General features: G+C 43.1%; 2 protein-coding genes and 1 pseudogene across 2 annotated transcripts; 2 read left to right on the forward strand and 1 right to left on the reverse strand.

Moving 5' to 3' along the window:
• The first annotated feature begins 12,581 nt into the window (after positions 1-12,581).
• On the forward strand, positions 12,582-14,353 carry LOC110345455 (large ribosomal subunit protein eL36 pseudogene; annotated as a pseudogene).
• A 6,176-nt stretch (positions 14,354-20,529) lies between these two features.
• Positions 20,530-26,637, forward strand: Dlx5 (distal-less homeobox 5). The gene is made up of 3 exons (XM_004862723.3): positions 20,530-21,239; positions 23,101-23,285; positions 24,281-26,637. The coding sequence occupies exons 1-3, from the start codon at positions 20,885-20,887 to the stop codon at positions 24,608-24,610; spliced, it is 870 nt and encodes a 289-aa protein (XP_004862780.1). The 5' UTR covers positions 20,530-20,884; the 3' UTR covers positions 24,611-26,637.
• An 8,209-nt stretch (positions 26,638-34,846) lies between these two features.
• Positions 34,847-39,455, reverse strand: Dlx6 (distal-less homeobox 6). Its single transcript, XM_087204694.1, has 4 exons — positions 38,889-39,455; positions 37,426-37,619; positions 35,240-35,593; positions 34,847-35,016 (listed from the first exon to the last, which is right to left on the reverse strand). Exons 1-3 carry the CDS (start codon positions 39,286-39,288, stop codon positions 35,342-35,344), a joined length of 846 nt encoding a protein of 281 aa, XP_087060820.1. The 5' UTR covers positions 39,289-39,455; the 3' UTR covers positions 34,847-35,016; positions 35,240-35,341.
• Between the last annotated feature and the right edge of the window lie 31,910 nt (positions 39,456-71,365).

Genomic DNA, 71,365 nt, shown 5'->3' on the forward strand with positions numbered 1-71,365 from the left:
CTAAGATAATGTTGTGGCAAAGCCACAGAAATGCTTATCATTTCATAAGTTTTAGGTTAATAGCTCAGAATGATGATTAGTGTCCTGAAGAATGAAAGATGATAAATGAAAAAGCTCTAGAACATAGGACCACTCCCCAGAGAGGAAATGCCTGTGGGAAGCCTTAAATATCCCTAAAAAGTCCTGGGAGCCCAAGAGAAAGAAAAGATGAAAGAGAAAGAAAGATGGGGAGCACTTAAAGACAGGGATCAATTTAGATAAGTTTTCCCTATTTTGTAATTTTTTCTCAAGGTTAGACAAGGAAAACAACCACAACAATATTAAGCTTAAACTAGGCATTCTTTTTGCCGTTTGGTATTATTTCCTTGGAAGAAAAGAAAATTGTAATAAGAAGAGAAATTCAGTTACTATGGTTATATTTTATACATTAAAATTAATAATAAATAATAAAAATACATCAAACTTTTAGTAGATGCATTTATAATTTTATCTTGAAGTATAATATTTTGTTATCAGATAAAACCTTATATTTTATCTCTGTTATCTTGGAAGTTTACTTGATTCATCTGGGCCTCAGTTTATTCATTTATTTATTTACTTAGTGGTAGAGATAGAACCCAGAGTTTTTGCACTGAGCTGCATCCCTGGTCCTTTCGTATTTTTTATTTTGAAACAGGGACTCACCAAGTTGCCCAGGTAGGCCTTGAAATTGTGATACTCCTACCTCAGCCTCCTTCAGGGTTAGGATTACAGGTGTGCACCACTATACTTGGGTAGTTTATTTGTTTTCAAACCTATGTATAATACCTTTGTTTCCTATAGGAAATGAGCTATATCAGGTTATTTCTTGAAGCTCTTTCCAGCACTAAAGACTATGATTCAGGAACTCCTTACTTTCTTCCTTAAATCCATAGATATCCTCAGTTGAGTGAGAATTGCAATCTAATATAATCAAAGGCTGTTTGGATGCCTGTGGCATGAACATCAGGGATGGCAAACTGGGTTTATCTGAAGCATCACTCCAATTAGTTCATGGAGGTTGACCTGAGTGCTGTGATAAGAAGGATTCTGAGAATGAGTAAACTTGCAATTCAAGTGGAAAGGCTGTCAGTGACATGAGAAGGTAGGTGTGGCTTTGTGAACCATATATTTACCATCTCTACAATGTGGCTTAAGAATGATTAGGAAGTAAAAAGATCTATCATTGACGATGCTTGCTATTTCCTGGAGGAGGAGACATCTGAAATGAACCTGGAAATAAGAAAATAAGATATGTGTAGACAGAGAAGAAACAGAGAAGACTTTGGGGAAATGAAGAAGGACTGGTGTTAAAACAATAGACTGGTGTTCTCAAACTTTATCCACCCAATTTCTTCACCAACATTTCTTTGCAACTAGGATTCTATAATACAGACTAAATAGTATGTCTTTTATTCCATATAGAAAAGAGAAGTGAAGAAAGACATTTTATATCCCTTTCAGCTTTTTACTACTAGTGACAGGGTATAGAAATATGAATTTTAGTACCCGTCAATACATTCTAGTTTTTTTCCCCTCAGCTTCTTTGGTTAATGGGCAATTGCAGGAGAAGTGATGGCAGCAGCTCCTGATCCCTGAGTTGTTGCTAAAGCATCATATTCAAAGTTTGGTCTTTCTGGCAGGAGCTTCCCCAGTGCTCCAGGAGTTGTACCTGGAGGCTCAGGGCAGATTCTTCCTCCAGCCCTTCTGATTCATTGTAAGCACCCAATCCCCCATATTAAATGCTTTCTGCCTAAAACATCTAGAACAACACCTGTTTCCTATACTGAACCCCAACATACATAAGGGTAAAATGATCAAAGTTGTAGAGATAAAAAATAAGATCAATGAACAAAGAGGAAATCAACCTGACTGAATAAGTGAGATTGTTTGGAGAGGTCAAAGGAGATGGAGATTTACAGGATTTACAGGGTTGAAGTAGAGTCTGAAAGCTGTCAGTATACCATGATGTGGAGTTCAGACTTTATCTCAAAGGGAGCAGTTATCACTGGTGAACTGCCAGGAGTAGAGCACAGAATGACTAAGGGAAAGAGTACCAGTGCAAAGCTACTGAAATTTCAGGGCATGAGATAATCTGAGACAAAGATACTCATCCTGGGAATGAAGAGGAAAAAGGAAATTCCAAGATATGAAGATAATATAAATGATGCAATATTCCTAACCTCAGAAGATTATTTGATTAAAAATAGCAGTTTAGGACCAGGGATTTACCTCATTGCCACTGTGCCTGCCTCGCAAGCACAAGGTCCTGAGTTCGATCCCTGGTACTGGAAAAAAATAGTAGTTTATCACAAAGCAGTTAGAGTTGCACGTAAGCCAATACATATACAGATATTTGTGAAATTCCAGATGTTAGGACTTTATTCAATTAATTAATGTATTTATTTTTTTATTTTTCTTGTTAAATTCTTTTATTGGTACATTGTAGGTATACAACACAATTACATTTCTCATTGGGAATTGTACCTTTACATAATCCATCTTGGTTCTTATTTTTTCCCCATTCCTAGCCCTCCCTTCACCCGCTCCACCCTTCCCTATTTACAAAGACTTTATTTCCATTTTTTCCATTTCTCATCATTTTTCCTTTCCCTCCTTTCCTTTCCCCAGCCCTTCCCACTACCCCTACCCCTTTGGACCTTTTCTTCCTATTTTGCATTATCAATTATTCATTCTAATCATTGGTACATTTTAGGTATACAATATAATGACATTCATCATTGGAAATTTGCACCTTTACATAGTCTCTCTTGGTTCTTATTTTTCACCCTTGCCCAGCCCTCCCTTCAACCCCTCCAGTCCTCCCTATTTACAAAGATTTTGTTCCTATTTTTCCATTTTCTCATATTAATCCCATTCCCTTCTATCCTTTCCCCTAGCCCTCCCACTTCCTTCCCCTTTGCCCCTTTTCTTCCTACTTCACATTACCTATTATACATTTTAGTCCTTACTTACACTTTCAATTTCTTACACGAGAGAAACTATTCAGTATTTACACATGTGTGTCCCATTTATTTCACTTAAGAGTATCGCCTCAATGAGCATCCACTTAGCTATAAATGTCTCTAATTTCTCATTTTTTATGGCTGAGTAGTACTCCATTTTATTTAAAAAACCACATTATCTTAATCCAGTCTCCAGTTGATGGGCATTTGGGCTGTTTCCAAGTTTTAGCTATCACAATCTGTGCTGCTATGAACATGGGTGCACATATATCACTGTGGTATGATACTTATAATTCTTTGGGGAAGACCCCCAGCAGTGGAATAGCAGGGTCAAATGGGACTTCCAGTCCTCATTCTTTGAGGTATCTCCATACTGATTTCCACAGTGCTTGCACCAGTCTACACTCCCACCAGCAGTGGAGCAGGGTTCCTCTTTCCCCACAGCCCCACCAGCATTTGTTATTGGTTGATTTCATGATAGCAACCATTCTTTCTGGAGTGAGGTGGAATCTCAGCACTGTTTTCATTTGCATCTCTCGAATGACCAGTGATGTTGAACATTTTTTCATGTATTTATTTGCTATTTCTACTTCTTTGTCTGAGAAATGTCTGTTCATTTCAGATGCCCATTTTTGTACTGGGTCTTTAAATTTGGGAGGTCTGATTTTTTTAAAGTTCTTTATAGATTCGAGATAGTAGACCTTTGTCTGAGGAAGAGCAGGTGAAGATTTTTTCCCACATTGTGGGTTGTCTCTTCACACTGCTGGTGGTTTCTCCTGCTGTGCAGAAGATTTTTAATAAGAACAGATCCCGCTTGTTGATTGATTGTGCTAGTTCATGAGCAACTGCTGTTTTGTTCATAAAATCTTTTCCTACACCAATGTCTTCAAGAGTTCTACCTAACCTCGGTTCCAACTAGTTCAGAGTTTCTATTCTAATATTTAGATCTTTAATCCATTTTGATTTTAGTTTACTGCATGGTGAGAGATATAGGTCTAGTTTTAATCTTTGGCAAGATGAAGCCCAATTTTTCCAGCACCATTTATTGAAGAGACTATCTTTCCTCCAGTGAGGTATGTTTGGCTTCTTTATCGAAGATGAGATGGCTGAGTGTGTCTGGCGTTGTTTCTGCATCTTCTAATCAGTTCCACTGGTTCTCAGGTCTGTATCTTTGCCAGTACCATGCTGTTTTTATCACAGTAGCTTTGTAGTAGAGTTGCAGGTTAGGGATGGTGATACCCCCTGACATGTCTCTGTTACCTAGAATTGCTTTTGCTATTCTGGGTCTCTTCTTGTTCCAAATGAATTTTTGGATTGTTTTCTCAAGTTCCATGAAGTATGCTGCTGGGATCTCAATTGGAATTGCATTAAATCTATATAGCAGTTTTGGAAGTATGGCCATTTTCACTATATTAATCCTTCCTAGACAAGAGCAGGGGATGTCTGTCAATTTTCTGATAACATCTTCAATCTCTCTTTTTAGAGTGCCATAGTTTTCAGAGAAGAGGTCTTTGATTTCTTTCATTAGGTTGATTCCTAGGTATTTCAGTTTTTTGGGTGCTATTGTGAAAGGAATTATTTGCCCTATTTCTGTCTCAGTGAGTCTGTCATTTGTGTAGAGGAAAGCTATTGATTTTTGTGTGTTGAACTTGTAACCAGCTATTTTACTGAATTTGGTTATTAAGTCTAGAAGACTTTTGGTGGAGTTCTTGGGGTCTTCTATATAGAGTATCATGTCATCTGCAAATAATGACAATTTGAATTCTTCATTTCCTATCTTTATTCCTTTTATTTCTTTCTCTTGTCTAATTGCTGTGGCTAATGTTTCCAGAACTATATTGATCAAGAGTGGTGATAGTGGACATCCTTGTCTTGTTCCTGATTTTAGTGTGAAGGCTTTCAGTTTTTGACCATTTAGTATGATATTGGCTATTGGTTTTTCATAGATGGCTTCTATCAGTTTGAGGTAGAGACCATCTATGCCAATTTTTGGTAGGGTTTTTATCATAAATGCATGTTGGATTTTGTCAAATGCTTTTTCTGCTTCTATGGAGATAATCCTATGGTTTTTGTCCTTGGCTCTATTGATATATTGTATTACATTGATTGATTTGCGTATATTGAACCATCCCTGCATCCCTGGGATGAATCCCACTTGATCAGGGTGTATGATCTTCTTGATGATCTTCTGCATTCTGTTTGCCATTATCTTATTAAGGATTTTTGCATCTATGTTCTTTAGTGAGATTGGCCTATAGTTCTCCTTTTTGGTTGGGTCCTTCTCTGCTTTGGGGATCAAGGTGATGCTTGCTTCCAGGAATGAATTTGGGAGTATTGCTTCCCTTTCAATTTCGTTGAAGAATTTAAACAGTAGTGGCAGCAGTTCCTCTCTAAATGTCTTGGAGAATTCAGCAGTGAAGCCATCAGGGCCTGGGCTTTTCTTAGTTGATAAGTTTTTAATTATATTTTCAATTTCATTGGTTGATATTGGGTTGTTTAGAATTTTTAGGTCTTCTTTGTTCAACTTTGGTAATTCATATGTATCTAGGAATCTGTCCATTTCTTCTGTGTTGTCCATGTTATTGGCGTATAGGTTCTAGAAGTGGGTATTGATGATCCTCTGGATTTCTGCTGGGTCTGTTGTTATTTCACCCTTTTCATTCCTAATTGCATGGATTTGGGCCTTTTCTTTCCTTTTTCTGATAAGGTTGGCTAAAGGTTTGTCAATTTTGTTGATTCTTTCGAAGAACCAACTCTTGGCTTCATTGATTTTTTTGTATCATTCTCTTAGTCTCCATTGCATTGACTTCTCCTCTGATCTTTATAATTTCCTCCCTTGTATGAGCTTTGGGGTTATCCTGCTCTTCTTTTTCTAGAAGCTTGAGGTTCACCCTTCAGGTTGTTTAATTGGGCTCATTCTGTTTTCCTAATATGCATATTCACTGCTATGAATTTCCCTCGTAAGACTGCTTTCAATGTGTTCCATAGATTCCAATATGTTGTAATGTCATTGTCATTTAATTGCAGGAACTGTCTGATTTCTTCTTTAATTTCCTCTGTGACCCACTGGTCATTCAGAAGTGTGTTGTTCAATTTCCATGTGTTTATGAAATTTTTTGAGTTTCTTTTGCTATGGATCTCCAATTTCATCGCACTATGGTCTGATAATATACAGGGGATAACTTCAATTCCTTTGCACTTACTTAAATATGTTCTATGTGTGAGTATGTGGTCTATTTTGGAGAATGACCCATGTGCAGCTGAGAAGAATGTGTATTCTGATTTTGTGGGGTGGAAGACTCTGTAAACATCTGTTAAGTTCATTTGTTCAAGAGTTCGATTGAGTTCTAGTATTTCATTACTTATTTTTTGTCTAGTTGATCTATCTATTTGTGACAGTGGAGTGTTGAGGTCCCCTACTACAATTGTATTAGTGCATATATGACTTTTCATGTCCGTTAATATTTGTTTTATATAGTTGGGTGCACTGGTGTTTGGTGCATAAATATTTATGATTGTCATCTCTTCCTCTTGGATTGTTCCCTTTACAAGGATGTAGTGTCCTTCTTTTTCTCTCTTAATCAATGTTGGTTTGAAATCTACATGATCTGCAAAGAGGATAGCTACTCCTGCTTTTTGGGGGGTTCCTGTCGCATGGAGTATTGTTTTCTACCCTTTAACTTTCAGTCTATGAGTTTCCTTTTGAATTAAGTACGTTTCTTGTAAGCAACATATTGTTGGATTTTGCTTCTTGACCCATTCTGCCAGTCTATTTCTTTTGATTGGTGAATTGAGACCATTAACCTTGATGGTTATAACTGAAACCTATTGACTTATCACTGCCATGACTTTTTCTTTTTGTTGGATTCTCCCCCTTTACATTTAATTTCTTGTCATGCCAGATGGGTTCATTCTGCTTTGCTTCCTGGGGTTGTGATCTTCAATGTCTGTTCCTAGGATATTGTGTAAAATTCTTTGGAGTGCTGGTTTGGTATTCACAAAGTTCCTAAGGTGCTCTTTTTCATGAAAGTATCTTATTTCTCCATCACTTTTGAAAGATAGTTTTGCAGGGTACATCAGTCTGGGTTGGAGGCTGTTTTCTTTTAGGGCTTGGAACGTGTGACTCCAAGCTCTTCTTGCCTTGATGTTTTCTGTTGAGAAGTCTGCTGTGATTCTCATGGGCTTTCCTTTGTATGTGATTTGTTTCTTTTCTCTAACTGCTTGTAGAACTTTGTTCTTCTGTTGAGTTTCTGGAATCTTAACAATTATATGCCTATGTGTAGATTTTTTTTTGATCAAGGCTATTTGGAGTCCTATATGCCTCACTTATCTGTATGTCAAGTTCTTTTCCCCTGCTTGGGAAGTTTTCTGCCATTACTTCTGTGAAGAGTATTTTTATGTCATCTCCACTCTCTCCTGTTTCTTCATTGACTCCAATCAGTCTTATGTTATTCTTCTTTGCATCATCTAGCAGCTGCTGGATTGATTTCTCATTTTCCCTTATAGTTTTGAAGCAATTTTTCTTTTCCTGGTCATTAATTGCAATCTTATCTTCTATATCTGAAATTCTGTCCTCACATTGGCTCATTCTGCTGTGTAGACTTTCAATGGAGTTTTTCATGGCCTGGAAATCTATTTGCATCTGTTTTATGGATTCTATTTTTTTCCTATGTTGGGATTTCATCATGTTCCTCAGGTCCTCTCTAGATTTATTAATCATGTCTTGCACTAGGAGCACAATTTCTCCTGTTATCTGAGAAATTATTTCTGATTTCATTTTTTCCAGATCCCCTTTTGTTGCCAGTTCAGTGGGTCCAGGTGGTTGAGTATCAGAGTATTCCGTCTCATTTCCCTTTGGGGTTGCTGTAGGTGATCTGGAAGTCTGGTTTTGAGACTTATTTACGTGTTTTCTCATTTCAACTGGGGGGAGGTGCTGTTGGCACCTACACAGATTACCTCCTCTGAGCTGGAAGAAGTGGGAAAGGGGCTGGGAGCAGCGGTATGGATGGTGACCCAAAAGCCCTTTCCTGTGGGCTGGGAGCAGCAAGAGGGATGGCCGCTGGGAAGCCCCTTCCTCTGGACCAGGAGCAGTGGGACGGTGGCTCATAAGTCCCTACCTCTGGGCCAAGAATGGCGGGACTCAGTACCGTGGTCTGATGGTCTGGTGTCCTCTGCAACTTTGTAGTGTGGAACCAGTTGGCTGTACAGAGGAGTGGGAGGGGGGTGTCCAGTGGATTGTTACCAGGGCTTGAGACCTTGGTAGGGCATGTGCAGACCTGCCTGTCTGCAGCAGGCTCAGTCTTTATTCAATTAAAAAGCAAATGTATGTTCTTCTCACTTAGTTTCTTCCTTTTGCAGGTAGGTAGATGGAGGAAAACTTGGTGAAATAGTACTAATATCAGTCATGTTATTACCCTATTTATATACAAAGCTAAATAAACTGATTCTGATCCATCTATAAGATCCGTCCACTGGCAGCACTTTTACTGCTGAATCAATGCAGAGAATATCTAAGGAAAATAATAACCCAACCACATGATTCTGTAATATTACCTTCTCCACCAGAGGAAGGGCTAAGTGTAAAGAAATATCTCCTGAAAAGTTTCACTTTCAAACCACCACAATTTCTCTCATAGTTCCCAGGCAGTGAAGGTCTCTAGAGTTATAGAAAATCTTCTTCCTTTCTAAGTTAAAAACTATGCTGAAACATTAAGCAAAGAGATCCACATCTGCCGTCTCATTTTACCTTCATGATAATCCTCCTGATATTTACTGTATAATTGCACAAAGAGAAACACTGAGGCTCAGGAGTATTTATAAAATACTAACAAATTCATACAACTGATTTATTTCATCACCTTAAAAATAGAAATCAGGATGAATTATAGGATTTCGAAAAAGACATTTGGTTCATCCTTTTAACCAGACAACACCAGGTCTCCCAAGGCTGCGATGTCATTGGTGGGGTATTATGTTTGGGAAATATTTTAGGAAAAATATGAAGGAAATTGAGGCTTGATAATTAAGACTATAGCCCAAATGTTGTTTCTGTACCATCCTTAGATTGCATCATTTCCTGATTAGTAATTAGTAGTTGAATGTTGTTTTCCTAGAGCAAATCAATTCTATTTTGTTTAGATAGAGCCTTTAAATAATTCTAGATTATTTATCAACAAAAACCTTCACAAAACTTAGAATTGATTTTCATTCATTGCCATGACAAGTATGTAAATAGAAAATATGAAAAATGGACCTTCCAAATTAAGTGAAATTTTCTCACACATCTTGCTTTGCAAGACAGTTAGTATTTGCTGTTAAGTCTTTATGATCAACTTTCTTAGGCTTAAATAAGCCAAAGAAGAAAAGTTCATCCACTTCCTGGACCTGTAATATTGTCTAAGTCACTCTGTTCAGTATCACACTTGGTGAAAAATAGAAAAGTAAGTTTTGCTGGATCCCAGGAGCATTGGGCAGGCTAATTAATAGCTATAAAATCCCTTCAAATGCAGAATGCTATGTCTGTATGTGCTAACTATTTTCAGTGATCATGTTTCACTGATAATTGTATAGCACCATCATAATGGAATGATCTGCACCATGCAAAAGTCAGGTGAGATGATCTAATGATGCCGAGATGAAATGCTGTCAGTGTAAGTCTATAAAGATAGTATAACACTGTCAGAAATGAAAGGAAATTATGGCATTGTAAGTTCTACTACCATTAAAAGATGTTAGAAGGAAAGGGTTCCACAATCTAGGGCAATGTCTGTTGTGACAGATCTGCTCAAGCAACTTACAAGACAAACTGGCATTCCTCATCTAATTTTCTTTACCCAAAGAGTTCTTATTAAAATCCTCTGTTAATTTCCCACATGAATGTCTTCAAGCCCAAAATAGTATGATGATTCTCAAAAGCAATTTGTGTTTGAAACATTCATTGTTCTTTGGGTCTATGGTCCAACATTAATTGCATCAGATAATAATTTCTCCTGCAAGGGCAGGGAATACATTTTTAAAGTTTGTGAAAGGTAATTGTCCTCTAAGTTTCACTCTTTGAAGAAATCTTAGCACTAAGGAATATCTTTTTATGCAGGGAACACCTCACAGAATAAAAGAAATAAAGCCCTTTAATGCATGGTCAGTTTAGACACAAGCATTTATTGTCTTTTATACATTGGATTTTGAAAATCCCTTAGGGAGGCCCAAACTGAAAAGAAAATAAAACCTTTCAGTATAATTTTAAGCATTTGGAAGATTCAGGTTTCAATTCTCTGAAGTTTTCTATTATGTAAGGAATACAGATTAAGTGATTTTAAAAATATAGAGTCATGATTTCTAACAAAACTACTAAAAAGAAAATAATTGAAATGAAGTAGGGAATAATTAGGAAACAACACTTAGGAAAAATTAGACAAAGGATTGAACTTAGTTGTACTCAGCAATTCCACCAGCCTAAGTGGTACCTTTGTGTGAATTAGAAACTAATGTACTTTTCACAGAGCAGATACAGTCTCTTACCTGGGCACATGACTGAGCAAGGATGGTGCATGCTGGGTTTCAATACCTATTTCCCTTTCATCGTGGCATGTTTGAGTAATATACAACCTGCACAACCACACATGGTGGTCTTGACTATCCCTAACCTGCTGGGTGTGGGTCATGTAGGTCAATCCCTTGGCATCTAGAAAATCTCCGCTGTTATCCAGGCACTTTCCCATTATGCCATGCTACTGGATAGGAGAGAGCCTCCTGAAAAACTTCAGAGAACATCAGAAATATATCTCAAAATCAAGATTTGGCCAGTATTATTCCCATTTACTTCTGTCATACTAGTGTTATTACTAACCTCTCCTTTTAACTTAACAAAAATGACTTGAATTGATAAGAAACAATGTGGAAAATTTCAGAATAGTCTGTAGGTAGATGTGTGAGATACCTATGTGAGTGTGAAGAACAAGGGATAAGAAAAAATGAAAACAAATAAGTAGTGAGGCAGGATCTCCTGATCAGCTCCCTGAAAATTGTTTACTGGTGCCATGAATAATTGCTCATTGATGTTTAACATCGGTTATGAAATTAAGCTTTATCTTTTTAAACATATTTTTAAATTTTAAATTGACATATTGCATTGTACATATTTGTGGTTACACTGTGACATTTCAATACATGCATATAACATAATGATCAGATCAAAGTGATTTGCACATCTATCAACTCAGACACTAATCATTTCTTTGTGTTAACGTTCAAAATTGTCTCTATTAGCTATTTTAAAATATATGGTTAATGGTGTTGTCTACCATAGTTATCCTGCTGTGCTATAAAACACGAAATTATTCCTTCTATTCCACTGCACCCTGTACCTGTTAGCCATTATCTCTCCATCTCCCTACCCTTATGCCTTCCCAAGATTTGTTAACCACTACTCTATTCACTACTTCTTTGAGATTACCTTTAGCATCCACATATAAGTGAGAACACGTGTTATTTGTCTTTAAGTGCCTTAGTGAAGTTAAGCTTTCTATTAGAGCAAATTGCCCTGAATTTCCCTTGCTCCGATGTTGACCTCCCACCCCAGATATCAACATATCTCAAAGAACAGTGAGACTCACTAAAGGAAAAGAAGTGTTGATATAAAGAAATCATTACAACTAAAAGAGATATCATTGTATGTATCTTTTGGTTTAAGAATACAAAGAAAGCAAGAGCAATGGAAATGATAATGTCTAAAGTCCCAATTATTTTCTTTTCTTTTCCATGGGGTATAGGAATTATAGTGTTAGAGATTTTTCCATGCAATAAAATTATTAGGCATAGGATCATAATTAAATTTCTTAACCTCTCTGTCTCATATTTGTCAATGTAAAATGGGATCATGATAGCACATCTTTAGAGGCTGTTGTAAAGAGTAGATGAAACAATACATGCAAAGCATTTAGCACATGGTAAATGCCTAGTGAGTGCAGTTGTTTGTTTTATAAAGAGTGGCAAGTTTGCTTCTGTCTGTGTCCAACTCTCTCTGTGTGTATGTATGTGTAGAGAGAGATGTGGGGGGAGAAAGAGATTTTATTTTGACTATGGAAAATTTTGACTACTCCAGTAATGACATAATTTTACATAGCGTGTGTCAAATAGGAACTTAGGAAGTCAGGTTTCCCCATGTCTTCTTTATCTTTTAAGGTTATTGTGAGAGTAAATTCCAAATTATAAAAGAATGATCTGGGATTTAAAAAATAATTTTAAAACTCTAAGCAAAAGCAAGCTATGATTATTAAAGTAGACTCTTTAGGCCTCAGTGTATTAATCTATCAAACAGTATCCAAGGAGTATCTTTTATTCAAAATGAATGTATTGAAAGTGGGCATCCATTCCCCAGGAGATAAACAATATAAAAGCTCTGTGGTTCCTGTCATTCTACCTCCCTCTGACTCAATCACATGGAGGGCAGGTGAGGGAGCTATTTGTCTTTCATGGATGTGAGAGAGCTTACCAGACATAGCCCTCTCTCAGGAGCACATTTGCCTACAGGGACTACAGCCAAAGGTTAAGTAACCCAATGTTTTGTCTCTACCCATGGAGAGAGTAAGGATTGCAAGGATGCAACAAGGAGAAAAAGGAATTGCCCAGGCTAGAGGAGATGACAACACAATGAGCCAGCGAATCTACAGCTGGATATTGCTAGTCCTTGGGAGAGGTGGGGGGGCTCATACCTGGTTTTGTTCATACCAGCTCTCAAAGGCCAGACCCTTTCCTCGTAACAGCAGTGGCTGGCAGCAGTGCCACCACCACATCACTGCTCAAAGTCACCAATAAAGGGTGGAGTAGGAATGCCAATATGGAATATGAGCAAGCTCAAGTTAAATACAAGGAAAATATATAAAAATCAAGGGCCACCCACAACTGCCTGACATAGTTACTTCTCAAGGCTACTGTGAAAGTAGAAGTGAATTACATGTGAAATCCCTTTGGAAAAAAAACATTTGAAGGTCTATAAAATTTGCAAAAGGCATGCCAAATGTTCAACATAAGACTTCGAAGAGAAATGAAACCCAATAATAGAACAGAAAACTCTAAAGAATATTTCTCCTACGTTGTGTCATTTGGGTCTAGGTTGGACTTAAATAACTCTAGTAAAAGAAAATCACAAAGAAATGAAACATCACTAGAACCCACTGCTACATTCATTTCACCTTCTTATCTGGTGTACAAAAGAAAATCTTTAGGTAGACAAGTGCTTTTTATTAAATGCCACCCAGTGATTATTCTACTTAGGAGAAAAGAGGGTGGTTCTGTTTTTATCTTTTTGCTTTTCATTTTTATGCCTATCTCTTTTTCTAATCTCTTCATTTATTCAGTCTTTTCCATTTTTAAGTTAGGAAAAATTACTAGGCAATTTTCATTATTAGATAGTTAACCCTCTGTGTTTGTGCCTAATTGACAAGTTTCAAGGGTAATTTTATTAAAAGTATTTTCACGGTAGCAAAGATAATAACTTTGATTTATCTGTTTTTCTCAGTGCTGAAAATTTCCCTCATGCTCTCTAAGTTTACTGTGAAAGTTAACTGCCAGCAATCTATAACATGACCCTGAAAGTATCTGAAACTCTTCAATATCAGGTGTGAAACAGTTGTAAAACAGTGCACCCTGAAGCAGTCAGAGACTCAAATAACGAGATAACGAGAAAGTATAGGGAAAGAGTGCATCCAATAGTGTATTCTGAGTTAATTTTTTCTATAGAAATATAGCTATTTAGCTGGTCCTTCTGCTGCAGCAGCCATTGATGAGAAGCAGCCACAGTGGCTCTTCGCTACCCCAGGGGACCTCAACAAGGACCACAAGGTGACCAAGAACGTGAGCAAACTGAGCCACGGCAAATTCATGTGGGACGTGATCTGGGAGGTGAGCGGCTTTACTGTCTACAAGGGGCAGGCTATGGAGCTGCTCAAAGTCTCCAAGGACAAATGGGCCCCCAAGTTCGTCAAGAAAAGGGTAGTGATGCACATCCATGCCAAGAGGAAACTTGAGGAGCTGAGCAACGTGCTGGCTGCCATAAGGAAAGCAGCTGCCAAGAAGGACTGAGCCCCTCTCCTCTGTGCAGAATAAGTCTTTGCAGAAATGAAGGAAGGAAGGAGACAGAGAAAGAAGAGAGCAAGAGAGCGTGAGAGAGTGAGAGCAAGAGAAAAGGAGAGAGAATGCAAGCTATTCTTGCCTGAATCTGCTATTTGATTTGTTAATTTCTACCTTTACTCTCTCTTGAACCCCCAGAATGAAATACATGTTCATATTCTGTTCAGAGTTTCATAGGAAGTATCTATCCCATTTATCAATCCAAGGATTCCTGGAATTGATAATAATAACTTCAGACATCCTTAAATTCTGTTTTAATCTAGCAGTAGTACACATAGACACATAGTAGGTTGCCTGTAGTGAGATTGTAGCAGCAATCAAAGTGTTCCTTGATATCCTATGTAGCCAGTGAAAATGCATACATTAATGGGGGTAAGGGGTACTAAAATACACACAAGTCACTGGGTATATGCAATTCCATACCCCAATTATGAGCCAGGATGCATCAATAAATTGTATTAGTGTATACATTTACAAATGCTTTGCTACATGTACTATCCAAAACCTGCTATATACTGAGACACTGACATAAAATAAAAGATTTAATGCAGAAAAAGTAAAGTTTTTGTTTAATTGCTTATTGGTTATACAGTCATTCCTCTGCACCTGTCAGGAACCCCCTCCCCTACTAAAGTTCATGCATGCTCAGGCCCCTTATATAAAATGGCACAGCACTGTATTTGCATACCTACCCACACTCTCTTTATATTTTAAATCATTTCTAGACTATTTATAATACTTAATACAATGTAAACACTATGTAAAAAGTTGTCATATTGTGTAAGGAATAATGACAAGGACAGAAGTCTCACACATTCAGTATCGATGTAATTTTTTCTCCAACACAGTCAATCCAAGGTTGGTTGTATGCGAGGATGTGGAACATGCTGACACAGAAAGCTAACACTGTAAGTTGAGTTACTAAGATTCTGACTGCAAATAATGTATCTTTTCTGCCCACCATTTTAAAAAGTGACTCTATTGCAGTGACAGCTGCACTTTGCTTGGAAAGCTATTGACTTTTCCTTTCTGTTGCCTTAATTTTCTTCTGCAAGAGCACAGAGGGATACAAGTCCAGGTGGGCACTGTGCCTTCAACTGATTATGCTGTGTAACTCAGCAGGGGAAGCTCTTATCTCAGGCTGGGGTTGCCTGTTTAAGAATTTTTTTCCCTTATAAAAGGCATAAGGTAGTAAACACATCTGTAGAAAAAGGTTTTATGTTTTCTTGCTGTTTGTTTTAATCTATTAAAATGATATAATTAAGGTAGGGCACAAAGATGCCTACAAAAGTATACTATCTTCCCTTGTACATGTATGTTGTGGGCCAAGTTTAACCCAGTTGACAGTGTTTGATAATCTGAATGGATTTGACTTTAGAAGTAGTTTTCTACATCCTTGCATAAAGTGGTGTCAGTTTATAAAATACAGAGGCCTAGGATCCATGAGCTTCAAAATTCTAAATGGACCTTGGAATTAGGATGTTATTAAAGACTATTTAAGCTTCACACTATTTCAGCTTGATGTTATTTCCTTCACAGAGTTGGATCATTTCTATGAATTCCTGCCTGCTAATAAACTTTCTTTTAACTCTATGAGGGAGATTTTTAAATTGGAATATTTACATATCATTAAGAAGCATAAAGGTATTATAAATAGCATAACAGCCAAACTTTCTTTTCAAGAAGATGAAATCTGAGTTAAGGATGAAGAATATGCCTCAATTTCAGTTTGCAAAGACATATAATAATATAATCCCATTTATTTCTTTCTTATATGATCTTGAAGTGTTGTCAGCTGTGTATATTAAATTCATCTTGTAGAAAATAGATGTGCGCAGATACTTAAGGCCATTTTCTTAGCTAGCTATGTTTAAGTTAAATGAATAAACACACTTTAATGTCTTAATTATAAGAACAAAATGTGTTGAAATCTATGATCTGCACTATCATTTGGAATAAACTGAAAAATCCTATTAGGTTGGAATGAAGTGGAAAATACTTTTCTCCTCTGGGGATTTTTAATTTATTCAGAATATTTATATAATTGCCTACTAGTGAATCCTTTGAGATGGTACTTTGTTGACGGTGCTCTTTAACTCCAAACACATATTTTTAGGGCAAGGGGGTATTGTAATTAATTTCAGCATGGGAGGAAATCTTCTGTATATTTATCCTTCTCATTGTCTCTTTGCACTCATTTTTCCCTTTTACTGCATGGGTGAGCTCACTATCAATTCCTATGGCTTCTAAGAATTTTGGCTTGGGCCTGGTTGGTTAAGCCTAATAAGAGCATGAACCTAGATGGGGAAATTAAACAGTTTTGCTAACTCAGAAGATGAACTATGTCTGCATTCCAGTTCCAAACCCGAGTGCCTGGCCCTCTGCTAGGAGACAAAGGCTATGCATCTGCATTACCAAAAGCAATGACCAGCAATTTGTGATTATTTTTGAAAGGCTTCATTACTTCTGCAATCATTTCTCCTCTTTCCATATCACTCCAATTCATGGGAATGTGTATTTTTATATAACCATTATACTGAATATTTCAGGGATATTACCTTATATTATTAAATGATCTTAGTGCCCTAGTTCAATGATAAGTGCAGCTCCATTGTTTACACAGATCTACCTCCACAGAATGTACGACTTAACCAGCTTTGTTTATATCATATGTACATATATAATGCATTAGCATGGTATTATAAATTCCTTTATCTGAATTGTGTACATCTGGTAGTGTGTATAAAATATGTTGAATAAATAAAATTTCTTTATTTGTTTATTTCATGGGACTGGGAACCAAATCCAAGCATATTCTGTCGCTGAGCAACAACCCTATTTATTTATTTTTATTTTGAGAACTTGTGATCTTCCTGCTTCAGCCCCCCAACGTGATAGGATTACAGGTGTGTGTCGCTACACCCTACTAAAATTCCCATATTTAAGAGATCTTAACTTTATAAATTAAACAGTTTCAAGTGCATTGAACTATCTGAGCCTCAAGGCCACAGGAAGGAAGTGATGTTCTACTTTGGTGCCACAGCTGTGAATAAATAGGTTTCCAGATGGACAGGAGTGAACTGACTTCCCACAAGCACAAGGTCCTGAGTTTGATCCCTGGTACCAAAAAAAAAAATCTCTCTTCCACCCACCCCTTCCATAGCCCTTTCCCTGCAAACTCAGAGTAACATTATCTTTCTGGTTCAGAGGGGTAGGAATGACCAGAAGCCTCTCCAGTGTGTCATCAAGATAGGAAAAGCCTATTTTTTTTAATCGCTGTCTAGGAAAAAGGTTCACCATCAACATTCTCCACTCACTCCAATTGGGAAGATTCAACAGAGGACAAAAGAATTGAAAAGGCATACAGGGGAACAGAGACCCCCCAAAAAGGTGATTCTGGGGGAGGGGAGGAAAAGTATATAAAAAGAAAAGGAAAAGGTGTGTGGGAGTAGGAAGAAAGAAGGCCACCTGGTGTAGACTCCAAGCTGGAGCTGAGGGAGTGACAGCCAGAGTTGCCCACCAGTGCCCGGAAAGTTTACCATTCGCGTGCTCTTTCTCAGGACACTGGGTGGCGCTCGTGGTAAAGACTTGTACTTCTCTTAGGGTCTCCCCACCACCACACACACACACACACACACACACACACACACACACACACACCCTTTGCAAATTTCAGCTACTAAAAGATGAAATTACACACATTCTCCCTATATTTTTCCTGGGGGAGTAGAGCATACTTCTAGAGGCATTTGATGCTGTAAGAAGTTTCTCCACAGGGTCTGCTGGATTTGGTCTGTTGGTGGGATTTGAGACACAAATCCAGTCCCATGTCCTTAGAACAAAGCCTGAGGCCTCAATGCCAGAGCCAGCCTCCCAGTACTAGCAAAAGTTGTAGGCCACAGAATCCAGGCACCTAGCGCTTCTAACCCTGAGTGTGAGTCCAAAGCTACAGGCCCGAAATGGTGCTAGCAGTGCTCAGACCACAAGGACTCTTGTGAAATGAAATTGGACTGCATACTGTGGACAGATTGCAGCTGCTAGCTTAGCACTCCCTTTTCCTCCCTTTTAGGGAAGGATGTGGGGCATCAACCTAGTAAAGGAGTAGTCAAGAAAGTTGGGGCTCTGGGCCCTTCCAAGACACACCCAGATTTGGTCTCATCCAGAAGCAGACTTGGCATAAGTGACACAAATCTACATGAAGCCTGATGTTGTAACACTTCAGGAATTGAAACAAAGTTAAATTCTTCCTTTCAACCCACTACATTTTGTCTTTTATATAATCTGAGCAAAAATGCAGTTTTGAACACAGAGGTGAGAAAGTAGAAAGTGAAATTTAACAAGGTCTAGAACTAATTTAACATTGTATCATTGTATTCAAATGGATCCAGAAGTTGTAAATTTTGCCCAGATTCAGCAACTTCTAATTTCATTCTGATTGAAACCTGCCTTCTTGTCAAGCTGTGAGGACATAACTAGGAAAATCTCAGCTAATATAACTGTATTGACTATATTCCTTTCCTTGTTGTTAAGGTTAAATTTCTATTAAACAGCATGCTGGGGCTAGGGGAACAATAGTAGGGCTGCCCAGCTCCTTCATCCCCTTGCCTTTGCCAGGAGGAGCTTTGGCCTATCTCTAGTGTTGGTTGGGGAGCAATTCCTGTAATTAGGCAGAATATGTGTAAAGTGATTCGATGGGCACAAAGAACTTCTTCAAAGCTGAACCCAGGACCAAGGCCTAGTAGTGTCACCAGTTTCCTTCACACCTTGAAACTCTTCACAGTCTAAATCTAGAAAGTGAATACTTGCAGGGAAATTGATGGTGGAAGGTCAGGGCAGCTTAGCGGAGCTGCATCTGCCTTCACAGCTATCTCAGAGGAGAAATCCACTGGTGCGTGACTCTGGGGACAGGGTAACACTGCAAAACTCCAACTTCTTTATGTGCCCTGGCACTAAAGTTTCCCCCCAAAGGAAGTGTGCTAATGGCTGTGCTTTTCTGGTGATCGGATGGCAGAGGCAGGGCCAGGGACAGTATTGATGGCACAAGCGGCTGCTCTGCTTTGAAGTTCAGAGTTTGGGTGGGGCTGGCATCTTGCTTCAAGTTCCAGAGTCTCTCCTTGGGCCTGCTATGGACCAGGGTAGCTCCATAGTCAATATAAGGCTAAACTTAACACTAGATGAAACTAACAAACACTTGGTTGGAGGAGAAGGGGAGGAGAGGCCAGACAGTCCCATACTATACTGAGATCTCGTGGCTCTCTCAGGGTTTTGGCCTTGGATTCCCCAAGGGGAAGGTGCAGAGGTCCAAATCAGAATCCAGCTTCCACAGTTGCCTATTCAAGGAAGGTGGAAATGAGAAGCAAGTAGATGTATTAAATTTCTACCACCACACACACACTGGATCATGAATAGAGCAAAAGAAGAACATAATAAAAAGTAAACCTTGGGCCATCTGTACCAAATGTATGATTCTTGAACTCTTTCTCCCTTTGTATGTGAACTAAGATGTCTTCTTGGCAAGAAGTAAAAGTTGAGAGGGTCGACGAGCCCAGACTTGAGGAAGGGAGAGGAGGTGTCTCCGGTGCCAGGTCCACAGAGTCAGTAGGAGGACACATGCGAGCATCACCTGACTTCCCCCAAAGGGCTTGAAACTCATTTGTTTTCCACCTTCTTCACCTTCCCATTTGAAGCATAAGAGATCATTCTTAGATTCATTCCCCTTTTCAGGAATCTTGACTACTGAACAGTTACAGACCCTCTGCTCCAGTGGCTTCCAATAGATGGGAATATTGAACAGAAGTGGGGTTGCCAGCTCTTCCAGGAAGCCAGCAAGTAGGATTTAGGGGTGATTCACTTGTTTGTGATTAAAACAGTAATTTTTAAAAAGCCATTGTAAAGACGTGAAGAACTCTGCCATTAATGAGCAGCGTTCATTTTTTAGCATCTCTGGGGAGCCTATCTGAGAGACACTCATCTCCTGCAACAGAAGTGCTCGCTACACATTTTTGTCTTTTTCAAATTGGAAATGTTCAACACAAATTGTTACAACTTGTTTTCCCTGCACTCCATTTTTTAAAAAAATGCTGTTCCTCATTACTTCTCACCTTCATCTTACATTCTTTCCCTCTTGACTTCCAATTTCAACGTCACTGTACATTCTCCCTTGGAGCCCAAGGGGAATAAGGAAAGACCATAGCGACCTCATCCTCCAAACATGCACTTATGAGGGCGCTGATTGGAAAACACTGCCTGCAGACATCACAGAGCTGGGTGTTGGGATTGCTGTGTTGTCTCTGGTATTTCACTAAAAAACAGATTATGAGACCCTCCTCCCCCAGCATCATCATAGATACACTCACATGCGCGCGCCTCTCTCTCTCTCTCTCTCTCTCTCTCTCTCTCTCTCTCTCTCTCTCTCTCTCTCTCTCTCTTTGCTTTGTTGTGCTAAAACTAGTTGGACGAGTTAGGGTGTTGCTGCTGCTCCCGAAGCCCTGGCCAATGGAACCCGATCCACCCCGCTGTGCGTAAGCGCACAATTAAGGATTTAACCAAGGCTGTGCTGCGCCTCAGCCCGCAGTCCGCCTGCTGGAGACAGAGCTTCCACGACTCCCCGCCTCCTCCTCGCAGCCGCCGCCAACGCCTCCTCCTTTTCTCCTCCTCTTCCTCCTCCTCCCTCGCTCCCACCGTCATGTCTGCTTAGACCGGAGCAGCCCCACAGCCAGGTCAGGCAGCAGTCTCCGCCACCGCAGCAGGGACAGCCGCCTCCGTCTTGAGCGATGACAGGAGTATTTGACAGAAGGGTCTCCAGCATCCGATCCGGCGACTTCCAAGCTCCGTTCCAGACGTCTGCAGCCATGCACCATCCGTCTCAGGAATCGCCAACTTTGCCCGAGTCGTCGGCCACCGATTCCGACTACTACAGTCCCACGGGGGGAGCCCCACACGGCTACTGCTCTCCTACCTCGGCTTCCTACGGCAAAGCGCTTAATCCCTACCAGTACCAGTACCACAGCGTGAACGGCTCGGCCGGGAGCTACCCTGCCAAAACTTACGCCGAGTACAGCTACGCCAGCCCCTACCACCAGTACGGCGGAGCCTACAACCGCGTCCCGAGTGCCACCAGCCAGCCAGGTACGGGGCGGGGGCAGATTCCGGGGGGGGGGGGGACCAGGACTCCCAGGTGCGAGGTGGGGTGGCAGATTAGGGACCGCACTGTCCGCTGACATGGAAGGCACACCCGGCAGAAGGGAGTAGGGGCCGGAACTCTGCAAACACCGTCACTTGGACCAGCACTGTATCGATTCTTTGTGGAAGAACCCTGCGGAGGTCAGACTATGGTCTCCCCTCCGGCATCCTGATTCCCAGGTCACCTAGCCAGAAAGCCAGCTAAACTGGAAAGAGAATAGGGGTGGAGAGAAGAAAGAATCAAACAGCCCCAGTGGAGTTTGCGTAATAATAAAAGACAGGTTAGTTGTCGGAGTTTTCGGTAAGCGTGCTTGTCGGTGCGAGTAGGAGTTGTAGAGACTGGGTCGGGTAGAGTCTGGGAACACCCGGGAGCCAGCGCGGTGCGGATGCCCGAAGCGCGAGATGGGGATTGGGGGAGTTGGAAGCTGCAGCCCGCCAGAGAAGAGCTAGCCGAAAGCATTGCTGTTAATCCGAGGGATTTCCAAAAACAAAAAGCCATTTAAAGGTGGAGGAGGGTTGCTAAGAGGTCACGGTGTTGGAGGGATTTCTCTCCCCACCCCCCATAGGTGCCTAAAATTTGCCTGTCTCCTCCCAACCTTCTTCTTTTTCGTCCACCTTGAAACTTAGAAAGTTTAAAGAGGGTTAGTGCACTTGGGCGGTAAGAGAGGCACGGTCTCGGTGGAGAGGTTTTACTGGTTCAGTTTGATCTCTCTCCACCAACACATTAATACTCCTGCTAATATTAGCATCCCCTACTCTGGCAGAATGGAGACCACAGCCCTCACGCCCCCCCCTTCCTTCCCCAGGACACACACACACACACACACACACACACACACACACCATGGAGAGGCTCTCCACCCTTTCCAGAGATGTAATACTCTTTGGAAAGGGGACTTGTGGCCTCGGGGCATGTTTATAAAACTCGAATTTGGAAAGTCTCCCCCAACCCCACCACCATCTAGGTTCATGACTGTGAGAAATTCATCCGGATCTGCCTCCCTTTTGCTGCGAAAATATCTCGCTGGGTTTTTTTTTTTTTTTATCGCTGGGTTTTTTGGTATCATTATTATTTCCTTGCTAAACTTTAAAAGAAAGCCTCATTCCTTTCACTGTCTCTGTAGTCCGTGCATAAGTGGAAGATTTTTTTTTTTTTTGGCTGAGAACATACTAAGTCTATTTGTAAAAGAAACCAGACACATCTGTGCCCTCGCAGATCTGCAGTGAGATTATGGGGGCTACATAATCGGCCCTCTGTCTGCCGCAGCCCCGACCGCTTGCTGCTGAAGTGAAGAAGCATAGTTTGCTTGTGGGTCTTTGAACTTTGGAGACCTCAGTTAGCTTCTTCCCTGCCCATGCGTCTGGCCTCTGCAGGCGCCGGAGCAGACGCCAACAGAAGCGGGGTCACGGCCCAGGAGGAACTGGCCGTTCTCGCTCCAGAAACACAGGGGAACACAGGGTGGGCTTTTTAAAAAGTCTGCTACAAGTAGTAATGGCCCAAAGGCTGAATCTCACAAGCTAAGAAGCTGTGCTGCAAGGAGCGCTTGCTTGGCAAAAACCTACCTGAATAAGCAGAGTAAGAATTAATTAGACACTACCTGTCTCTTCCATGATTTGGGGAGGGGCATATTTCTCTGGATTTTGAAAAGCAATAGTGGCAATATGGGGTACAAGAGTAAAAACGGTGTGGTTAAAAAAAAAAAAAAAGAAGCCAGAAACGGAAGCGACAGGGCTGTATCTGAGGCCCTTCTGCAAAAGGGCCATCGCCTGCCCGCAAGCTCTAACCTAGTCTGTTTCGATTGTTTAGAAAAAGAAGTGGCCGAGCCCGAGGTGAGGATGGTGAATGGCAAACCAAAGAAAGTTCGTAAACCCAGGACTATTTATTCCAGCTTTCAGCTGGCTGCATTACAGAGAAGGTTTCAGAAGACTCAGTACCTCGCCCTGCCAGAACGCGCGGAGCTGGCGGCCTCGCTGGGACTGACGCAGACACAGGTAATTCCTGTCCCGGCCGGGTACCAGGCCTGCCTCGCCTGTGAGCACGGCTGGGCTCCGCGGTGGGGTCCCGACAGGCTGGAGTCGATTCGATAGTACTCTCGAGAGACGCAAACAGACAGCCACCAGCCCCTGCGCCCTTCCCTCCACGAGTCGGGCCAAGTGGTACCGACGCGTGAAGGTGAGGACGCATTTGTTCTGCGTCCCGGCGTGGGCCCCTGCCTCGTGCCTCCAGGGGCGGGAGGCCAATTTCCTAGGTTGAAAACAGAGGGTGGGTTCTTTCTAGACAGTCTTGCAATCTTAAGGAAGTGTCTGGTTCTCTTTACAAAGCTAAGTCTTCCCGGGTTGAGCAGGGACCGACGACCGGCGGTGGGCTTAGGCCAGAGACCTAAGGAAGGGTCGAGCCCTGCTCCTTCGCAGCTTTGGGCGGCCGCAGCCTGAGGGTCGCGAGGTGGGGGCGCTGTTGTATGGGGAAATCTTTCAGGGCTGTCCTCTTCCCTTCTCTCCCAGTCCAACCGACTGGGGCCTAGATATGCGCAAAGAATGTTCAAGTCGACGCCCAGAGCTGCGGGCAGATTCTGGCCCCGAGGAGCAGAGGAGAGAGAAGGGAGTAGGGCAGGAGATAAGGAAATCGCTCCTTTCCCTCTGCAGGGCGCTTTTGGCCAAGCCCACCCACCTTGCCCACCGGGCTCGGCCCGCTGTTCGCTACTCCTCGGCCGCTACTCCTCGGCCGCACCGCGTTCCGTGCGCCCATAAAGGCCTGCAAGTGCGCGCCCGCCCGCAGCCACCGGCTGAGTCTCCCCCCACCTCCCCCCAAGACAAACAAAAGACTAAAGCCTGGGGTTGTACCCTCGCAGCCGCGGAAGGCAGAGCTGCTAAGGAGATAACAGGGCTGGGCCATCTAGGAGCCCGAAGATGCCTCCAGGTGCGGCCCGAGGAAGGCGCGGGCGACCTCTGAGTGTCCGGGTAACGTGTGCCTTTGTTCCCCCACCCAGGTAAAAATTTGGTTTCAGAACAAAAGATCCAAGATCAAGAAGATCATGAAAAACGGGGAGATGCCCCCAGAGCACAGTCCCAGCTCCAGCGATCCTATGGCGTGTAACTCCCCGCAGTCTCCCGCGGTGTGGGAGCCCCAGGGGTCAGCCCGCTCCCTCAGCCACCACCCTCACGCCCACCCTCCGACCTCCAACCAGTCCCCCGCGTCCAGCTACCTGGAGAACTCCGCTTCCTGGTACCCAGGCGCAGCCACCTCAATCAATTCCCACCTGCCGCCGCCGGGCTCCTTACAGCACCCGCTGGCACTGGCCTCGGGGACGCTCTATTAGGCGGGCTGCTCTTGAGCACGCTCCTTTTTGGGACTACTATGTTTTGCCATTTTAGAGAATCATAAAAGAAAGGAATTCATATGGGGAAGTTTTAAAAATGGAAACAAAAAGATTCATGTGTAAAGCTTTTTTTTTTTGCATGTAAGTTATTGCATTTCAAAGGACCACCCTCCCCTTTTTTTACAAACGAACTTTTTGCGCAACTGTGGACACTATCAAAGGTGCCTTGAAATCTATGACCTCAACTTTTCAAAAGACTTTTTTCAATGTTATTTTAGTCATGTAAATAAGTGTAGATAGAGGAATTAAACTGTATATTCTGGATAAATAAAATTATTTCGACCATGAAAACAACGTTTCTGAACACTGCTTTTTGTCCCAAGACAACTGGGTAGTGAAGTGTTAAGACAAGCTCTGCAGAGATCCAACAAGGCAAAAAAGAAAAAAGAAAAGGGAAACTAGGGGCTGTATGGATTCAGAGCTGTGCATGTTGGATGCTCGAGGTTATGTCTATGTGCTTACGTGGCCCGTCGCATACAGTACTGTCGCATAGTATGTATTTAGGTGTTTTTCTGGCCTAACCACAGAACTCGGATAGATAATGTTAAATTTAACCTGAAATTGTTTCAGGTAGAAAGTAATATTGGAATCTAAATACATCTCTCCCAACCTACAAGTGAGTAAGAAGGTAACAGAAATCCCTCAATAAACCATCTGAATTCTAAGTGCAAAGCAATTATCCTGGTGGACTGCCCCCCTACTCTGTGTATTACCAGAGCAATTAGACAAATTACATTCCCTTCAAAGGGAGCTTCCAGAGATTTGAAATGGAAAAGAAAGAAAAGAAAGAAATCTCTTATTCCTATTCTACCTCATTTTTTTTAAATCTGAAATGTTTGGGGTGTGGCAAATGGTAAAGCCTTAAACCCCTTTTGTGTATGATTATAAATGTGTCCGAGCTCTTTCAGAAAGAGGAAGACACCACTGGGATTGAGAACAAACATAGACCTAAATCAGTGTGTGTGTGTGGGGGGGATACTTCATCTTCCAAGAAAGGGTAATTGCCAAGAGAGGGAACTTCTGGATGAGGGAGACGAATGAATGTATTGTAGCCTTGTATTGATTTCATTTTGTGCACAATAATGCTCTTAATATAATATCTTTGGCCTTCATTCTCTTTACCATGCTATTGTCCCCCTTCCACCAAAAGGAGCTCCCTCTGCTTTGATTTTACGTAAAACTGTGGTAAGGCAGGTTATAAGCCATGGGGGAATGGCATCTGTTTGTTGGGATTTCTTCTTTGGGGCAGACATGAAGAATTTGATATAACTGTGGCCTATATCTGATCTTTCCCCTCATGTCCTGCTTGTAGATATCCACAATGTGAAAAGAGCTAGAGCCCCGTCCAGAGCTGTGCCCTGAGGCCTGAAATGTAGGCGTCCTTTTGGCTGTCCTTTAGTTGTGTGACTATTTTCTTAGGATACCAGGGGAACTGTGTGTTGGAAATTAAAAGATGCATGTGAAATATTTCACAGCTAGGAAGTCAGCAGCAATAAATGTGACAGGAATCTTCTTAAGGGTGTGGGGGGGATTAGAACATAAAAAATTACATCCTGTCATCCGAGAATTTCTGAGAAGGCTCTTGCAGGGTTAAGAAACTAGACCTGAAAAGGCAAACTGTGTGCCCAGAGGAGGGTTGACCTGTGTTCTCTCTTCTTCTCTCTTCTGTTCTTCTCTCCCCACAGCACTTCCATCTTCTCTATTTCTCCCTTCCTTTCCTTTTTCCTTTCTCTACAGAAAGGACAAGTCCACCGTTTGGAATGACTTGGGCCTTGAGGAGCATATTCCAACAGGCCCAAGGGCAGCACACGACTGCGGCCTGGTGTGGACTACTCCTTTTCCACCACCCCCAGTGCCTCCAATGGCTACATTTCCCAGTTTCCCACTCTCCAAATACAGCCGCAGTGGTCATTTCTTGGAAGACGTGGCCAAGTGTCCAATGGCTAGGCACCTGAGGTGGGGGTTACAAGGTGAGACTGGTGCCTCATTGTGTTTTCTGCGCTGGCTGAGAATAGGAAGGGGGGGGGCATGAGAGTATCAACTTCCTGCTTTTCTTTCTTTGCTTGCAAGGATTTTGAGGTCTCCATTACACCAAAAGCTGTGGCTTTCTTTCTAGTGACTGGGGCTGAAGGAAATCTTGAGTTTGAGGTTTGCAAGTGCCTGGCTTTCTGCTTAAAGGGGCACCTCTCCCATCCCCAACCCAGGGTGGGTGCTTGGGAAGATTGTTGGGGGGCATCCTCACTGCACACCTCCATTTCCCACCCACTGGCTGCCTCGGAGTGTCAGGAATGTGCTTGGAACACACTCTTTCCCTTTCTGCACGTGGACAGGGCAATTATTTTTCCAGCTGTCCCCAGTATTTCTCTACCCCCACTACTGGTGGAAAAATGGAATCCCTTCACCCCCTCCAACTAGATCATGCTGAAGGAAGGGAGGAGTCACACTCTTCTCAGGAAATAAGAGGGAAGGTTTTTCATGACCATCCTCCACCCCTAGCTCTGACACTGCTGGTTCTTCAGCACACTGAAGCCTGGCTACAGGACAGGCAGGCCCAGTACATTTCGGACCCAGATTTTGTTTCAGGGTTCCTTCCTTTGTGATAACCACACTCATTCTTTTTGGAGTGGTCTGTCTAGCAGGATTTTTTTTTTTTAAACTCGGTCCTGGTGCTCTGAACAAAAATATGCTGGCAAGCCAATCTTCAGCGGGCTGTCCCTGGCACCATGGGGATTCTCTCCAGGGAATTTAACTCCCTGCAGTCTCGACCCAGAGTTGTAAAAATAACAGAACCTCAGCAAATGCTAAAAATATCAGTTCTCTCTCTCTCTCCTCATCCCTGCACCTTCCCTCTTGCCCTCCATGCTTCCATTGTTTCTACCTATGTCTAATATGTATGTGGTACTGCCACTCAGAATATCCCCAAACTGGCAGACCCACCACTTCTGGGCTTTGCCCTGGGAATCCCCTCTGCCTACCTCTTCCTATCCCCACTTGCCTACTCTCTCATTCTCCTGCTTCCAAGATGAATGGAGCCCACACCAAGATTAATTTTCTTGTCAGTGGCTGCTTCTCACACACCCCAAATTCTTCAGACCCCACCTCCCATCTTCCTACCTCCAGGCAAAGCCCAAGGGGTGCTCAGGGCATGCAGGGAGGGCTTTTCGATTCCTCAGTGCCCTGCCAGCCTCCTGGGCCCTCCTGTGTGAGATCGGATAAACTGGCCTTTGTTTGAGGCTCGGTTTGAGCTAGGCAGACTTCTGTCCTTTTCTCCCTCTTTTTCCTGGCGGCCACCTCCTTGTGGGACAAGAGCGGCCTGGGGATCCGAGAGAAGCTGCATTCCTGTGGGTGCCAGGCGGCTCCAGTGCTGAGCCACAGGGCCTGAGACACACACACAGAGGAACCCGCAGACCTCGCTGCCCTTGATCTAGCTCTCTTACCCGCTCTCCCTCCCTCCCGTCGGGGCACCCACCCGGGAGCCTGTCCACCCACACTCGGATCCACCCGGGGCTTGGCCTCGGGCAGGAGCATGTTGACCCACACAAAGATGCACACGTACACCCTCCCAAGTTAAATAGGCCGGGCCAGCATCTCCCCGCCCCTGCCATTCCTCTCTCCCGCCTCTTATCCCACAATCCCAGACGCGCCGGCTGGCCTGCTCTGGCTCCTTTGATCCCCCGGACGCCTCACTGCTAGCGGCGTCCAGGCCGAGCCGTCCTGGGAATCACCCCAGCGCGCCTCGGCCGAGCAGCTCCTGCCTCCTGCAGAGCGCCCCCCGACAGCGATAGTCTCCGCAGGCCCCCAGCCCGAAGCACACTGGTTGCTGCTGCAGCCCTGCCCTGACACTCCCACTGTCCTCAGCTCTTTTTTGTATTCGGAATTAGAGGACCTTTAGGGATTCCCAGCCACCCCTCCCCGCCCATCCCCGCAGCCCCTGGGATGGCGCGCCTCCCACTGGCCACAGAGATCTCGCCAGCCTAGAGCTCTCCAGCCCTCCGGGGAGGCGCACCCTGAGGCCGAACCCCTCGGCACCTCTGGGAAGGGCGCCAAAAGCCAGTGGATACACCCTCACGCACCCCTCCCACAGAGGCTGGGGGAAGCTCCCACCTCTCCGAGGCTTGGGGAGGGGGCGCTATTACCTGCTTTCGCCCTCGGCTCGCTTTCCCAAGTTGCCCGCGGACCTTGCACGGTACTTGGTTCTATCAACCCAGGCCGGGTCACAGCAAACTTTGAACCTCGAAAATAGCGCAAATAGCAGTGACACATGTGGGACTGGTTAATTTTTTCTACGCAGCCTGTCTCTTTCCTCCAACCCTGACGTTTTCTTTTCCTTTTGACAGGCTTTAGATTTCTCAGTGGTGCAGGGCAGAAAGCATACACGATACTATCTACTGCGGGGACAGGACGGGGTGAGGAGTTGAGGGAAACGTCCCTTTCCATCCTCGGGGCTGCTGGTTGTAATGTTATAAGCTGTTTTATAGGTCGGGCTCTAACCGTGAAGATAGGAAGCGAGGGAATTTACATAAGTCTCTCTTGAAAGGAGATGAGAGTCGCTTTTTGCAGCAATTAAATGTTTCTGCTCCTCTGTTCACTTGAACTTCTTATTTATTTCTGATTTATGGGGACCTGAAGGAGTCTTTTTGCCAAAACACATGTATTATTGAGTCTGTTCCACATCCTAAACCAAGATTTATAAAAAACCGTGAAATACCACACATTACGACCTTTCACCACAGGAAGAAAAAAATGGCTTCATAACATCATTCTACCCACAGGCGGGCGCGCGCGCGCGCGCGCGCGCGCACACACACACACACACACACACACACACACTTCTGGTTTCAGTAACAATTTTCTATGGAATCTCCACAATACAAAATCTATTTTTTTTAAAGTGGGTGGGGGTGAAGGACAGTAAACATTTCCTAGGCTATGATTTACTTTAAAGTTTGTTTTTTTTTCTTGAAAGGTGTGAAGACAGAAACCACCACTGGAAGCTTATTGTCAAACAAGGACTATTTCTGCCACTTGCCATTTGCAAGGTGGGGAAAAGAGGGGTGGAGGGAGAGACTAGATATGGACTCAACTTTCATCTATAAACAGGGGTCAGTAAACAGGGGACATTTCTTTATTGGCCTTAAATTCACAGGAGCTAGGAAGCCTGCTTGCCACCCTCCAGTGTGGCCCTGGCTGGGCAGCTCCGGGAGAGAGGAGGGAGAATCAACACACAGGAGCCTAGAGGCTGGAAAAGATGACCAGACATTCTCCATTTATAGTGGGAAAATCTGAACTCCTGGGGATAGAAGAGCTTTAGGTATCCTTGACCAGGAGGTCCCCACCAGGAAACAGATTAGCCTGAGGAGTTCTTCACCAGACCAGGGCTTATTCTCGCAGAAGTAATAGCTGGGATTCTCAGAGGGCCTGTTCCCCAGCCCCTCTCTAGCCTCTCTCCTCTCTCATCCTGTACCTCTTTGGCCCTCTTATATTGTAAGTAAACTGGCCTTGCTCTTTTAGATATATGGTGACACATAACAAAAGAAGCAGCTGGGCTGATTTATATGGGGGTTTGTAAGATACATAATTTGTGACGTTTAATTAATAAAAGTTAATAATGGAATTAAAACCAATAGCCAGCTAAGTCAACTGGAGGAGATGTCTTCCCATTCAGCTATATTTAATTAGGAGCAATCGATATGTTGTCTGCTAATAACCTCTAGGACTCTCCCTGACTTTTTCTCTGTGAAAGAAGGTGGAGAAGGTAAAGATGGAGCATGGGAACACTTAAAAGCACCCAGGGTGTTCTGCTCTGATGACAAGAGATTGCACATTCATTTAAGGAAATGTTCATAAACCAGTGACAAGCACACTGTGGGGCAGCTCTTATGGAAACAATAATAAAACTGACAAATATTCTTTGCTTTGGGGAGGGGCACTTTTTTAAAGTAGGAAAATGCTTTGGGAGAAAAGAGAAAGACAAGAAATTTTTAAAAAGAAAGAAAGAAAAAGAAAAAGAAAAATTACTTCAGACTCCAGGCAGCAGCAGCAGATGCAGCAGCCCTTGCAAACACATCAGCCCTGCACTATTGAGGATTTGGACACGTAATGCTTCAGACCACTGATTTGCTATTTTCTTAATTCCTGCTCTTCTTTTTCCATATGAATCAAACAGTCTTTTGTCCTTCAGGGTTTGATTTGATCGCTACTGTTCACATTTCACTTTTGTATTTTCCTCTTCCTATACCATTACTCATTGAGTGCCCTGTGAAATTACAATCGTACATTTTCAACTCAGCAACCCATTTGCAGTGCAAAAATAGGGTCTAAATAATGGCTGAATTAGCCCTACTGGACAGTTTCAGATGTAACACTCTGTAATAATTATATTGCAGGCTGGATTAGGATGCTATTATCATAATCTGGACGTTTACAATTATCTGTAATTTGCAAAGATGCGCCAGGTCTTGATTACAGCAGTTTTTTTTTTTTGTATCACGCTAACCATCACTAAACAGTGACAGTAATAACAGCTAATTTTGCTGGCAATATAAGAGGTGCTGGGGTGTGCAAACAATTTCACACCTGGATGTGCTCACTCAACCAAGAATATAGAGAAAGAGCTTCTGTCCTGAGACTCAGAAAAATATTCTCCTCTGCTTCGGTTCAGTGTAGATTTCTAGACCCTGATCATTGCTTAAGAAGTATTCACTGGGGGTAAGTTTTTATTTCTTGCATACTTCAAGGCACAGTTCATATTTCTCTTCTCACGCTTTCCAACCTATATGTGTTATTGTTGTAATTTATTGTGGACTACAACTTTGCTTTATAGATTTTTCAGTTCTGCCTTTTTATCCCCCTTTAACAGTAAGAGTTGTTGTTCTGGTGAGTAATAGGGTTCCGATCAGACTGGGATCCTTAAGAACCTGATTTCTCTTTCTAGTTTTCTGTGTTGCTGATGTGTTTGGTGCAATTGGTGATGGGAGAGTGTGAAAAGGGCTGGGTTTCTTTAGGGTGTGGAAGGAGCCTGAAAGTCCAAGCTCAAATGTATTTGAGAATTGTTATTCACAGTTAATCCTAGGTGAATCCATTGAGATCTTTACATGTGGCCATGATTTTAGGTTTTGAGGAATCAAGAGATGAAACGGGGAGCTCCTTCGGAAACAGGGGCTCATTCAGAATCACAGGCATGCAGACTTTCGCAGAGACAGGTGCGCCTGAATCTCTTGATTTTGTAGTCTCTTGGTCATCCTTCATCCCTTTAGAAGAAAGTTTTAGGAGTGAATGTCCTCTGAAATCCTTCCAGGTTGTTTTCAGGCCCTTCAAGGTGTGAATGTGTGTGTGTGCTTGTGCGTGTGTGTGTGTATGTACACGCGCGCGCGTGTGCAGGGGGTGAGGCTGGGGGTGGGTACTCGGATCCTGGAGTTTATTGCCCACAGAGCGCAAACGCCTAGGCCTTGAGGTTGAAGGGGCACGATTGGCTGAGAAGCGAAACCTAGCTGCAGAGCCAAGGAAGCTGTCTGGTTTAGGAAAGCACCAAGGAAGATCCCAGCTGAAAGCGGTGTTGTTCTATCTGCAGATGACGCTGTTTCCTGGCTCCGTAGACATTATAAGCAGCTAGAAATGGTGAGTGTAGGAGCCTGAGAAATCTTTGGTTTTCCCACCCCAGAACAGAAAAAGCCTTTATCCTAGAGCAGGCAGGAATCTTCTGACTAAATTGTATCAAAAGATAAAGAGATGCTTATTGACACCAAGGAGAAATTGTCTCCTTCACCCTTACCCAGCCACAAACTCTATACCTGCAGCTATTGTTCTCTCTCCCTCTCTCTCTTTTCAAAATGGGAAATATGGTCAGGACTCCGCTTGGGAAGTCGAACTCTACAACCTTGGGGAAGTTGGAACGTAGGGAGGCGTAGTAGGCAGCGCAACTGGGCGACGCCTTTCACCCACGCCCCTCCTACCAAACCCTCCCTCCGGGGAATCGGTTTACTAGGGGGTCAATACATTCTAAAGAGCGAAAATATTAACCCTTGAGGCTCAGAAGCTCCGGAGGAAGCCGAGTTTCAAGGGCAGTTTTAGGGGGACTCCTCGGCAGAATTTAATTAAACTCATGTTAAGAGATAAAGAGCTCGATACAGATACATCATATTAACACCTCCAATACGTTAACATACGTTTTCTGGTTTTCAGAGTTCCATGCACACACAGTGGTTTGGCATGTATCTGGTGATTTTTTTTTTTTTTTTAGAGAAAAATTAGTGTTGGTTTCGATGTATGGTAGCTTTCCCTCTAACGTAATTTGAATAATTCAGCAAAGCCTCACTACCAGCTGTACTTCTGCAGCCTCTTCCATTCTTTTCAGCATTATAATTTTGGTTAATTTTCAATTTTAGGTCCTACGTCTCTGCAATTTGTGTATGAATAACAGAATAATTTCCCTCTTTTGTTTCGCCTTTCCTGTTCCTGAATCTAAATAAAGATGGCTTTTTAGTATTAAAAGTGGAAGAAAATTACAGGTAATTATCTTTGACGGTAAAAACGCTGTAATCAGCGGGCTACATGAAAAATTACTCTAATTATGGCTGCATTTAAGAGAATGGAAAAAAACCTTCTTGTGGATAAAAACCTTAAATTGTCCCCAATGTCTGCTTCAAATTGGATGGCACTGCAGCTGGAGGCTTTGTTCAGAATTGATCCTGGGGAGCTACGAACCCAAAGTTTCACAGTAGGAAGGGGGAAAAAGAAAAGAAAACATTTTTCCTAATGTAACAATGCGAATGCTAGAAAATGACAAGACTGATCGGTTTTAAACCATTCTGAAGACTGACTGAGCGTGGAAGTTGCTCAACAAAAAAAGGAACGGGTATATTGGTAAGTAGTCTTTGCTTTGTGTCTAATTATAGTGACTGTCCTTTTGCACGACTGTATGTCGCTGTCATTATATGGAGCACTCTGAGTATCTCTATTGACTTCTGATAAATGGCTCAGTGGTTTCAAGGTTCATAATTTGAAGGATGCCCAGGTCTGTAGCCATTAATTCTCACAGTATGGGGCTTCCTGCTTGTATGACGAAAGGACTTTTCATTTTCATTATTTCTTTGCTTTCTATAAGATCGGAAGGATGTATTTCATCAAGGATAGTACATTTTTCCTACCTAGCTTGCAGTGGGTTTTAAACATTAAATAGGCATAATTGTGTCCTTTACTTTCTGATTTTTTCTTTATTCTTTCTTCTTTTTTCATTAAAAATTGCCTCCAAACAAAGATAAACACAGCTGTATTATTTTGTCTGGGAAAAGGTAAAGGGGAGCACTCAGTTTCAGTACTAGCAACTACTGGCTATTTAGGGGTAAACCTGGGGATAGCTCATTCTAGCATTTAAAAAGATAGATATATGTGTAGAAATTACAATAAAAATTAACATGTAAAAGAAAGCTGAGAAAACATCCATGGTTAATGGTGAGGTACTTAAGACAAAGGCTAGAAGTGCAAAGTGACATCTTTTCAGGCACTTGATGTTTATATATAGGGCTTCCCACATTAGAAAATAGAAATTCTTTTCAGAGTGATAGAAAATATGATGGGAGGGAGGAAAAAAGGGGAGGAGAGAGACAGGAGCACACAGAGAAATATACAGACACTCCCAGAATTTTGTGGCTTTTACTCCATATATGAAAGAAGACAAAAACATACAAAGTATATATACAACTAAAATTCAACAATATATACAGAAATGCTTCTTGATATAAACGTTTCTATAAGCTTTGTGAATGCCACCAATTCACCTAGTAAAGGTGTCAAAGCAACAGAATGGTGATTTTGGTTGTTTTCTCTGTCTTTCCTGATTGCAGTTCAAGGTTTGGGGGTGGGGTAGGGAAAGAGCCTCTTTCTTGTTGTTGTTTGTTTGTATTTTAAATGAATCATCATTTCTGGTCATTGCATTTTGATAAAACATGCAGCATTCCTCTCGTGGCAATGTTCTAATCTTACAGCCGAGTTTTCCATTTTCTTTAGAGAAGGGTTGTTATGTGAGGGTTTTTTATTTTTCTTTTTCTTTTTTGTCAGTCTGGGATTAGTAAATAAAAATGCAGGAGTCCAAAATGCTTCTCTTTCACCATGAAATGTCTTAAGCTCATTAAACAAGTAAAAATGCTGCCATGTTTGTGCAGATTCTTCTGGTGGGGAGAAATGTCTGTAAAAAAAAGTCATTTTGATGGATACTCCCAAAGAGAAGAGGAGGCTCAGAGCCTGAATCCCAAGGGGTAAGGGAAAATATCCTTACAATGAGGGGTTTTCAGAGCGCTGGCACAGAGACTAGTCTCTCTTCTCTCTCCTTTTCTCCTCTCTCTCTCTCTCTGAAATATAAGAAATTACTAAGGTTGTTCAAGGAAGAAGGCAGTTGAGGAAAGGACAGGAAAGTAAAGGGGAAAACAGAATGAATGAATAAAACATAAGAAAAAGTGAGAAATGGAGGGGGAAAGGGGAGAAAGGGGGACAGGGGGTAGGGAAAAGGAGAGAGGGAGAGAGAGGGGGAGAGAGAGAGAGAGAGCACCCCAGCCAGCTCCTGGCCACACATACAAGTTCTCCTGAGCCTGCTCCTCTGGCTCGGCTTGGCAGACACAAGCAGGTCCAGGGTCCTCCCTGCCTTGTTTAGGCATCCCCTCTGTTCCCTCTGACAGCTCACATCATCTGGGGTCTCTGCATCGTGTCCTGGTGTGGAGAGGAGTACCAGTGCGAATAGCCAGGCATGTAGCTGTTAGGGGGCATACTGACGCCCTTGGCAGAGGCAGAAACGTCCCACACTGGAGGCAGCGCTGGCGAACGCGGTGACAGGGCTGCGGAGCCTGGGAGGGGGTCGCTCTCATGCGGGTTACTGCCCTGCTTCAGCAGCTTCTTAAACTTAGACCGCTTGTTCTGAAACCATATCTTCACCTGTAAGAAATGCAGCAATCATTAGGCCTGATAAATACTGAACCAGGGCCTCTAGTGTCACTACAGGCTTAAGAAGCAAATATGGGGCCCTCCACCCACCACGGCACTGGGAGACCAAGTCTCACCTCCCCCTACCTCTTTCTAGCCTCCTCCACCCTCCACCCCCAACCTACTAGAGCTCTGCCTGGATACCTAGAGTCCCCGTGATTCTTGAGCTGGATACTGTCCCGGGTTTAAAACATCAACATAAGTGAGAATAACATAAGAAAGTAAAAGAGATAAACAGGTACCAAATTTGATGAAGAATTTTTAAAATAAGCACTTTCCATATCAAAGCCATACAACTGAATGCACTTTCCCTAACAGTCTGTTTTTATATTTACCAATCTCCAAAGCTGGCATCTGTATGCATGTTCAGTGAGCAAATGACTATGAATAGATTAAAGTCTGTATATTTACAACCAAATATCTTGAACATACCTAGGCATATAGTGCCCATTGCTATAGAGGATTCGTGGTGCATCTTTCTCCAGACATAAATATAACCATATAGTCTTGCAGCCACTAAGGATTGTACCTCCCCCATTCTCTACTTTGTACATTGCTTAGTCAAACTGGAGTCAACAATCATCACATGATTGTTAGTGCAGTCATTGAAAGTAGAAAGCTTCTGAAAACTAAACATGAATCAGAAATCTGGGATAGGAACCTATGTAGGCTGACCTCCCTGATCTACTTTATTTGAAGAAGAAACTTCTATGGTAAATCTTTCTTCACCTTTAAATCTGCTCTTGCAAGAATAATACAAAGTCACTAGCTAGTAGCACTTTATGTCACTCCCAATATTTTCAGTGGCAATATGGCAAGAGAGAGAACAGGCTAGACTGAAAAGAAGAGCTTACAAGACTGTGTATTTTAAGGTGCCACACTATCAGTCCTGAGCAATCAATCATCTCATAAAACCTAGGGTCCCCTTGCTGAATGAAGATCATCTACCTCACGTGAGGCCAATTGCTCCATGCAGCTAAATTAATTGACAAGGACAAAAACTACAGGTGACTCTAGGCCTGGCTTTAAGACCAGGGTCCTAATACACCCACCTAAGCCCCTTCTGTGAAACTTCCTTTACATTAGTAGGACTGAGGAACTTCAGCAACTGTACATCACTGTGGCTTCACCTGCCAGAATTTGCAGAATAATTATTTTTGATCTTCAACTCTGCCATTGCCCCAAATCTTCTGCTCCAGAGAGGTACCTCAGCCAGCACCAGCCCATCCCTCAGGATGATTTAGCCACTGAGGTTAGGGAAATCTTTAGGAAATCCAAGGGCAAACAATTCACACATTGGTACTGTTGTTATCCCCTCTGGAGCCTATCCTGCCCTTTTACTACCCTTCCTTTTTGCTTTATAATTTTTCTTACTGTGTCAATGAGTTAAAATTCTTATTAGTTCCTAAGGCCCACAAAAGTGTCCTAAGAAAGGTGAACCTTATTTTGCTTACTAGCCTGTATATATTTTTTCTCCTACATAATTGTTCTCTTTCCTGTTGCTCTGCTCTGGAATAAGATTTGAATGAATTACGAGTTGTGTCACCAAAAGAAGCTAGGCTGGGGCAGGGTCGCCGAGCGAGGGTTGGCCAGAAGTGTAAATCCAATCCAGTATTCAATACCAGGTTATTTATTCCACATTGTGTGATCCCAAGAAAATGTGCAAGTGGAGCAAAAGCATTTGTCTTTAAGCTCCTTCATCCTTAGTTGACTAGGTAAGAATTTCTGCTGGATCTGCAAGCTGGGCCAGCATTTCAGGGATTTTCGGGCTCCTCACGAATTACCTGTGTTTGTGTCAGTCCTAAGGAAGCTGCCAGTTCGGCTCTCTCAGGAAGGGCCAGGTACTGAGTCTGCTGAAAACGGTGGTTTAAAGCCTGTAGCTGCAGGCTGGAATAAATGGTCCGAGGCTTCCGAATCTTTTTCCCTTTTCCATTGAACCTGATTTCCCCATTTTCAATCACTGTGGTTTTTTGTTGATCTGTAAGCAAAAAACAAAAAACAAAAAACAAAACACACAGAAAAACGGTCACCCCTGAGGCCACTGCTGCTATCCCCCTGCGCTGGCTGGCTGGGCTTAGGTCGGGTTTTCCCCAAGCCTATTATGGGTTTCCTCGAAGTATCCCCTCACCGTCCAAATCTCTCAGGGTCCACTGTCCCCGTGTGTGCCCTGAGGGTGCCTAAGCTTCTCTCAGGCCCTGTCTCTGGCCCTAACGCTGCCCTGTGGCTGGACAGTGGGAGCACCGGGGGTCCTCGGTCCACTGGACGAGGCGCCGGTGGCTTTCTGAGGCTCCAGGCCGGGAGAGGCGTCAGTTCTCCGGGTGAGTGGAGTTCGCCGCTCGGCCTTACAATGCCCGCAGCTGTGCTTGAGCCAGGTGTTTCTGAGGCCAGTTGACTTGATGTCACCAGCTCCAAGCCCAGTGCATCAGGCCCCCTCGGCACGTTCAAAATGATTCTGCAGAGACGGACCCAAACCCCCAAACCACACATCACGCTTAGACCATTAGGCGCTTAGACCAGACCCGGAGCAGGCTGCGCCTCTCACGATAACTTAGCCCTTCGGGTATTGAAAGCCTTCAGCCCAAGGCCCTGTGCTTTGCCTCCACGAACAAAGGAGCAGCCAACACTGTACCGCAAACCCCGAAAGAAGGGGTCGGGTCCGGGTGGGGGAAGCCTCAAAGTCCACAGAAAAGAGCCGGATTGTCACTAGCTTAACCAGAGCCGCAGGCCACGCAGCTTTCCTCCAAGTCACCAAAGCGCACCGGGCGCACCAAGCAAAGTAGGCCAGTACCTGCCCAGCGTGGGCTGGAAAGCCAAACACACTCCCCAGTTTTGGCCCAGAAAGGTCCCCCACGCACTCCTGGCACACGCGGGCGGGTTACAGCCCGGAGGGAAGGAGCCAGGCAAGGGGCGCAGAGACGCCGCAGTCCGAAGAGCGCAGTGCGGGACCCGCTGGTGGAACGAAGTCAGCGCTGAGACCCGGGCGCAGCCCGAAAGGAGCGCTGCCAGGGGCCGGGGAGCCAGGCGGGCCGCAGGCGAGGAAGCCGGGGGTCCGCGGCGGCGGGAAGGGGCCCGACCGAGAGAGGCCGGCAGGCAGGCGCCAGCGAGCGGGTGCGCACGGGCCCGGCTGGGGGCGCGCCGGGCAGCCTGGGGGAGGGGGCCGGGGCGCGGAGGAAGTGAGCGGGGCGCGCGGGAGGGGTGGGGGGCAGTGGGGAGGCGGGAGAAGCGAGCTGCCCCAGCGGCCTCTCACCTGTGTCGTCCCCGCGCGTCTGGGCGGCCGCGCTGCTGTTGTGGTAGGACTGGAGGTAAGGGCTGTGCTGCGAGTGGCTCATGTAGGGGTAGGCGGCGAGCGAGCGGTGGTTGTAGGAGTTGCCCGCGCCCGCCGAGTAGGGCGAGCCGTGGTGCTGGTGGTGGTGGTGGTGGTGGTGGGAGCCAGCGGCCGCTGAGTGCAGGCAGTGCAGCGGGTAGTGCGCGCCCGCCATGGCCGGGGAGCTCTGCTGCGCGGGCGGCGGCGCGGGCTGCTGTGAGTGCGGCGGCGGCGGCGCGGGCTGCTGCTGCGGAGGCTGCTGCTGCTGCCCGAACTCCATGAAAGCGGATTTGGACGAGTCCTGGCCTTCCAAGCCGTCAGCCATCGTAGTCATGGTCATCATCAAAACTTTGGGGGCTGGAGAGAGCCTTCTCCCGGGTTTCCTCCACCCTCCCCCACTTGGCTCGCGTGGCTCTCCCCTCTGCAGCCACCTTAGCTCTTGGGATCCTTGCAAAAAAAATTTTTTTAAAAGAGGGGGGCGGAGGTGATTCTCCCTCTCCCTCGCTCTTCTCTAATATATATTATCTATATATATTTAATATAAAGAGAGATATAGTGAGCGGGGCCTTGTTAACCCGAAGGGAGGAGGAAGGGGGAGGGAGCGGAGAGGGGGAGGGGAATCTGCTCTTCCCCCCCCCTGCTTTCCCCCCTTGGATTTTTGGGGGCTGGTGCAGTTTAAGGCTGAGATTTTAAGGTGGATTCTGCAAAAGTTGCGCGTCTGCTTTCAGACTTGATGTAGACGCCACGAGTCGAATGGTTTGTCTCCAAAGGGCAGCGCCTCCCTATTGGTCAGTCGCCCCCTGACGTCACAGGCGCACGGCTTCCACTGGCTTGCGCGCCGCTTGCTGAGTTCTTCCTCTACCTTCGGCAACTCCAATCCCAGCCCGGAGCTGGGAGCCGCTGGCCAGGCAGCGCGGCGCGCGGGGCAGCCCGGGAGGGAGGCGCCTCCGCCCCGGCCCACCGCCGACGCTCTCCTTCGAAGCTCCTGCCCCAAATCCCCGGTCCCCAGTTTGCAATATCACAGCCTTGGCACAGCCTGGCTGGAGGCTGCTCTGTCTCCCACCCCTCGCACCCTTGTGGGCTGCCTGTGCTCAGAAGCAGTGCCCCTTGCATTTAAAGCCAGGCTCCCCTCCCTCGAACTCCCCCCACCACAACAACCCCGCTACACTCCCGCGGGAGCGCCCTGTCACCGTGGATTTTTCTAGATGTATTTTATTGAAACCACAGAGAAAGAAGAGCCCCCACACCTGGGCTCCACCCCATTCAGGGGGTGGTAAAGAAAAAGAAAAATCAGACCCTGTTCTGGCGAGGTTCCTGCCCGTTCCAGGCCATAATTCCTATATATGGGGGGGGGGGCGGTTAACCCAGAACGCAGCAGCCTGCTGTGAAAGCGAATCGTTGGAGGACTGACAGTAATGCATTTTTTCCTATTGAAAACAGAAGCTACTGTAATGCTTTCAAATATATGCAAATGATACATGCGGTTAGTGGTTTGGCAAATCTTGATTACAATATAAACTACCCAAGTAAAAGTGCCTTCGTCCTAAATTTGTCTCTCGATTACAATTCCAATTGATTTTATTTTATTGTCAACATTGTTAATGATAAAAATAGAGTCGTTTTACAGTTATTTTTACTTTCTGGAAGGAGGCAATTAGAGTTCTAATCAGGAATACACAAAAATCTCCCATGATTAACTGCAGTACTTTGTTCAAATTGCTGCTATAAAATTCAGAACAATTTGCCTGTAATGATTATGGACTGGGTTTATTTTGGGAGGTGGAATAAAAGTGGATATAGCATAAATTATCCTCTAATTATACACCAGTGTCGCCTCAATTATCCTCTTATCAAAATGGTTGTCTAACTGCCGCATTTAGTTTCAATTCTCTCCTTTTTTTCTATAAAAAGAACTTCATACCTTGTTATTATTAATCCATTTATTATTTGCAAGGGGATTTATATCCGCACATCCAGGTGGTAGAACCACTTCTCTTTCAAAGATGGACTGGGGAAAGACATTAAGTTTGGAGCCTCCCAGGGCTGCAGATCTACCCTTTCTCCCTCCGTTCTCCAGACCTACTTAGGTCCGTGCAGCCGAGCGGAGACCGCGGAGCCCCGGCGCGGCGCGCAGCTCAGGCCCAGATACCAGGTAGGAAAGCCGGAGCTCAGCTGAGCCACTCAAGGGTCCGAGTCCCGGGACTGCAGGTGCGCGGAGCACCGGCGCTGCCCGAGGCTCGAGGCTGGGTGGGCGAGATCTGCAGACCTCCGCAGGCTAGGTGCTGGCTTTTCGGTCTCGAAGAGACCCAAGCTGCCAGCCTTTACCCAGAGGGCGGGATGTGCAATCTAACATCCCTGTGTCGTCGTGTCTGAAGGTTTCGGGGACGAGTCTGTCTCCTTTTAAGGATAACTACTGGGAACTTCTTTACACCCTACTTCGCCTATACCCCGTAAGTTACGGACCCCAGGAACCTGAGAAGTGAGAGGTAGGGTGCTGTATCCCCCTGTTAAGTGCCGCAAGGGGCGGCTGCAGACGGAGCTGCTCGGACTCCATTCACAGGTTGCTCAAAGGTCAGCGGCAGTGGCTTATGCTAATTGATTTTCTCAGCTCCCAGCCCGGGGTCTCCAGGCATCGCCAGGCGAGTTGGCCTTTTTTTTTTTCCTTCTTATTCTCTATTCTTTAATTTATCCAAAGACCCAAAGCTCGCTGCCCACGGGTTCTCTGCAGTTCCCAGGACAGCGACGTGTGTTCTTCTCTCCTTTCCCCAGATGCAGTGTTTAACTTCTTGAGTCTCGGGAGCCGGTTCAGTAACTCTGAATTCATTTTTAAGTGACGTCCCTTGTTCCCTTCCTTTTAACAAGAGGTGCACTTTAACACGCTAACCAGTAACCCGATCCATGCATTTACAAATCGGCAGTGAATTAAAACAACAACAGAAATCTTCAAGGAAAATGAAAGGTGGGCTGGTAAGGGGAAGATATGCGTCGGGGGGAAGGACAAAAGGAAGGTCAAGGAAAGAGAAGGTGCCCTCCCCACCCCGGTGCGCCATTGGTGTACCCAGGCTGGGCGCTGAGCCTGTTGGTAAGGTCCTCAGAGCCAGCAGGTAGACGTGGCAGTTTTATTGCACTGTACCTTGCAGCTTGTTGTTAACACAGTGAAGGCGTTTCTGCCCCTCTGCCTGTCTCTCTCTCTCCCTTTATGCTCGCAGGTGCACAGCTTTTCTCCCTGACTTCCTGCAACTCAGATGGCGCACGGAGCGGGGTGGACCATGGCGAGGCCAGGGAAGGTCTTCGCACTGGCGAGCACTGGTCCTGGGGCGCAGCGGCAGGCATCTATTTGTAAAGCCCCCACCCCGTTTATTTAATGCCCGAGGCAGTTAGGCAGGCTGGGATTATCGCTGGAGTTGGAGTTTCTGGGCTCTTACCTCTCCCCTGCTAGGGGGCGGATAAAACTCCTTAACTCTGTTCGGGGTGCAAGTGTGCTAGTGCAACGAGGTGGTAGCTGTGTCTGGTAAATGTCCAGCTGAGAACTGCTGGACGACCCAGGGTGGGCCTTGAGAAACGGAGTACAGCGTTTGATAGCGGTCTCTGCACTTGTGGGCTAGAATCCAAATTGCAGTCCTGACCGCCCGACTTTCCCAGCCAGACCCCGGAATAGAGAGCCGGAGAACCCGTGTGGCCCCACCGGGTGCGCCAAGGTGGCGCGCTGCGAGTAACGACCACGTGTGGCCTCTGCCACCAGCCAAGGCGCAAAGACGTCAGCGCGCAGAGACTGTCTGCGGCGGAAGAGGTTCCCACCTGTCCTTTATCGCCAATTAAAGTCTTCGGCTGCTCTTCCCGTGAGGTGGTGGGAATCGCCCCTAGTTTGCCCTAGCCCAGCTCGCACCTTCAGCCCTCTTGGGAGAGGCAAAATATCGGGTTTTTCAGAACCTTGCAAAAAAAAGGCGCACACCTCAGGGGCTTCCGCCCCGGCGCCAGTTCGCCCCCAGCCAAGTCCTGGCTCCTAACTCTTTGTTTCTCCCGCAGGGGAACCTGGCCAACCCTGGGGGTGGAAGGAGGAGGGCCTGCTTGGCTGGGAGCGAAGCCTTTATCATTCATATAGAAGTAAACCTGGCAACCCGAGGAGCCGGGCCTGTGGGCTCTTTAAAGGCCTGTTGTAGATAAGGCTCAGACTCTCCGAAGTTTTAGGAAGCACATCTTGAGGCCTCGGCTGACTTTTGCCGTTTAAGGTGCTGAGCTGTTGAAGCTTTTATATTGGCTGTCGTGTTATTTAGAAACACTTGCATATTGCCGGCACAAGACCGCCTCGCTCAGTCGGCCAGAGGCCAGGGTTGGAGGAATGGGCACACTGGGTCTAAGAATTCCTGCTGCTCGAGTTCTGGAAGGGTGTTTGTGCACACATGTAGGCCTGGGAATGCCTGGATGGCTAAGGTGGGTTTGCAGCCTCAGAGGGGGCTTTGGAAATACATTCAGGCTCACCAGGGCCTGGCTGGGTTTGGTTGCTAAGTTGGGCTCAGTTATCACGTTAATTCTAAAGAAATTAGACCTGGATAAATAGCCTTTGAATTCAAAGAAATAACTCAGTATTGATTTACGTACCCATGCTAAGGACTGCGCCCCTCCTTCCTCAATGGAGACAACAGAAGAAAATCTCCTGCTAGCTTTTTCTTCATTCAATGTAAACTTTGGGGTGTGTGTGTGTGTGTGTGTGTGTGTGTGTGTCGTAGGGTGCCTGATATCCTGGAAACCCAGACACCCGGCTTTCCTCCCCCAACACACACACCTGTCAAGGCTCCAGGGCACAAGGGAGCTGCCTCATCCCCTTTCTTAGCCCGAACTCATGATGGTATCTTTAGGAATAGCCAAAAGGATCAACCTAGGCAAGAAAGCTTTTGAGATTTCGGTGATATTTTCTCTAGTGACAGAACTGAGATGTCCATGTTAATACTCTCCTCCCCAGTTTCCCCAAATCCAGCTAACATGTGGACTTTGTTTACACCACACCCAGAAAAGAGCCTCTCTGAAGTTTGGGGGTGTTTCCCTCATCCCTGCAAGTCCTGTGTCCTGAGAATAGCCAGCTAGGAAGCTCTGACATGGCCCTGACCCTCCAGAGGGCTTCAGCATGTCCCGTTTGGGGACTATCAATTAAGCAAATCCCAATCTATAGGCTCCTGCTCCCTGCATTTAAAAATCTAGAGTCTATCAGAGTTAATGAAAATGAAGCCAAGTAGGTCCTGAAACCCAATACTCTTTGCCTCCTCTGTGACTCCACTTCTAGGTGTGTGAGCACCCAAAGCTTTCTTAGTAGACAAGAGATGAAAGACAGTGAAGTAGTTGAGAACAGCATACGTTTCTTCCTTCTTAAATTCTGGAATTGTATATAGAAGCCTGTGTGCCTGTCTTTCCTTCCTTCCTCCTTCCTTTCTCCTCTGTCTTTCATTCTGTTTCTCAGTTTATCTCTCAACTCTCTGAGGTACCATAGGATCCTACTCCCTAATATATAAACATTGTTTTTGCAGCCCGGGGGTGGGGGGAAGAACTCCACAGTGTTTAAATACTTGGTTGAAAACAGGATATATGGAAATGTTTGTCTTCTCAGTATGTAGGCTAAATCAAGACTGAGCACCACCGCCCAAGTACTTGCCAGGCTGGGAAATATAGCAAGACAAAGGGAGATAGATGGGAAGGGATATGAGAAGTCAGCTTGCTGTCCAGCCAGTTTTTAGAAAGCAGGAGCCCCTGACCACTGCAGTATATAGCAGCCCTAGGGTGACAGGGAGCAAGCACCAACAGGAAATGGCACTCTATTTTTAGGCATAATAAGGAATTAATATAGCTATCCAACCATCTTCCTAAATGCCTTGAAGCATCTTTTGTTTGATTATTTCATCCCTTCATCAGCACTAACAATAATAAAGTCACAGCAAATGCCTCAGCATTACGGGGGAGCCAAGATTGGGATGGTTCTTCGGGAAAACCTGAGATGAAAACCAGCCTTTCGCTCTCCTGTGAACTCTTAGCTGGTTCTCTTGTTACGACAGAAAAATCAATGAAAACCACTTTTTCATTAGAGAGAGAGATGGGAGAGAAATGTGTGTTCTGTGTGTTCTGCAATGTAAATGCACTGATAATTGTCATATATATAGGCACTTCTTATTTTCTTTATTTTGGAATGTCCTAATAAATGGACAGGTAATTTCTTTGTTTTTAAGTAAAACTTTCTTTAGGGGTCAACAGTTTTGAGAGCTCTTAAGGTAAAAAAATAAAAATAAAAACCCAACTGTTCACTTTCTCTTTTATCTAGAAAAAATATTTTTGTTTTTCCTCCTGTGAATGTAGGAGCAAGGAGCCCTCCTCTATTCTGCCCTGAGATTGGAATCCTTTTCCTTTTATCCCTGTATGTTTTACTAATTTTGTCTAGAAAAATATTCTTCATTCCTATTACTCTATCAAGCCAGGCCCATTCCCTCATATAGCTCGAAGTCTTTGGTTCTTCAAACACACATTGAAAAGTGATGTCCATTTGGCAAGCTTATATTTGAGCTAATCATCTTTGGGGAGCAGAGAGGTAAAGGAGTTACAGGAAGAATATTAGACAGTGGGCAAAAGAGAATGGGTGTGACTGCTTATTTTGGATGTTTGTAAAGTTTCCTTCCAGTCTTGTTTGCTTGACACTACTACCCCACAAAGTTAGTTGCTCAAGTAAAAACAGAAGCTGATAAGGGCAGCCTGACTGGCCTGTGGATCTGCAGAGTGCGTTTACACCAGAAACTGGGGGGAGAGGTCGGAGGTAGAGGCCGGCAGGCTGGACCTGGCAAGCGAGCTAGTGGTCCACGTGCTCGTCTGCTCCTTTCCTTATTTCTCAGCCTTCTTTTCCTTCAGACTCCCAGTGCATCCCGATGCCCACTCTGATTTTGAGATCAGTAGGAGGACTCTTCAGGAAACTACCAAAGAGGTCACTGTTTCGGGACAAAACGGCCCATCTTAAGAACAAGGGTAGTGAAGCTCAAAAGTTTGGGCCAAAAAGTTTAAAAAGCAAGAGTAGTGTTTCTGGATGTCAGTCCAGCAGTCCCAAAAGGACACGTAGGCATCCTGGACTCTTTGTGCCTGGGGTGAAGGACAGGCGAGGGGAAGGAGCCGGGAAGCAAGCGGGCTTCAGGAGCCAAGGAGCCGGAGTTCCCGAGCCCCAGCTGGCTCCCACGCCTGCGCCGCCGTCTGCGGGAACCGGGCTGGATAATGCAATTCAGGAGGCCGAGCTCCTCCAAGAGCCAGCCACTGTCTTGTACAGATTTGTAGAGAAACCCTCACTGTAATTAAAACCGTACAGTCAGATTAATTCAATGTGTTGCTCGGCAGCGTTTTTAATAGTAAAAATCCGCTTTAAAATTGAATTAGGGTTGGAGAAAATTTCTGCGAGACTCGCCGGATTTGCCAGCTTTCATTGAAGCCAGCTCGGGTGGGTTTAAGCGGTGGCTGCCTCCCCCCAACCCCCCCCAGTGCTGGGGAGAGGTGGAGGTGGGGATGGGGAGGTGCTGTCCACGCAGGGTGCCAGTTGGGGCGCCAGGCCTTCTCCGGAGCACAGCCTGGCGTTAACCCTTCTGATCCTGGGGGCTGTGCACAGATTTCTGACGCCCAGAAACACCGCCGCCATCACCCTCTCTGCAAAATTCTTGGCTCAGGAAAGGTGGGGGTAAGGAGAGAAGAGAGCCCACTGTATCTTGAAGCAATTTCTCGCTGTGTGTTTCCTCGTGTGCTGGAGGTTGGACCCCTCTCTGGCCGTTTGAGTGACAGACAGGAGAAAGTTGTGGTTCTCTCACAGCCCCCACCCCCTTTTCTTTTTGAAAATCTTCCAAAAATTAAGGGTAATATTTCAAGCTCGCTGTCAAAATGTCTTCCAAGCTTTGATTTGGTTGGCCGCCCCCTGCCCTCCCCTCCCCACTCCACCCCACCTCGAGTCCTTTGCATTTCTCGTGGTTGCAAAAGAGAAGTTAGCCTTATTGTGTTTTCCCCCTTTAAGGTTAGATACCTTGGAGCTGAAAACTTGCTTCAGAGTTCCCAAAAGACTGGACTCTCGGAGAAGCTCTCCCTGGGGAGGAGTCTAGGGTGCAGCAAAGGAGGAGGGGTCGCCGCCCTTACTGAAAGCCAAGGTGCTTTTCAGGCCCCCAGGAGCCGCCTTGGGCTGCATGTTCCACACAGGTGTGGACGTGGCAGGGACTTCTTGGCCGCACACTCACTCACGCACACAGGCACATGCACGCGCGGACCTGGGACGCAAATTCCCGAACAAGTTAATCACATCATCAGGCCTGGAAAAACAAAAACCACTGTGGGTCCCTGCTCCTGCAGCAACAGCGTGCAGACGCTTTAATTGCCACAAATTGTCACTCTGTCCTCTTTTCATTTTCTCGCTCCTTCGTTTATTTTTAGGACACTTCAAATGCCTACACACTTCCCTAGTAAGGAGAGCAAGGAGCAATTATTGCTTTTGCCTTCAGGGCCTGCTTTGCCAATCACTGAATGAGGATGGAGTAAACAGGGCGAAAAGCCAGGCGAGATATTGGTCTTGCTTATTTCGGGTGGAGGGTAGTAAACAACGCTCCCTATCGTGCCACCCCCTTCATTTCTTGGGTACCAATTATCTGGAAGGAAGGAGAGGCATACCCCTCCCCTTTTACCCATCACACCCCACCCCATGTGCACCAAGTTTTACTCAAACCCAGCAAATCTAGTCAGAATTGGCAGGTTCCTTAGAGAGTAGTTAGGAATAGATAATTCCACAGAGATCCAGCGTTTAATTCTGTACTGAATCTTAGAAAGGTGCAGAATGCCAGCCACCTTCCCTGCCCCCATGCTGGGAGATAGGGTCCTTTTTCTCTAAGGGCTAGGTGGGGAACATATGCCCCCAGGCAGGAGATAGTGAGCCCCCAGGGACCCTTTGTAACCCAAGGCAAGGTTTTAGGTTGGTTTGGGGCAGTTGGGATGGTCTTGAGATTGCTGTTCTAAATATGAGCTAAGAAGGCTCAAAAGAGAACTCTAAATTTTGAAATGTGTTGTCTTCAATTCCATTGGGGTCCATTCTGCATCACATAATCTCTTCTTTATCTTTCTTAGGGCAAATACAGCAGTCTGGGATGGGGAGGGAGGCAGGTGTCTGCAGCATCGAGGGGGCACAAGGCTTCCTGCAGATGGATCCAAAATAAATCAGTACAGGATTAACTTGTCTGTTGAATTGTATCCAACTGCTAAAGCAGTGCAGGCCCAGCCAGCCAGGGCGGGATTGGTCTACTTGCTTATCCTAAACCAGCAGTCTTGTCCCTACTGTTGCCTGTGCAGGCAGGCTGGCTTGGGACTTGTATGGCTCTCAGGCCCGCTGGTTGGACATTTGAAGGGAATGTATCAAGTATGAACTGCTCTATTCTCTCACACAACTCTTTCTATCTTTCTTTCTTTCTTTCTTTCTTTCTTTCTTTCTTTCTTTCTTTCTCTTTCTTTCTTTCTTCTTTCTATTAAAACATTTACAAGGAGCCTAATTTCAGATTGTGGAAGTAAATTTCATGCTAGGATATATTTTACAAAACATGTAATCTTTCCAGACCGGAAGACGTTTAATTAAAACCATACTTTGACAAGTTGAGTTTCAAAGGGAAGTCACACTGCAGAGAAGTCTAATTTATATTCAAGATGTAGCCTATAATTCCAGTTGTTTGAAAACGCCGGCTGGCCGACCTGGGGAACATGGTGCTTGCCTGCTGGCTACCTGTACAAGGGCTCAGGGACTCTTAGAATTTGGACCAGAGTCATAATCCCCTCCTCCATGGTCAGCCTTCCTGTCCCTCAGCAGGTGCCCCCCCAAGAGAGCAGATCCTGGCCAAGGGGAGACCAGGTACCCCTTGAAAGCTCAGTGGAACTGATGAAGAATCCCAAGCCTCTGTTTTCTTTCTTGCCTCCTGGCTGACATGTGCAAGAAAACGAAAATAAATAAATAAAAGGAATCATCCACATTGTCCTGACTTGGAATGATTTTCTTTCTTTCTTGGTACCAGGGATCGAACTCAGAACCTTGCACTTGCAAGACAGGTGGCGCCACAGAGCTAAATCCCTGGCCCCAGGGTGGTTTTCAATCAGCACAGCTGTCAGGTTCCTCAAGAAAGAGGCAGAGTTGATTCCTAGAAACCTCTGCACAGTCTGCTGCACTTTTGTAGTCATTGTCCTCAGCCCTCCCCCCCTTTTAACCTCAACGGTTTCTCATAACTCAGTCATTTCCAACTTAAGTCAGAGGGAGTTAGCCCTGTAAAGGAAGGTATGCTCCAAGCTCAGCTTTTTTTTAATTTTATTTTTTATTTTTTTAAACCAACTGGCCCTGGTGATGCTGGATCCTAGTGGTCAACCATGCCCTTGTATATGGGTATATGGGAAGGAGCAAGTAGTACCCTGAAGTCAGCACAAACAGGAAATAGGTTTTGCAGAGCTACCTGGGTTAAAGCAGAAGCTCCAGAGGCTGAAGCTGTGGCTGACGCTTGGGCCCTGGTCATGGTAATGTCTACACCTCAGTGTCTTTCTTCCCTGCTGGTCTACTCTCAGAGCTAACAGTCGTCACAGTCAGCCTCATTTGCGATCTGAAACCTGCCTCAGAAAGAGGTCAGACGTGAATTAGCAATTTATGTTGATTAAATTTTCCTCATGACAAACAACAAAAATTTCTTCACATGTGGTGGTGCACACCTGTGACCCCAGCACTTGAGAAGCTGAGGCAGGAGGATTGCCATGGGTTTGAGGGCAACCTGGGCTACAAAGTGAGTTCAAGACCAGCCTGCACATCAAAATGTGATTCTGTCTCAGAAAAACTTCACTTATCCCAGCCACCCACAAGACAAGACAAGAGGATTTTGTTTCAGTGAGTGGCAGTAAAAATAATTGATCAACTGATAGACTTTTTTTTTTAGCTCCATGTTTCCTTTTAAACACACTATTATTTCTCTATTCCTTAAAACATAAAGATATGTCTATTATAAGAAAAAGCCTACAATTCAAAGTATTCAAGAAATATTTCAGACTGGGGGTGCTCAGCAGTAGAGTGCATGTCCCAGACTTTGGACCCTTCGTGCGTATATATAAATAGACATAGCTGTTGGAAGCTATACGTTTCAGCAATATGCCAGCTTGATACTTACGATCAGATGATAGTGATTTTACATTAACAGGTGAGACTTTGAGCCACTCTTTAGTTTCTTACCTTTTGGAGATCTGGTGTGGGGTTTTGGGACACACACACACACAAAGCCATGATGTAACTGTAGGCCAGGAGGATGGGAAAGACAAACAGGTGCTGCTGGGATGGTTATATCATCACATTGTGTGAACTAAGTACTAAAAAGTATGTACTCGACCAAATGCATTTGAAGCTTAATCCTATGTTGGAAACTTGTGAATTACACAAAAGAGGAGAGGACCTGCAAATAATCCCCACCTGTTTTATTTCAGTGATTAAAAAGAAGCAGTTTTCTTGTCAATGGGATATGAGCTCTCTTAGACAGGGGTGCTGGAGGCCTATTTGTGGGTAGCAATTCTGCCAGGGCTACATAGTGGGGAGAGTGCAAGGTGGTTGGTAATGGTCAGAATGGTGCTACAGCTGGGGAAGGCCTTGCTGTAGGATAGGTAATATTTCCCAGCTGGCCCACCCTTTCTGTACCCCCTGAGAATCAACTTCGTCATTTCTAGCCTCTGAGCTTGGGTGGAGGTAACAGAGGCCCAGACAGGGAGGAGACCATGCCGTTTGTCTCCTTTTTTGGTTTCCTCTCCCTTTCTATAATTAGCCCCATTTCACAGATGTTAACACATGGACCCCTTGCCCCCAGACTTCTTTGGTGTCTGGGAAGAAAGAGACGGCTGGAACACAGGTGTTCCAGCTCCCATCTCCCTGGGAACTATGTGTGGCTTGGGATGGAGTAGAGGAAGCAAACTTTAAGGGTGCTTTCCCCAGCCATCCCTGTACAGGCAAAATTTATGTTTTTGAGACTCATTTGGTCAATGAAGAAGGTGAGATTTTCTTGTAACAGACAAAGCCCATTCACCATTGGTCCAACAGCCGGCAGCAGCCTTAGGATTGCTTGACTTCCTGTCAGGGCTCTTTAAACAGCCTTCTCTCCCCTGCCTTCTTCTAACTTTTTCTTAAATTCTGAATATTTTAACCCTTGCATGTAGTAAATGTATTTGTGGTCCTAAACCGTGTCCATTTCCTACAGAAAGCTTCCGTGCGTGAGTGAGAATCAATACTAAAACACTTTACTTTTGAGTAGGGTTTAAAGGTCTATTGTGGGGGAACCAAGATGTCAGTGTGACCCGGAGACGCAATGAGAGCGAGATTCTATTGGCCGTGGCGCGGGGGCCCTGGCTCACGCGTGAGCCTTATGATGCAAAGCCGAAGGCTCACGCATGCGCACTGCATCCCTCAGGTGCCCGCCTTCCTCTCCTAGCTGGGACCCAGACTTCCAGATGAGCAATAATTAGTTTTCCTCATTAAACAAAGGTTTCCCCATCGTTCCCCTCCTCCCACGATTTTCAGCCTCCTGAGGTACTCACCAAACCAAGCTGCTTACCCACCTCCTCCGCTTCCTCCCTTCCATTGCTATCCACACTTTGGCCACCTCCCCTGCTTCTTAGGGTCCCTGAATTTTAGGGCCCTTTTGTATACCTCTCCATCATCCTTTTTCTTTTGACAGCTTTAAAGGATGTTAAAATCTGGGGTGTTTTTTTTCGTGTAGTCCCCTCCCTCATCTCTCTTACTCAACAAGATTTAAAAAAAAAAAAAAAGAAAGAAAATCCCTACCATCCCTTCTCGGGAAATGGCTTTAACACTAAGGCTGTCTTCATTCCAGTCGGCTTCTCCCCCCTTCCTACTTCTCCCTGGCCCTGTCAATTTCAGTCCAAAGCGCTGCATGTGATGGCCCAAGCCTTCGAGGGGCGCGAGCAAGTGAACGGCCAAGCCCACTCCCCACTTCCCTAGGCGTGAGTGAGCACGGCCCCAGAGACCCCAGGCCGGGCCTTGCAGTCTCCTTCGGAGGTGAGGGTGCTCCTCTAGGCTCTCAGCCCCCGCCTCCGGGACCGGCGCACGAGTCAGGACCTCCTCCAGGGGTGTTCTCTAAGCGCCCCAGGACCTCTGTGTGGGCTCGGGGACCCGAGGGATCGGATCCCCCCAGCAGAAAGGCCTTTTCCGGAAAGTCCTCTCTGTCGGGGAGAAATAGCGACCGTTGCGTTCAAAGCTTCTCGCGGGAGGCCGGGCTCGGCTCGGAGTCGGTGCTACCTGCTCGCAGCGGCAGCATCGCGGCCCGGACCGCGCCCACACTCGCGCAAGGAGCTGCGCTCCACTCGCCCTCCCGGGCACACACATCCTCCACTGGCTTCCAATTACTCTCAGCTTACCTGCAGGGCGAACGGATTTGTATTTTTCCACTAGAATCCTCCCGCTCTGGATTCCCCCTTCCCCCTCACCCAAACCTGAACCAGGAGAAGGGCGAGATAGGGCTTTGCTGCTCTGATATGACACGAATAATTGTTGCATCATGTAACTTCCTACATCTTGGTTTTAATTTTCAGTGAACCAAACAAAGATATTTGCAATTTAAAAATAAGCACTCGATTTAATAAATGGGAACATTGTGCAGGGAAGGCTGCGCCCCCCCTCCACCCCCTTCAGAAGACGTTATTAGCTCTGACAGCAGGCCGCTCAGGTTTGCAGAGAGGATTTTGTAAAGGGATGACAGACAGGAAGGCCAGCAATCATGGACTCCTTGGCTGAAGCTTTTTTCCCCCTTTTCTTTCTTTCTTTCTTTTTTTTTTTTTATCAGAATGTTCTGTTCGATGCCATTTATCCTTGATGATAGAAAATTGCGCTGTTGCCAGGACGCTGCCGCTGCCGCTGAAATAGAGGGCAGGAGCCACATTTCCATTTTCCGGCTTGAAAGCTATTCAAATGAATTTGCAGAGAGGGGGGAAAAATCTAGCGATAAACAAATGAGAATAAATCGAGTTCCCTTTTCCATTCTTTCCTTTAAATGGGTAGCTCTTCATTTGCCAGATAAAGGTTTTTGTTCATCAGTGTTTGGGAATACCTTGGGAGATCGTGTAAGCCAACACACGATTTATTTTGATACTCTTAAAGTGACTAACCACATAAACATTTAAAAAGGAGTGTATGTCTAAACATATAGAGTATAAGAATTATATATACATAGATCGCATACATAGCTGCCTTCACACAATTCCAAACTACAATGGAAGATAAATCTAGCGGCTTCTCAATTGAGTATAATTTGCAAGTAATGGCAGCTGTTGATAGATAGGTGCTTCATACTAGTTGTGTATGTGTAAGTATTGGTAGATGGAATTATTTTTAAAGCCCTCCTGGCCATGTTACATATTTCAGGACGATGTTTAACTTAATTGCTCCATGTCTAACTAATTTATACATCCTTTTCTCAGATAAAATAAAAACCACCCTCTGTTTTGTCTTTGTTTCAAGTTAGCTTTTCAAATTTACCTTGAAAGTTTTTTCTAAGTTGGGAAATACAAGTTAAAAGAATTAGTATGCTGTGCCCCTAAAAGATACGAAACAAAGGGAGACTGTAGCCTGCATTTCCCTTATTTAAAATGTAGATTCTTTGCTGGCTGACAAAGATTCCGTATTGTGACTCAAGGAATTACAACCAAAGTATGACTTTAAAAAATGAAAACTTAAAAAAAAAACCAATCCACTCTCTTCTCATTAGGACCCCCATTATGTTTTCATAATTTAAAAACTTTTACTGAATTGTGACTCTAATATTTTGTTCCAGTCATACAAGAGGTTAGAAAATTTCCAGCAATATAAAGGCCTTTAACCTACAGCAACTAATTACTTGAGATTTCAGTTGATACTTTAAAATAATTTTTTAAAACCCCACACCTGACAAACTTCACATTTTAAAAACGAATCGTGTGCTTTTAGCTACATGGATGCAAACGCTGGGCAAACCGGGGCTACGCAGACTGTAGTATAAAATCAGAAAGACAGAAAGGCAGAGGGATTTGTTGATATTGACGCTCAGAACTTTTTCAGTGGAATTTTCAGGTGACTCCTTCCAGGCAGCAATGATTCCTAGTGACCGATTCCCAAACAATAACCGTTCAACTAAAATTTTCCCTGTTAAAACACCAGCGTAATAACGAGAAAACAACAGTCAGGAAAAGCCAAATAAAGGGAGGAAATGGTTCTGGAGAAGTCCAATTTGCTGGTGGTGTGGTGAAAACAACTGGAGGTGAGCGTGTAGTGGTCAGGCATTGAGATTCCTACTCCTTTATTGTTGGCCCTGGGTGCTGTGTTTTGGACAAAAAGCTTCGCTTAGCAGGATGCTCTCTCAGTTCCTGCAACTCAGAAAGTTCTTTGGCGAATTTCCCCTGCAGGTACGCGCTGGGGGCGGGCAGCGGGAGTCCGGCGCCGCTGGGACGCAGAGGCTAGGCGTGGGAGCTTGGGCGGGGCTGCCTAGGCGCCAGCACCTGCGGGCCCCTTAGACGGAAAAGTCCGACGCCAAGCTCCCCGCTGACCCCACTCAGGGAGTCGTGAAGAACGTTAGGCAGAAGGACTTGCAAACTCCTGGGGTGCCACGGCGGGAGTGCACGCTGGAAAGACCCCTGTTCCTCCTTGTCCGATAGCTTGGAGACCTCTCTTTCTGGTCTGTCCTGATCCATCTTCCTCTCAGGTCATTTCCTTGGCTTTGCCCACGAAGGACGGACTGTTTTGGCATGTGGCCTTCAGCCAGGGGAGGGAGCAAAGGACATAACTTCCATTTCTAACCTAAAGGAGCATGGGAGGCACACTTAATGAACTTGCCAGCAGGACTTCTGAACCTGTGGAAAAGCAAGGCTCCGCTGGTAGAGTGGGCTGTAGGTGTTGTGACTTGTTGTATGGTTGCCTTTGTGGGGCTAGAGAGTTAAAGAAAAGTAAACTTTGGGTGGAATTGTATAAGGCAAGAGTATAGACTGTAGGGTCACATCCTAGGCACTCCCATCTCGGAGATCCTGTTCTCCCGGGGAGTTCTGAGTTCGTTAAAAAACAAACAACAAGCAAACAGACAACTCTGTACGCTGAGCTACTTGCTCTATGGCGCGCCCTCCTCCAGGTAATGCAGCTAAAAATCACAGTTCAATTTAGAGGAGGGAAGCGTTCCCCCTTAACCCCAAGGGGTGTGTACACTAAGCATTACAAATGAAACCGATTTGTCTTCACCTTCTGAGATCCCAGGAATATGGACTTGCCTTTTTCCTCAACAAAAGAACAAGCACTTCTGAAAGGCTGCAGAAACACTCACGCTTTAGGGGTTCCAGTATCCAGGAATGTCACATGCGGTGGAAACACAAAAGCTCAACATTTTGATATTTTAAAAGATTTTTTCCTCTTTTAAATCCTTCTTGTAAATGTCTGGTTGTAGCAAAGTAAAGGTGCTTTCGTGTGAAAACATGCAGCAGGGTTCCTTTCCCTTTTCATGTGTGCTTGCAACTGCAAACCATTCCAAATGAGCCAGAAGGTCATTATGGAGACTGTTAATAAGATGACATTCAATGCTGGCCCCATCAGCTAGCCAAAAGCCTTGCCCCAGAAAATGAGAAAAGAGAAAGTGACTGTGCTCCCTAATACAAACTACTGTACTCTAAATTCTGTATCGCCTCCCAAATGCTAAATAACTTTTCCTAGTTAGCTAGTCCTTTTGATATCAACCCACCCCACTCGAGCTCCATTTCTCCTGTGCTCCAAGGCAGCATTTGTATTTATTTCTTAAGCCTTTAGAGCTTTGAGATATATAATGCAAACAGTAAAGAACTACATTAATCCTGCTTTCATCTCAGATAGGAGATCATAGGAGAAATCAGATCACCACACAGATAGGTGCTGCTGTGAAAATGAGCCCCGTTCGTCTTCCCTTCTATCTTCCCCTTCCCTCTCTTCTTTTGCAATATCTCACTTGGCTTCAAGACATACTCTGCCAGTTGACACATTAGGAAGTGTCAATATGGACTATGAACAACTTGTGAGTTAAAAGTGGGATAACTAAGCTTCTTAGATAGAGCCATTTTTTTGTTTTACAGATCTAGAGACTAGATTTAATGTACTCACCATGTCTACCTGTTTATTTACATAAATACATTGGGCCATGTTCCAAATACATGCCCCAAATACAGCCTCCACAGGAACTTAATTGCCTGAAAATAAAGATTTGTATTTCCTTTGCATTTTTTACCCCAGTCCTTTAAGCATGGGATAATGGTACTTAATCTGCTTAGATAATTTAAGACTTAAAGATTAGAAGGCCTATATTGACAATTTCAAAATTGAAGTCTGAGTGCTTTGGCTAAGCAAAGCTTAGGAGATGACAGATGTGATAAAGGAACTGCCAAAAAACTAGACTTTTTTAAAACTAAAAAGTGTGATGTTTTTGTGGCTTTGAAAGAAATGATTGTTGTAAATCTCATTCAATCCAAAGTGTCCCCAAACAAACAACTACAGGGGTATTTTATTTTATACTACCTGATATTTATACACACAATACAGTATTTCACTCTGCTTGCATATACATATACAGATAAATTTTATAGTGCTTTTAAACCTATCTTCCATATGTGTGTGTATATATATATATATATATATATATATATAGTTAATCAACTGGTATACTTAATACAGCTGACCTACAAACTCAATGTGTGCATAATCATAAGCATACTTACTATATACTATCCTTTCCCTCATTTCTCAATTTTCTATCATAACTTCAACATTATCCTGCAAGAGGCTGCTTATGAAACTGTAGCTGCCATACAGCTTTGTTCAGAATTTTTGGAATGCAAGCAACATGTATAAATACCTGGATGTGTTTAAAATGCTATTCTATTTCAAATTGTCCCTATTAGAGTTGATTTTCATTTAACCTCAGTGGGCCAGTTTTGGTGACCGCCCAAATCACACTGACACCAATGTTACCCAAATGCTTTTATAAGTAGGACAAAGTTCATTAAACTGCTTTGCATATCAGATACAAGAGATCTCAGATACTGAGATCCTCTCAGTGAGTTTAGCCCACTGGTTTGGGAGCACAGCTTGGAAAGAACAAACATGGAAAGAAGGAGCTTAGGGCAATGAGAGAAAGTAGGTGAAAAGAAGAGAATTGCATGAGTGATTGCTTAGGTGGAGAAATCTTTTGTGGACAATGACTATGTCCTGTGATTTATTGAGAAAACTGTCAGATTCAGTGTTTGCGCTTATCTGAGTGGTATCCCTTCTCCTGGAACCATTCCTCTAAATATGCATCTAGAGAGTTTGTAGTGGAAGCTACCAAAATATTCCTTTATAGGATGTTGGGGACATTGTATTTAATATGGCTACATTAAGCATTGCTTTCAATATTTCAGGAAGGCTCATTTTGGTGATATTTTACTGAAAAACTATAGTGTTCATATGTACTGTTTCTGCATTGTCTTGTGATAACTTGGAGCTAAAGTTCATTTTAATTTTTTTACAGTTCATTTTAATAAGCTGACTTTATACATGTTGTGAAGTAAAGACTATTTTCTCTGGAAAGCAACAAATTTTGGGTACTTGTTGGTCCTTAAAGATGGCAAAATACATTCCATCTTAATTATATTTAGATATTGTTAAAAATTATAATCTTTTCAGTCTGCTGTCTTTTTTTTAACCAGTATCCCAAGAGCCTAACATGTTGCATGTGTGTAAGGAAAAACAATAGACCTCCTTGTCTGTTTAATTAAAGTTTATACAGCTTGTAGAAAGTAGTAATTTTCTAGAAAATTAAATCATTTTAGATCACTATAGTTCCACTCTTTTGACTTTATCATGGTTCTCAGCAAATCTTGCCCTTTAAAAAAACCCATCAATTACAAAGCAAAGATTGCTGGAGAGGTATTTTGAATTTAAAATGTTGAGGTTTCGAAAGCTGATTCTGCCTCTGTAAGAATAGGTATAAATAATGGATCCCTCTGTGTATGTGTGGTATGACAGCCCGTGTTGGTGTCTGCATGGCACGTAAGAGAAATACACAAGAGTTTCCACTCCTCTTTGTTGGAAACAGCATCACTGTTACCTCTCCTCACTTGGCTGTGATTCACAGGCACAAAGGAACCTTAGTAAGTCAAACTTCCTTTTCTAAACAAGATGAGGATCAAATTTAAATAGGAGAGGATGAAGGTATTGAATCAATGCAGTGAAAAAAATTGAAGAATAGAAATTCTTCTCATAAAAAAATGTTCTGCTTACTTTTAGGAGATTCATCTAAAATTCTTAGTGGCTCCCATTGCCTGTAGAGGAAAGACAAGGAAGGCCCTTATGATAGATAGCATGCCTGCAAGGCCCGAAAGCGTAATGGTGACCACAGGCTCTGGAGTTGGATTGCCATATAATCTTAAACAAGTTATTGTACTTTTCTGAGTCACAGTTTCCTTTTGGTACAATTGGAATAATAGAACCAACTTATATGGTAATGGTAGAATGAAATGAGAGAAATACTGGTAAGATGTTTAGCAAGGTGCTTTGCAAAAAGTAAATGTTCAAAGAATACCAGTTAATACATAATATTAATATGGATATAATATATTCATAAGACCTGATAGTGTCTGCTTCAGCATATGGCATCTCCTCATTCTAGGAGGACCTCCCTGTCTCCTCCCCACCTGTCTAACTTCTCTCCCCTCCAGTTCAGCTCAGGTAACACAATCCTGGGAAATCTCTGATTCTTTTTTTTTTTCAAAAATTTTTCCCCCATTAAGTTTATTGGTACATTTTAGGTATAAAATACAGTTACATTCATCATTGGGATCTTGTACCATTACATGAGTCTCTTGGTTCTTTTTTTTCCCCTTCCCTTGCCCTCCCTTCACCTCCACCCTTCCCTATTTGCAAAGATTTTGTTCCCATTTTTTCCTTTTCTCACATTTTTTCTTTTCCCTTCTTTCCCTTCTCCTACCCCTCCCACTTCCCCTGCTACTTTAGACCTTTACTTCCTATTACACAATATCAATTATACATGTTTAAAATTAAAATATCAAGACCTAGGAGACATTACCACAGATTTTACAGAATTTAAAAGGATATAGAATGCATATTACAAAAAATCTGTTTTGAAATAAATTTGACAACTTCTAAGAAAGACCTTGGAAGACAAATTAATGAAACTGACTCTGGAGGAAATATAAAATTTGAATCGCACCTATTGAAGAAAGTATATTCCTAGCTTGAAAACCTACCTATATGACAACAACAGGCTCATATACATTTTAACTGATAAACTACATCAAACATTTAAAGCAGAAAAAAAAGGAACACTTCTCCCCTCATTTTAGGAAATCAACATTGTGCTAATCCTAAAACTGAATAAAGATAATAGAAGAAAAAAGTATGAACATAGATAGAAATTTGTTTAACAAAACAAACTATTATAAGTCAGATCTGGCAGTATATAGAAAGTGGTTTTGTTATAGGGATGGCAATGTTGGTTCAGCATTGGAAGATCCACCCCCAAAAGTTATCATTTTATTTTATTTTATTTTTGTTTTGTTTTGTTTTGTTTTTGGTACCAGGGATAGAACTCGGGTCCTTGCGCTTGCACAGCAGGTGGCGAAACCACTGAGCTAAATCCCCAGCCCAAAAGTCATCATTTTAACAGAAGAAAGGAAAAAGCCATATGATCCTGTCACTAGTTGGAGAAAAAGTATTGGACTAAATTCCACAGCTGTTCATGGTAAAAGCTATCAGGAGACTAGAAGTAGAACAGAAACTTCTCAACAGATTAAAGACATGTACTCCATACTTCCAGTGAGAACGCCTTATATGAATGGAAGAGATACAATGCTTTCTCCTTAAGGTGGGGAACAAGGGCAGATATGCTTACTCTTCATCTGTCCATTAAACTTTGAAACCTAGGCCTAAACCAAAATAGTCTGGCAGTAAAATGACACAATTAGGATAGGAGTGGCAAGGCAGAAGCAAAATCTTTATATGTAGATGAAATGATCATCTACACAGAAAATACTATGAAATCTCTAGGAGCCCCTAGAACTTGTGTTTGAATTTAACAGGATTAGAAAACACAAGGTATATATAAAAATTCAGGTCTATGTATACTTGCTATAAATGAAGAATTGGATATTGAAATTTAAAAGTTATGTAGGAGTACAAAGGACCTAGAAAAGTAAAAAGAAAAAGAGAAAAAAACCCCAAACAAACAGTGTTGGAAGACATTTAGTACCTAATTTTAAGACTTCTTCTAAAGCTACAGTAATCAAGGCAGGGTTGGTGTAAGAAAAGACATATAGATCATTGGAATAAAACAGAGAATCTGATTCTTGAAATTAGGTGCCTGTCTTTATGCCTTTATAATACTCACTGCTTGTTTCTTTTAAAGTATTTTTAAAGTTTTATTATAATTATTGCTTTCCTTATTTGTCTTCTTATTTGGATTGTAACTTTTTGCTGCACAATGTAATATTTATTTTTCTCAGAGCTCACAACTGAGCCTGATGGGTAGAAATTTGTATATTGAATGAATAAATACTCAGTCTTTCCTTTCTGTTTTGCTTGCATTTATAAATAAGTTGTAACTGGGTAGATTCTTCTATATTTATTTTTTTCTTCTTTGTAGTCCTTAAGGAGAGTGCTAAAATAACCTGAATATTATTCCCATAAGTAATTGTATGAAGTGTTTTGATCATGACTCTAGCAAATTGTTGGCATTTTCAGGACAAATTATCTTTAGTGGAGTTTCTATTTTAATTGAAGAACTCATGGACAGCTTGAATTAATTATTTGTCTAGTCCTTAGACATTTGATAGCATTAGTACATTTCTGTGCCTTATTCTTTGGGTGGTGATTTGAATTATCATTGAGTGGCAATAGGTAGATTTTAATTCTACAGTGTCCTGCCTGAGTGGGCTACCAATGAGCCCAATTATGTTTTTGGTTCACAGGTCATATTTATATATGAAAGTAGTTAATAAGGATCAGAAGGATCATAAACATTTCAAAACACCATTTAAGCTCACTTCAGTGGCATCTTGGGCTCATACAACTCCTGAACAGAAATACAAGGAAACTTTCACTATGGTAGGCTAATTTGAGATAAGACCAGTATTAAACTATGATATGATGAAATTATAGAATTTTATCATCTAGTGTATAGAAAATATTTACACAAGCCAGAGATCAGTACTCAGTGGTTGAGATTCATAACTGGGTCTACTTAATAAGCAGGCCAGAATTCTTTGTAATTATTTCATTAATCATCAGAAACAGTTGTTACTGGAGTGTTTGAAAGCAGTTTGTTTTCTTAAGAAGATTAATCACCCCCTGCAAAGCTAATTTAATTGGATTGTAAACTCTCTTTCCTCCATGAAAGGAAAAGTTAAGCCATATCCTCATCTTGGAATTATCAAATGTTTCAAAGGCACAAGATCCAAATTAACTAGATTTTTCCTTGAATAACTTAATAAATATACAAGTTAAGTGATAATAATGATGATTTTTGTTCTGCTCATGGCAACTATACTTAATATTTGTAAGCTAGGCTAAGAGAAATCCTAGGTCCTTCAAAAATAAAATAAAGTGATACAGAAAAAGAAATTCCACTTTATTGTGAGAACAATAGAATTTCCATTGACAAGGAAGAGATATTAGGCTCTTCAAACTAAAGAATGAAGTAAATTGGGCTGGGGATTTATCTCAGTGGTTCCGCCACCTGCCTCGAAAGCAGAAGGACCTAAGTTCGATCCCCGGTACCAAAAAACAAACAAACAAGAATGAAGTAAATTGTTTGATTTAATGGCAGGTCTAGAGAATGGGGCCTTGAAAAAAGCTGAAAAAGGACTTGGGGAGGGTCCTGCCATTTATTTTCTTGGACTCAGCTTAGACACTCCTAAGCCATCGTAGAGCCGTTCTACTTGAAACTCCAGACAGGGCTAAACCCACACTCAACATCTTCCCATGAGGCATTTTAGTTGCCTGCTCAGACAAAAGAGATCAAAGAAAGGGATGGATAAAGGAAATGGAATTGTATTTTGTACGGAGCATGAAACAGTATGGGCTATGTATGAGGTTCTAAGATTAGGAAATAACTAGTGAGAAAAATGGTAAGGGTTGCTATACTAATGGATCTTCTGTTTCTGCCACTTCCTATCTATTTATGCCCCACCTCTTTCCAAGAAGGATTTGAAGTGGCTTTAATAACTGACATGTAAGACAAAACAAATACTTTACTCTGCCTACTCTGACTTCAGATTCAAGCCATCAAGTTCTTCACAGCAGGCTGACCAAGAAATTTCTTCAATAGAAGTGTTCATTAGCTAGTTTTATTATTAACATGATATGCATAAAAAATCCCTACTTTCTTTTGTGTATGTAGATAATATTAGTTCAGAAAAAGACAACCCTTTTCTTCTCTCTAAATGTCAGTATCAGTTTTTGTCACATAAATGTGTTCTAACACATCCACCTATGAAAAGGTTTGAAAAGGTTTTCAAACAAGGGTTTACATCTTCTCTTGCAACCCTATTCCATGTGGTTGTTGAAAATATAGTGTGAAAGCTTTTTATTGTTTCAGAGTGGACCTCCCAAACCTGACTGTGAGTTTCTTGGCTGAGAATCTAAAAAACTAAAAAAAAATATGTCTCAAACCACCACATTTTGTTTTCTTTTAGGTTCAAACCCTATAAAAGCACATTTTGTATGGCTTCTACCCCAAACCATATGCTGGCATAAGATCTTGCTAGATGCTGTGCTCAGATCTAACTGAAAGGTGTACCAATCTTTACAACATTTTTGGTGTACTTGTCACTAACTTGTTATACAGGTGACACAAGCTGAGTACTCACCTATAGTCTCTTCTATTGGATCCTTTTAGCCCAATCCCACCACCCAGTCTGGGACATAGAGCCATCTTGTTGTCCTCAGTCAATCACTCTTAGACACTGTAACATTTTACTGATGCCTATCTTACCTTGGACTTTTACTTCCCCTAAAAACTTACCTCTTCCATCTATCATTCCCTCAAACACTTTGAGGCTAGTCAGGGAGATAAGTTTTTGCTAAGGTAATAATGGGTTAAAACTTCTTAGAGAAGGCACACAGGACACTATAATTCGTTGTGGCAGACATGTTCACTTGCTGACAATTTAGAGTTTCCTAAAATACAGGATTTTTATTTGCTCAATATGGCAGCTCTATGACCATTGTTTCTTCATCTCCTACAACCCCCATAAAGCAAGTGCTCAGTAAATATTGTCTGAAAATAAGCACATGAAAGTAACAGAGAAGGATATATCTATATGTAAAATTTTTTGTGATGTGGAGAGTGGAATCTAGGACCTCATAATGCCGGGTAAGCACTTTACCACTGAGCTATACCTCCAGGCCTCCTCTGAATCTTTTTATCTCTCTAAATTATATCATATGGGGAGCTGGCTCACTCTTCAGGTCTGGAACTATTTCATAAGATTTTAGGCCTCTGAGTCTTGTTTTGGTTGGAAATTGAGGGTAGTTATACTCTTTGACTTTTTCATCCTGTTTGTTCATGCAACCATTGTTCTAGGAGAGCATCCTTCTTTTTTAGAGGAGCCTATAGGATAAAAGGGGGTGAAGGACAGATATCTTCTATCATCTTACAGTTCACTAAGGGAAGAGTAACCCTGAATTTGGGTTGGAGGGGCTTTGAGAAAATAAAGACACTAACAGGTCACATCCTAGTATCATCTTTTACCCAACAGAAGTGGGAGCTCCCTTGATAACTACAAATAGGAAGCTTCTGGGAGTCCATTGATGCTGGGAGTGGAAGTAATAATAGCAATTTGGGTGAACCACAGTCTTTTATAAATAGTCCTAGTGCCCCCAAAGTCATCATCATGAGAATTCTTAAGGCCTCTATGGAAGGAGAAAGCTGTCTTAACATTTTATTTTATAATTACGTTAAATTGTCAATTATTACTGTAACTGCCATATAATTGTAAGAATGTTCTTTTTTAAGAGTTAGGAGCCATTGGGCATTAAGGCAATTTTGACTTTGTCTTCCTAGATTGCATCTATTGTTTTCTTCAGGAAGTTCCTAATACTTTATGTTTCTCCTTGTCTTGAGGCAGTCCATATCTCTTAGAAAAAGGAGACTTTGAAACCTATAAACTTGGTGGGTGAAGTTAACACATCAGATGTTAGCATGCCATCTATTTAGAGCTGTGATTGAAGTCATAATAGATATATTTTCAGTATATTCCATCTTTTGCCTGCCCTTAAAAGACAAGGGAGATGCTTCAGTCTTGAGACAAATTCACTCTGAGCCAGACTGAACCTACAGTGCACACACAGTCACCCACTCCCACAAATTCTGTTTTCCTAGTGTGTTATCTCTGTCACTTATTAGATTTTTTGGGGGGTGGTGGTGTTGGAGATCCAACCCAGGGCCTCAAGCATGCTAGGCAAGTACCGCTGAGCCACAACCCCAGCCCTGTTTCTCTGGTTTCTTGAATCTACTTCTGGCTTCAGGCACATTGACGAGACAAAGTATGGCCCTCTTGCTACTAAATTCTGTTCCTCTATCAAAATATTGTCAAAACAATTATGGGACTATCCAGAAAAAATGCTTTCAAGGGGAAGACTTTTAGTTTTATATGCAATATGGTTAAAAATGTGGGTTTGGAGTTAGCTTTACCTGAAACATAATTCTGGATGTATCTCTCCAATGACTGGGATCAAATTATTTTATCTTTGCAAGTTTCACTTTTCTAGTATGTAAAGGAGAGATTAATTATAGTACCTACTTCTTAGGATGGTTGTTAGGATTAAATGATTTATTATATTTAAAACATAGCCTATACATGGTAAATACTTAACAAATGACAGTCATTATTGACAGTCTGTATCAAAGTCTGCAACAGAAGATTTGGTTTTAAACAGAATCTCAGAATGTTTTCCAACAAACAAAACTATGTGGCTTGAATAGTGCTTGTAGGCCATGGATAGGAATTGTAGCAGTAAAATCCCTGTACCTGGCTGGTCACATTCCTGGCCCCTCCTCTGAATGCACAACTTCTGGTTTAACTGGAAGTTGGGAATTAAGGTTAGGACACTCTGACACCCTCTATCATAGCCAGGGTTGGAATCTGGTAGAAGGAGATCCAGGCCTCCCTGGTGTCAACCAAAATTGTCTCTGACCTGCCCAGCAGCTCCTTCTACCCAACTCTCCAGGGGTTATTTTGAGGACTATGTATTCCTAGCACTGCAGAGGTGGTGTCTTGGCCTAGTGCCTGAGGCTCTACTTGGTTCCTGCCTCCAAGCTTCCAATGTGCTTCTGGCTCAACCAGAAGTTCAGGTGTGAAGTGGCCTAGTAGTGTGTGTTGGCCAGGGGGAGTGGGTGGGGTGCAGTGGAAAACACTTGAGCAATGTCTGCAGAAGAGTCCCTGGGGAAGGTGCGTGCGTGTGTGTGTGTGTGTGTGTGTGTGTGTGTATTATACTTCATATCATTTGTCTTTTCTACCTAGTCTGATCTTTCAATGAGTTCAATTCCATTAAGAAGATAAAGGTCACTGCAGATAAATTATAGAAGGAGGAGATTGTGGGAAGAGGAAGAACTTGAGGTGGGGTCCTCCTTGCACATTCTTTCTCCTTTCAGCATCTTTTCCCTTTTAGCTTTCTAGAATGTCCATCCATTTCTAGCCATTATAAGAAGGAAATCTTGGATTAGTAGGCTTAGGAGCTTTAGACTTTTGTCATCTTTGTTCATCCTTCCCACTTTTTCTTCTTCCTTTTCCCTCCTCTTCTTGTTTTTCATTTTCTTCTTTTGCTTTACTATTCTTTTTTCCAGAGCATAGAAAATGTGAGCTTTTAAATTATTACTCAAAACAGAAAAAAAAACTTCTGAAGGAAAGAAAATAGGAATACATGTCTGGTGAGGTAAGGAGGACAGAGAAAAGAAGGATGAGGAAAGGTTGGCCCCTAAATTCCAAGTTAACAGGAAATTGTCTCAAATTAACACAGAGCAGGCAAAGCCTCCCTTCTTACTTAAACTTCATAGAAAGATTTGCTGATATTAGATGAAAATGGGAAAGAAAATCTTAGGGAAGGAAAACCCAAAAAGATCAGTGACAATGTTAAAAATCTCAAAGCATTGAGAGGAAATCTGGCCATATGTATACAGATGACTCATCCAGATAGATCAAAATGGTTAAAATTATCTCTTGATATTGATAATAATTATTAATATTTTTAAGGTATTGATTATTCTAAATTTGAGATCTTTTTAATCAATAGCTGGAAAGTATTATAAATAAGAATTACTTTTATAGACTTGGTATATAAGCCATATTTTTATTTAGTGTTGGTTTAGTTCACATTTGTTTATTTTATTTTTAGTATGTTTGAAACATCCACTAATTCCTAGCAAGTCATAACAAAAGAAATAGATTATTATTAGCACAGTGTGATGGTACAAGCCTATAATCCCAGCACTTTGGGAAGCTGAGGCAGGAAGATCACAAGTTTGAGCCCAGCCTGGGCAAGTTAGCGAGACCCTGTCTCAAAATAAAAAATAAAAAAAGAGCTGGGGATGTAGTTCAGTGAGAAAGCCCTAGGTTCAGTCCCTAGTATTGAGCAAAATGATTATTGTGCATGCAGAAGCAGTAAGTTAAGGAGAAGAATCCACAAATATGAAAAAGCCAACTAACTTAAATCTATAATTGTGGGTTTTTTTCTTTTTGGTACCGGGGATCGAACTTGGGTCCTTGTGCTTGTGAGGCAGGCAGTGGAACCACTGAGCTAAATCCCCGGCCCTAAATCTATAATTGTTAAGAAAAGCATGTTTTCCTTTTACAGAATGGTACTGTTTATATGATTTGTACAACAAACTTTCTGAACACTATTGCAGTGGTGAAAGACTGCTTTTGAAAGACTTTTAGGTATTTGTATCTCCAGCAGAGGGTCAGTGCCTAATGGCCAGGGAGTGGCCAGTCTGCTGTGTGGATGTGGTACAAGCACAGTGTCATGCACAGAGATGTGCCAATGTTTCCATGCCAAACTAAACTGGGGTGGGCAACAGTGAAAGGAAAATTCATTTTCTTCTGATTTAGCATCCTTATTCCTTTGGTGGTAATCTGCTTAAGAAATCTATTCAGATTTTTCTCCTGAGACCAAGAACCCAGAACATTGTAATTAATGAAAACTTTTTGCCCCCATTGGTTGAATGGCTCTTATGTGTTAGGCTCTTACATTTCCTGGGTGCTTAGGACTCCTCACAGGTGATATTATTTCAGATGTCACAGCAATGCTGTGGGATCCTGACTCTTTTGTACAATGTGTCTAGTACATTGCCAGGGTTCAATACATCTTAAACAATAGCTGCAACAGCTGCAAGAGGAATCCAAGGATCAATTTGTTGAAATAAAGCAAAACAGGGGTTTGCCATATGGGAGATCTTATTTAAGATGAGTTTATTAGATGTAGGATTCTTTTTCCTGTAGCCTAAGGGCTTTCTGGAGGAAATCTAAAATCTTTCTATAATGCTCCCATATTGCCAGATGTGCAAATAGTGAAGTAGACCTTTTCCCCTGTGTGTATGCATGTGAGTGTGTGTGCACATGTGTGTGCCTGCATATGTGTGTGCAAATGTGGTATATCCCGGCGCATATACTGAGGTTCAGTGTATCTCACATTCATTTTCTTATGTGAAAATTTTTTCATGCACTTCTAAATATGCAGCAAGACTATTCCCCCTTCCCATATCTGACTACATTCATGTTCATCAATACATAAAGCAATGACAGCAAAATAATGATAAAACATGGCTATTTAATAAAGAACCTTGTTAGTTTTGTACATTGGTTTTAGGATGCAATGGAGTGCTCCATGGAAACTTAAAAATTTATAATGATTATTGACACCATTAATCAGAATTTGCCTTGTGAACAGCTCAGGGATCTGTTGTATTAAGCTGTCATGTGGTTGCAATCATACCTTTTAACTGCCATCAGAGGTAACTGTCAGCAGCACCATATCTTCTCTCCAGTCTATTACGGCTTCAGTTCCCTAGGGTTCCATCCTGAGTCCAGGGCGATTTGTATGGTACACTAATGACCTGCTGATTGTCTGCACAAAAGCTAAATCATACGCTGTTCAGGAAACACTGTGATTCCACACAAAAGCAAAGGACTGTCTTGTGTCAAAATAATACCATACTCTAACTTTGATAAAGGTTTTTTAACTGACTACAAGGTACTGTTTGGTGCTAAAGTATGTGGCAGAAATAATGTTTATTTAAATACAGAGTAAGTTGGCAGCAGGTAAATTTCAAAAGTGTGGGTGTGTAAAGATGCTGTTTAGATAGCTATTTCTACTCAGATTTTGATTCTAATTTTGAAAGGTATCAGAATTAGCCAAATGTTTTTTGTTTCAGTTGGATATGTATTCATGTTGGTAATTATTGATAGTACATTTTAAATAATGTCACCAAAGACTCTTCCTAATAGATGGAAAATGTGTGGTGAGTACCATACTGATCTATCTACCTGTTCATCTACTGATATATTGCTATAGTCTGCCTCAGTGACTAGGTGTGGGGCTGTAGGGGTTAGGTGAAGCTGTCTTAGTCTCCATGTGTCTGTGCCTGCCCTTGCAGCATCTTTGCTTATTTTAAAAAATTCATTCATTCATTCATTTAATTTAAGCCTGTTGTTATATAGGCACTGGAATGATAATAAACTCTCAAATTAGCTAGTGACCAGTCATCTGGTATTTGCTCAGTGTTCAACAGATCATCAAGGATTCCTTACCAACTAAGTCCTGAAAAAATTTAAAGGGAATGGGTATTATAGCATGTTGGCAAAATGAAGGTTCCTCCATTAGACTGTGATCTTGTTTAGGACAAGAACTGAGTCTTATCCCTGGAATTATCCATACCTCTGACCACAGGAATCATATGGAATATATTTTCTATAAAATGTTAATGAATTTTTTAAAATACCTAAGAAAAGAATCTTTTGTAATAAACAATAAATTACAGATGTTAAGAGTAAGGGCTTTGGTGTCAGTTATGGCTCTGGTCTACACTGGTAGTTTAACTTGGGAACCAGTGATAGCTCCACTTCACCAAATTTGTCTACACATTTCCAAACCTAAGTGTTTAGGACCTATGATATATCAAGGTATGTGCTAGGTGTAGTGGATTCAAAGGTGAACAAAGTTAATAAAACAGGAGTTTTCCTCAAGTAGCTTACAGTAGAGGAGCTCTGGGGGACCTCGGAACTGATAGAGAGAATTCCAATAAAATGTGTTAAGTTTTGTGACAGAGCAGGACTACTGTTACCTAGACGGCCTCAGAGAAGTACTGGGAGGTCAGGGGGAAGAGTGCTTCAGGCATAAGGGACTACTATTCAAAGGTCTAGAGTGAGAAAAGCACGGTGCATTCCAAGGACTTAAATATATTCAGAGTCATTGAATTGTCACCTACAATGAGAGGAGCTTAGGATGAGGCTGGGAGGGGATCAGGACCAGATCCTGAAGGGCCTTGTGGGAATACTAAGGAGTTTAGAGTCCACCTAAGATCAAAGGGAATTTATTGAGGGGATTTGAGCAGGGCAGCACATGATGAAGTTTACATTTCAGAAAGATTGCTTGGGCCACACATTGGATGAGAGACTGTTTAGAGAGGGCTGTTAGGAAGGCTTTTGCAGAAATCCAGGTGGAAGATGGCCCATAGTTCCACAATGTGATGTAATGGAAAATGTACAAGCTTGAAAGCCGGTGTGGTGGTGTGCAACTGTAGTCCCAGCACTGGGGAGGCTGAGGTAAGAAGATCACTGGAGCCTGGGCAACACAGTGAGATCTTTTCTAAGAAAAAAAGGTATATGTATATATTTTTCTTATATATGATTAAGAATTCAATGTGATTTGGCTCTTTATCTTGAGATGTGTTTGACTGCTAGCTGGTAACCAGTTATAGATAGCTTATACAGTTTTTGTTTCATTAAAATGGAGTAACTTTGTTTAGGTGATGTGGAACTTAAATGGAATACAGTTCATAAGATGCTGGGCTACGCACAGAACACTTGGATGTGACAGTCCCTTCTTGTTGCTATTAGTGGTACTTTCCCACCCCCCTGTATTTTTTCTCTTTGATGTACAACTTGATTCTTTTAAATGAGATATTTTGTTGCTGGTGGTCCTTTTCATCCTTGGCCACATGGATGGTGAAGGCTCTTGTTTTCGCCTCTCCTCCTGCCTACTGCAGTTCTCCCAGAATGCTCTGGGCCATCACACAATTACCTCTGCAAAAGCCAGCTCTGTTGAACACTTTAATCCGGTTTGGGTGATGTATAGCCAATGAAAACCAGGTTTGGTGAAAAGTCTTTGCTTCCTTCCCTTTTGGAAGCTTTTGGGGCTTTCTGGTAACTGCATTCTCTTCCTCATGACCTCGGAATGCAGCTCTGGTGTTATCTTTGGCTTCCCTCAGAGCTGGTTCTTAAGCACTGTGTAGAAAGAACTTTGTATTTTTTAGAAAAAAAAAGGCCTTATTTTTACTCTGAGAATATTCCAAAATCCTGTCATATTTTCCTTTCTGACATCTCTAAGACTCATCTTTTCCCATTAGTCTCTACTAGCTATAATCCTTTCCCATATTCTGGCCCATTTTTTCTCCTATTTTCTGTAAATACCTCCACTGTGGTCTCTGTTCTTAAGTTCTGTCTCTGTTAAAGCAATCTCCTTTGCCTCCATTATAACTTTTTAAAAAAAAAAATGCCTTCCCTATGTTCTCTCATCTGCATTAAATCTGGACTGTGGGGGCCTGACTGTTCATTGCCTAATTATTTTTTTCCCTGCTGGTTTCCCATATTTCTTCTTAATTTCTTAATACCTGATCTCCTTATATATGTTCTTTTTATTTCCCCCGTTCACTTTTGTTTTTCTAGGCCGTTTTAAAGCTGTCTCCTCTCTAGCCAAGAACATTTTCTTTCCTTTATATATGCCAAACCAGCCTTGAACAAGCTGTCTCCTGAAACCCCTCTCTCTTAGCTCTCCTCACGTTTGCTAAGCCTCCCTCTCCATGACAATAGTCTATTTTTTAAATCAACGGATGTTCTAGTATATATGTAACTCCTTTGATCTAAACAGATCTATTATCTACTGGGGAAGATCTCTGTCACTAGTTGACTTCAGTTCATTCTCTTACCGCCATTGTGATGGCCTCGGGTTAGGGCTCACGAGGGCACCTACCTTCCATCTGCTGTCACTACCTCAGCTGTCTTTACTGCCTATTTTACCTTTACAGAATCCTTAGGGATGTCTTTCTGATCTGGTTCCTTTTCATTCTTCAATAAGATGAAGCAACAAAGCTTCTGGCTTTCTCTGGCCT

Source organism: Heterocephalus glaber, unplaced genomic scaffold (genome assembly GCF_053883595.1).
Source record: "Heterocephalus glaber isolate CG9 unplaced genomic scaffold, H.glaber_assembly_v1.0 deba00000546, whole genome shotgun sequence".
Taxonomy (NCBI): domain Eukaryota; kingdom Metazoa; phylum Chordata; class Mammalia; order Rodentia; family Bathyergidae; genus Heterocephalus; species Heterocephalus glaber.

Excerpts from the sequence above, each read along its gene's own strand:
- Dlx5 (XM_004862723.3), top strand. The coding sequence starts at position 20,885 with ATGACAGGAGTATTTGACAGAAGGGTCTCCAGCATCCGATCCGGCGAC. Across the intron at positions 21,240-23,100 it reads GAGTGCCACCAGCCAGCCAG|AAAAAGAAGTGGCCGAGCCC; the intron begins GTACGGGGCGGG and ends TCGATTGTTTAG. Across the intron at positions 23,286-24,280 it reads TGGGACTGACGCAGACACAG|GTAAAAATTTGGTTTCAGAA; the intron begins GTAATTCCTGTC and ends TCCCCCACCCAG.
- Dlx6 (XM_087204694.1), bottom strand. The coding sequence starts at position 39,288 with ATGATGACCATGACTACGATGGCTGACGGCTTGGAAGGCCAGGACTCG. Across the intron at positions 37,620-38,888 it reads GACGCGCGGGGACGACACAG|ATCAACAAAAAACCACAGTG; the intron begins GTGAGAGGCCGC and ends TTTTGCTTACAG. Across the intron at positions 35,594-37,425 it reads TAGGACTGACACAAACACAG|GTGAAGATATGGTTTCAGAA; the intron begins GTAATTCGTGAG and ends CATTTCTTACAG.